The sequence below is a fragment of the Saccostrea cucullata genome, unplaced genomic scaffold (assembly GCF_032062105.1).
Source record: "Saccostrea cucullata isolate Sc308-1 unplaced genomic scaffold, CSIRO_AGI_Scuc_v1 ctg1459, whole genome shotgun sequence".
Taxonomy (NCBI): Eukaryota; Metazoa; Mollusca; class Bivalvia; order Ostreida; family Ostreidae; genus Saccostrea; species Saccostrea cuccullata.
The window spans coordinates 14768-86856 of record NW_026939713.1 but is presented as its reverse complement, the minus strand read 5'-3'; the positions used below and the strand labels follow the sequence as shown (position 1 = coordinate 86856).

The window sequence follows — 72089 nt, the reverse complement described above, 5'->3', positions numbered from 1 at the left end:
TTTATCCAACTAAAACCCCAACTTTCTGCACAGTGTGAATCTCTGCGCCCAAGAAAAGATAACTCACCCGGATGACAATAGAAAAGTACCCGAAGTATTCCGAGTGCAATCAGAAGGCCTCAGTTATTTTTGTATTGTCATCCGGGTGAGTTATCTTTTCTTGGGCGTAGAGATTCACACTGTGCAGAAAGCTGGGGATTTAGTTGGATAAAAGCTATTTTCGATGGATATATCTGGAATATTTTAGCCTGGATAAGTACTAGGACATTATTTGCGCTAGTTCCTTTCAGGATTTGTGTAAGTTTTCTCAAGTAAGTTGTTTTTTGACTTTTTTAAAAAATCGTGTGCTACTTTCGATTCTTCCCTTGTGTATTTTTATATGTGAAATAGAGAACAGAGTGGATAAGATGCCCCTGTGGATTGACATTGAAGTAGCAATGGAAATTATTGATTTCTGAGGTATTAAACTTATAAAATTTATAATAAATGATAATTTAATCATCAAATATATCATTACACATAATTTTTATTCTTTATACAGACAGTTTTGGTTTATTAAAGCCGTTTTACATGTTGAAAATATCTATTTTGTGATTTACACCTGCTTTCACCTGAATTATTTATTTACTGATAACTCCGATTAAAGTTTTGAAAATAGATATTAAAACTTAAATTTATTATGAATTTAATGATATATAGTACATAGCATAAATAAATTATTTTGACCCTTATTAGTTGAGTTTTTAACAGCACTCCAATTCTGAATCAACTAAAACGCTCTAAGGGGCAGCCAGGCAAACACTCTATGGATATGGCCAGTGCGTCAAATCGTGGCATTAAGGGGTAAAGAGTTAAAGTAAGAAAAGTACGTAATACATATTCTCAATAGTTTCAATCCCTAAAGACATTCCCTGTTACCAGTTAAATGTGTCTCAAGTCTTTGAAACCATGAACAGAAATCCTCAGCATACTTATCTTTAGGGGTGCCCCAAAAGCACTGAAAAATATCATTTCACATGACATATCTAACATTGTACAATCTTCCTTTCATTGTTTTCATGTGTTTTGGGGACAAAAAGATCTCACAGTGGCTGCGATTAAACTAATATGGGTAATTGAAAAGTCATGTATACCTTCTTTTCTTCAAAATGTTATTTTTTCTCTAAGAGTATATCCAGCTGCATTGTAAAGCACAGGAAAAATACCATGGTCACAGAATTTTGGACTTCCTTTGCAAAAAATCTAATCAACTTTTCTTTATGCAATTTGAAGATATAAAACTTACTATTGCTTGTACTTTATTTGGATGCATGTTCATGTTTTAATTGACCTCTTTAAATACATGAATCTAATACAAGAGGCCCATGGGCCACATCGCTCACCTGAGTAACTTGGGTGATGCAGATCTTTTTAAAAGATTTGTTCTATATATATTTCTATGTAAAACTTGGATTCCCTATTGTGGCCCCGCCCTATGCCCGAGGGTCATGATTTTAACAATTTAATATCTACACTACTCAAGGATGCTCCCACATAAGTTTCAGCTTTCCTGGCCAAGTGGTTCTTGAGAAGAAGATGTTCAAAGATTTGTTCTATATATTTCTATGTAAAACTTGGATTCCCTATTGTGGCCCCGCCCTAACCTCGGGGGTCATGATTTTAACAATTTAATATCTACACTACTCAAGGATGCTTCCACATAAGTTTCAGCTTTCCTGGCCCAGTGGTTCTTGAGAAGAAGATTTTTAAAGAGTTGTTCTATATATTTCTATGTAAAACTTGGATTCCCTATTGTGGCCCCGCACTACCCCGGGGGTCATGATTTTAACAATTAATTATCTACACTACCCAAGAATGCTTCCACTATAAGTTTCAGCTTTTCTGGCCCAGTGGTTCTTGAGAAGAAGATTTTTAAAAGATTTGTTCTATATATTTCTATGTAAAATTTGGATTCCCTATTGTGGCCCCGCCCTACCCCCCGGGGTCATGATTTTAACACGGGGGTCATGATTTTAACAATTTAATATCTACACTACCCAAGGATGCTCCCACATAAGTTTCAGCTTTCCTGGCCCAGTGGTTCTTGAGAAGAAGATTTTTAAAGTTTTATTCTATATATTTCTAGGTAAAACTTGGATTCACTATTGTGGCCCCGCCCTTCCCCCGGGGGTCATGATTTTTACAATTTAATATCTACACTACCCAAGGATGCTTCAACATAAGTTTCAGCTTTCCTGGCCCAGTGGTTCTTGAGAAGAAGATTTTTAAAGATTTATTCTATATATTTCTATGTAAAACTTGGATTCCCTATTGTGGCCCCGCCCTACCCCCGGGGGTCATGATTTTAACAATTAATTATCTACACTACCCAAGGATGCTTCCAAATAAGTTTCAGCTTTCCTGGCCCAGTGGTTCTTGAGAAGAAGAGTTTTAAAGATTTGTTCTATATATTTCTATGTAAAATTTGGATTCCCTATTGTGGCCCCGCCCTACCCCCGGGGGTCATGATTTTAACAATTTAATATCTACACTACCCAAGGATGCTCCCACATAAGTTTCAGCTTTCCTGGCCCAGTGGTTCTTGAGAAGAAGATTTTTAAAGATTTATTCCATATATTTCTAGGTAAAACTTGGATTCACTATTGTGGCCCCGCCCTACCCCTGGGGGTCATGATTTTTACAATTTAATATCTACACTACCCAAGGATGCTTCCACATAAGTTTCAGCTTTCCTGGCCTAGTGGTTCTTGAGAAGAAGATTTTTAAAGATTTATTCTATATATTTCTAGGTAAAACTTGGATTCACTATTGTGGCCCCGCCCTACCCCCGGGGGTCATGATTTTAACAATTTAAAATCTACACTACCCCAGGATGCTTCCACAATAATTTTCAGCTTTTCTGGCCCAGTGGTTCTTGAGAAGAAGATTTTTTAATGACCCCACCCTATTTTCGTATTTTCTTGATTATCTCCCCTTGGAAGGGGTCTTGGCCCTTGATTTTAACAATTTAAATTCCCCTTCACCCAAGGATGCTTTGTACCAAGTTTGGTTAAAATTGAACCAGTGGTTCTTGAGAAGAAGTTGAAAATGTGAAAAGTTTACAGACGGACGGACGGACGGACAGCTAGACGGACGGACGGACGGACGGACGGACGACGGACACCGGGTGATCAGAAAAGCTCACTTGAGCTTTCAGCTCAGGTGAGCTAAAAACATGTTTGCGGCCTTTACTTCTCTTTATCCTAATTAAATGACACCCTTTTCTTCGATTCCTCATTTGTTATCATTAATTATATTTTACGACTATAATAAGAGCATCAATGTTTCGTCATACATTAAGCAAGCTTATCAATTCTTCAATTATGTTTAAAAATGTGTTTTTAAGTAAACAGTGTGCACATTTAACGAATGTTCTCTCTTCGAAATTTGTGAGAAAATACGGCACCTGTCTGATTGAAATATTGTTATATGTTGTTCCTTTGTCCGAATTCTACTAAATGCTGTGACGATTTAATGTTAAGTAATTTAACAATGTCTTTCCATGTAAATAAAGCATTTTCAAATTAAATGTGGCACACAAAGTCGATATTTTGTGATGTCCCAACAAATTTCAATTGACAATATTGACTGTTAAATTTGAACCCATGTTTTTTTCTTCCTAATTATTGAATCCATCTGAAAAGTATACAGCCTTAAAGATTATTTTTTGCACTTATAAAAATTTATCTTAAATATGAGGTTTGCTGAGATTTATGTAAAAAGCGCTTTTTTTCAAATACGCACTGATTTTCATCTTCTTGGCGGAGATCATTTATAAACAGTTTTGGCTCAGTGTAGTGACCATGCTTACTTTAAAAATGAATTTCGTTGCGGTGACACAATAAAAATTCGTAGGGTTTTCTGTGTTTAATAGATCTTAAATTATAGAACTTTTCAAATATTTAAAAACAAAATCAATTGCTTCAACATTTATTATGATATTCTGAGTATTGCATTACTTATTGAATGACCCTCGTATTATACTTACCAAATGATTTGCCTAATTTACGTTACAGTAGAATTATCAAGAAATCAACACCATTAACTAACAGTTATCAAAGAGAAAACAAATAGAAATAGAAATATTCACAAATTGACAGCTAATTGAACACCAAACCTTTTTTCAAATAGAATTATCTCTTAAAAAGAAATTAAAAATCCAGTTTTCTTTCAATTAATATTTGTGAACCTTATTACAAAGTTTTTACTTACCGTCGTCCCTCTTCCAACATTTCCTCAAACAGCTGGTCCTCCTCAGAAGGGCTCCTCCTCCTCGGTGGAATACTGAAAAACAGATAACAGTACAACCTCATTATCTCACACAACAATATCTCAGATACAATGGATATGTCAAGGTGATGGGCTCCTCCTCCTTGAAGGAATACTGAAAAACAGACAATAATGAAACCTCAATATCTCACACACCAATATCTCAGATACAATGGATATTTCAAGGTGATGGGCTCCTCTTACTCGACGGAATACTGAAAAACAGATAACAGTACAACCTCATTATATCACACACCAATATCTCAGATACAATGGATATGTCAAGGTGATGGGCTCCTCTTACTCGACGGAATACTGAAAAACAGACAATAATGAAACCTCAATATCTCACACACCAATATCTCAGATACAATGGATATGTCAAGGTGACATTGAAGTCCCTGGTTGCCCTACTCTATAAGTAGTTTACCCTGGATATCTCAAATCCTGGAATGATTCTTTAAAATTTTCATGGTCTGATCAAGCTCAAAATATATTTGTTGGCTCAGGTGAGCTAAAAATATATAAGAGGCCCAAGGGCTTTGATTCACTCTTCTGATAAATTGTACAATCTATCACTTCTATTTGAAGCCTCTAACCCTGCAAGTATCCTTAGACCCAAGTTGCATCAACAGACAAAGTTTGATGATTCTTAGCCAGTTAGGACTTAAGATATTTTCAATAGTAAAGCTATAAAAAAAAACATAAGTATGTCACAGTGACCTGCTTTTTTGAGTTTTTTGAGGACTAGAGATGCATTAATAAAAAAAGATTGAAGATTCTAAGCCAATAAGTACTGTATACAGGGTTATTTTTGCCCCCTGTAATTTTCGCCCTTTTGCACTTGAGAACAATTTTGTTCTGTTTTAAATTCGCCCATTCATAGTAATGTTTAAGAAATTATGCTATGTAATTTAAATTCACCCCGTTTTAAATTCGCCCAATCAACAGGAGGGCGAAAGGGGCGAAAATAAAACGGGGGCGAAAATAAAACGGGGGCGAAAATTTCCCTGTATACAGTATTTGGGAAATTTAAAAGTAGGTCACCGTGACTTACTTTTTTGTCTACATTCTTCGAAAACCCAAGATACATCAACTGACAAAATTTGATGATTCTATTAGTAAGCCAATATGTACCTGAGACATTCAAAAGTAGGTCACCATGACCTACTTTTTGGTCGACATTCTCCAAAAACCAAAGATGCCCCAACTGACAAAATTTAACAATTCTAGGTCAACCAGTACTTGAGATATGGAAATATAGCTTTAAAATTCAAAAGTAGGTCAAGGTGATGTAATTTTTGGTTTGCGATCCCCAAAAACTCAAGATACATCAACTGAAAAAGTTTGATGAGTAACAAAAAGAAAATGCACTTCCACTTTATAACCAGTTGTGCATCCCAACCCACAGGAACCACTGACTCATGGGCAAATATTTCACAATTTTGGAAATTTTATCATATGAAAATATATTTCATCATTAATGGTTAATCAATACCAAAGAGCAGATTTCAAAGCATTAATTTATTTTCAGACTATTTATTTTCAACCCACCACCCACCCACCCACCTCCGAATACGCCTGACCCAGGGGCATGAAAGTAATCAATTTGCTACTGTTCACATGACAAGTTTAATTCGCAGTAAATTAATGCAAAGTAAACTAATGCGAATCAAACAAATGCGAATTAAATTGCGTTCAAATGAAATTCATCGTCTCAAGCCAAGGTCCAGAGTCCACATATAGCTCTCTCCTACCAATGGCTGCTTGTCGTAATCTTGAATATTCAGCCTCTCTATTAAGACGTCATATTCAGTCAGTGGCAAGTTTTGTTTCCATCGCTATTGAAATCAACAAATGACGTCAACAGTATACAAGAAAAATTTCCTTTACTGCGATTGGATATTCCGATATAGTTCATCTTCCGACTATGCTTTACTCACATTGGTCAAAATTTTAATGAACTACGAAGAATTCTCTCTTCGTTCAACCACGGCCAGAATGGGAGAGGATCGTACATTTTGGCCGTGGTTAGCGACGATGCACGACATTTAACGCCAAGTAAACTAATGCGAATCAAAATTTGACTTCGACAGTCAGGCGTGAGGATTATGACATTATTTACAAGTCAAGTCACCTTAAGCAGAAGCCTTATGCATTTGATATAATGTCAGAGTTTCTGGAGACATATTTTAGTGATAAACACATTTTTTCTTAGTTTTTCACTCAAAAATAGCACAAGTACTTAAAATAGACAACTAACATGTTGCATTTGACTTAATTATGCCATTACATATGCCCCAAAATTTAATATGAATTAGCTTCGCCTAGCATTCACAAAGAGCTTAAATATGCGAAGTAAACTAATGCAAAGTAAATTTCTCTGTGTGAACGCAAAGCAAAGCTAATTCGCAATTAACTTGCATTTAATTCGAATTAAACTCTCCATGTGAACAGGGCATATGATCATTGGCATAATACCTAGGAGCAAAGGAAAAAGGTTTTTTAAAGAATAAATATTTTTCACTATATCTTGCTATATAATAACAAGAGGCCCAGGGGCCACATCGCTCACCTGAGCAATTTGCTAGGAAAAAAGGACATGTCAGATCCGAACTGAAAGTTTACTGAGATTGGGGGGGGGGGGGGGGGGGGGGGGCTTGAATTTTAACCTCCTAGGGGGTCATGGTTTGAACAAACATGAATCTACACTACCTGAGGATGATTCCATATAAATATCACTAAGCATGGATTTGAAGTTCTTGAAAAGAGGATTTTAAAAGGTTTCCCTATATATTCCTATGTAAAATTTTTGTCTGCCATTTTGGACCCACCCTACCCCCTGGGGTCATGATTTGAACAAACTTGAATATACACTACTTTGTGATGATTCCACATGCATGAGTTTCATCTTTCCTGGCCCAGTGGTTCTTGAGAAGAAGATTTTAAAAGATTTTTCCTATATATTCCTATGTAAAACTTTGATCGGCCATTTTGGCCCCACCCTACCCCCCGGGGGTCATGATTTGAACAAACTTGAATCTACACTACCTGGTGATGATTCCACATGAGTTTTATTTTTCCTGGCCCAGTGGTTCTTGAGAAGAAGATTTTAAAAGATTTTTCCTATATATTCCTATGTAAAACTTTGATCAGCCATTTTGGCCCCACCCTATCCCTGGGGGTCATGATTTGAACAAACTTGAATTTACACTACTTGTTGATGATTCCACATGAGTTTCATCTTTCCTGGCCCAGTGGTTCTTGAGAAGAAGATTTTAAAAGATTTTTCCTATATATTCCTATGAAAAACTTTGATCGACCATTTTGGCCCCGCCCTACCCCCAGGGGTCATGATTTGAACAAACTTTAATCTACACTACCTGGTGATGATTCCACATGAGTTTTATTTTTCCTGGCCCAGTGGTTCTTGAGAAGAAGATTTTAAAAGATTTTTCCTATATATTCCTATGTAAAACTTTGATCGGCCATTTTGGCCCCACCCTATCCCTGGGGGTCATGATTTGAACAAACTTGAATCTACACTACTTGTTGATGATTCCACATGAGTTTCATCTTTCCTGGCCCAGTGGTTCTTGAGAAGAAGATTTTAAAAGATTTTTCCTATATATTCCTATGAAAAACTTTGATCGACCATTTTGGCCCCGCCCTACCCCCGGGGGTCATGATTTTAAGAATTTAATATCTACACTACCCAAGGATGCTCCCACATAATGTTCAGCTTTCCTGGCCCAGTGGTTCTTGAGAAGAAGATTTCTAAAGAATTGTTCTATATATTTCTATGTAAAACTTGGATTCCCTATTGTGGCCCCGCCCTACCCCCGGGGGTCATGATTTTAACAATTTAATATCTAACCTACCCAAAGATGCTTCCATATAAGTTTCAGCTTTTCTGGCCCAGCGGTTCTTGAGAAGAAGATTTCTAAAGATTTGTTCTATATATTTCTATGTAAAACTTGGATTCCCTATTGTGGCCCCGCCCTACCCCCGGGGGTCATGATTTTAACAATTTAATATCTACACTACCCAAGGATGCTTCCACATAAGTTTCAGCTTTCCTGGCCCAGTGGTTCTTGAGAAGAAGATTTTTAAAGATTTGTTCTATATATTTCTATTTAAAACGTGGATTCCCTATTGTGGCCCCGCCCTACCCCCGGGGGTCATGATTTTAACAATTTAATATCTACACTACCCAAGGATGCTTCCACATGAGTTTCATCTTTCCTGGCCCAGTGGTTCTTGAGAAGAAGATTTTTTAAAGATTTTTCTTACATATTCCTATGTACCCCCAGGGGTCATGATTTGAACAAACTTGAATCTACACTACCTGGTGATGATTCCACATGAGTTTCATCTTTCCTGGCCCAGTGGTTCTTGAGAAGAAGATTTTTTAAAAATACCATTAATTTTTCTCTAATTCATAATTATCTCCCCTTGGAAAAGGGCGTGGCCCTTCATTTGAACAAACCTAAATCCCCTTCACCTAGGGATACTTTATGGCAAGTTTGGTTGAAATTGGCCCAGTGGTTCTTGAGAAGAAGATGAAAATGTGAAAAGTTTACAACAACAACAACGACAACGACGACTACAACGACTACAACGACTACAACGACAACGACAGACAACGGACAAATTGTGATCAGAAAAGCTCACTTGAGCCTTTGGCTCAGGTGAGCTAAAAAGCCTCCCCCTTACACCAAATGGCAAAACCCCTGACCCAGGTGCCATGAAATTCACAAATTTGATAATAGAAATAATGCATTTTCATTTTATAATATTAAAGACTCAGTGTAGTTTTCCTTATGATATCCATTACAAATCCAGGATGTTCAAATTTCTCTAACTCACTTGAAACCTTGTCACCACGTGTTAGAATACACAGCAAGTATATATGCATTTTCAATACTCTAGGAACACTAAAATGTAAAATGTTTTATCCAAGTTAATGAAAAAATATAACCCTGAAAAATCTACGTAAAAATAAACATAATGTGCATTACGTATTAATTTGGCATTTTTTCCTCGCAATGTTTGTTTGCGTTTCTAAACTTTGCAACGTCATTTTAAGTCATTTGACGTCACAAACGGCTCTTACATCTATTAACCACGGCAGGTTCGAAGGGGCGCTTAAATCATTTTAAGATCAAAGAAATAAGAAATTATGACAAAGGAAAACTAAAGAATGTAAATATAAGCATTGAATTTCATCTTTTTGGATGTCTTCGGTCCTATAACACACCTGGCCGTGCCGACATATTATCATACCGCGCTAACACGCGGTATTCAATTTGTCTGCACGGCCAGGTGTGTTATAGGACCGAAGATATCCAAAAAGATGAAATTCAATGCTTAAATTTATAGCCCCGCCCTAGCACTAGAATATCAACCCTGGGGTCAGGAATGTCACTCTTGCTCATCATAACTATATACATAGTTTATTTAATACCCAGGAGTAGAAAAGAAGATTTCAAAGAAATAATATCTTTTCACTATATAATCAACAGAGCTGTGCCCTTACACCAGAACCCCTGACCTTTGGACCATAAAATTCACAATTCTGGAAGAGGCACACTTGCTCATCATAAAATTCTAAGTAACTTTATTTAATACCCAGGAGAAGAGAAGAAGATTTTCAAAGAATTAATATCTCTTCACTCTATAATCAACAGAGCCCAACCCTAACACCAGCCCAAGTCAAAGTGGAAGGCAGTTCTTTAGCAGTTTTTTAACCTTAACAGTTCAGGGCTTTAGCAGTTCTTAGACAGTTTACTAGCCTTCTTCTCTCCTTAGGCAGTTTTCCTTAGCAGTCCACATTTTAAGCAGTACTTAGCCAGTTCCTTAGCAGTAACTTAGCAGTTCCTTAGCAGTAACTTAGCAGTTCCTTAGCAGTAACTTAGCAGTTCCTTAGCAGTAACTTAGCAGTTCCTTAGCAGTTCCTTAGCAGTTTCCTTAGCAGTATCTAAGCAGTCAATAGGAAGGTTAAGGAGAACTGCTTAAAAACTGCTTAATAACTGCTAAGGTGTTTCTTTTGTTTGCTCTACTTATATATATGGAAATGACTCTGAGTGACCTACATATAAATTTGAAAATTTATTAACTGCTTAATTAAAAACTGCATGGTAAAAAGAATGCTATAAGCACTATTCTTGTCTACTTTCAAGAACATAACACCACCCATATACATGATATATGAAAACAAATATGCATATAATTTTTGCTTCCGGCAGGGTAATTTATTGAAAAAATGACATCATATATGGGAATTTGACTTATTATTGAGATATAGATCTAAGGTATGAATTATAAATGAGTCCTTCCATTAAGTCCATTTTCTTGCATAAACGTCAGTGGCATCTTAATGTACAATATTCAATTCAATTGTAATTTAATCTAGTAGCTATAAGTTTGCACAAGCTGAAGAATTTAGTATAAATAAAACTTTCACTCTATAGCACAGTGATGTCACATTTGTGAAAGTCCAACTAAAGTCATTCAAATAAGCCTAAACTATTTCATCATGTTCATTGTCAACATTGCAATACAGGAAGATCATGAAAATTGAAAAATTGACTAATTTATAGATTACACTTACTGCATTTAGTTTAAAAGTGAAGAAATTATCCCAGACTGACATAAATACAATTCCAACTGACATCTATTGGTTAAATAATCCTTTAAATAGAGCAAAAAAAACACACTGACTAATAGCTCATGACCAAGAATCCCTCCAATTTAATATTCAAATAAAGGAAGTTATGATTGAGCATGCTCAGTAAAAAGCCGCACTTTTGGCAGTTTTTTAGCAGTTTTGAGAAACTGCTTGTTTGACTGCTAAGTTTCTTCAATACTGAACTGCTTACACAAATTCTTAGCAGTTTTTAAGCAGTCTGTAAGCAGTTTTAAGGAATGCTAAGACTGAGACTGTTAAGAACTGCCTAAAAACTGCCAAAAAATTGCCAGACTGCCTAATAACTGTTTATAAACTGCTAAAATAAGCAGTTCATTTTGACTTGGGAGAACCCCTGACCCTGGGGCTATAAAATACACAATTTTGAAAGAGACTCTCTTGCTCATTATAACTATGTACTTAATTTATCTAATTCCCAGGAGCAGAGAAGAAGATTTTCATAAGAATCAATGCATTTTCACTAAATAATCTATATAGCTCGCCCTAGCACTATAACCCCTGACCCTGCGGTCACAAATTTCACAATTTTAATTGATAGAGGACTCAATGCTCATTACATTCATGCCAACAGCTAGTTTATCTGTTTGATGTTCTGTGTACTGTGGAGTAATTTTCCTTGTTTTGGCCTAATTCTCCCAGGGGGCAGGAACCATGAAAGAAGGATATGGAAATAACGAACAGTATTCAATCTCAACGTCCATTAAACAAATATACAAAATAAGAGCAGAGCAAACACGGACATCAGAGGTGGGATCAGGTGCCATGGAGGAGTGAGCATCCCCTGCCGACCGGTCACACCCGCCGTGTGCTCGTTGTCATAATCAGGAAATAATGGAAAAAATCCGTGGTCAATTCAGTGTATAAATAATGGACTAACAATTGGTATGAAAAAAAATCACAAGGTTTGTCCCCGTTCACTCATAGATGCTGTATACCAAATTTGGTTGAAATTGGTTCAACGGTTCCAGAGAAGAAGCTGAAAATGTTAAAATGTTAACAATCAATGACAGAGTTTACTCAGGTGACCTAAAAACATCTTTTTTTTAAACCTGCTTTCACTGGGCAACAGAACATCCAGTATAAATGGAAATTTTAGCGAGACGCAAATTTAGCGACTTCTATTTAAAAACAGGTATTTTATTTTTAGCGAGTTTTAGTTTTAACGATATTTAAAATGTTATTTAAAGAAACTCTTACAAACAATTGGCAATTCATTTTAGCGATATTCAATTTTTTAGCGATGTCAGCACCCTCACTAATAATGCCAAAATTAAATCCTCGCTAAAAATTCTACTTATACTGTATATCATTTTTAATCATCTCCCTTCCTTCAATAAAAAGATCAATCCAATCATTGATTAAATGTCGATATATCTAAATGTCAAGTTCAAGGCCACAGCAAGTGTTTTCTTCTTTTCACGCATTTGATTTTGCACAAATTATGCTTCATATGAACAATATAAAAATAGGTCTGCTAATAACGGACGCGAGCTCAATTGGTACCCATGGGAGTTCCAAAAGATTAATTGTTGGAATACATGTCTCCAAAAATCACATAGATATTGTCAATCAGAAACTCAAGCATCTCTTTGATGTTAACTTCAGAGTACTTGTATGTGCAATCAGAATGTGTTTTAACAAAATAGCTTTGCAAATGACCAATGACAAGGCAAGTAAATTTTCTAGCATAAGCTATTTATAGATTTTTTATCTGGCTATGTGTGGACCTAATTTATTCTAATCTGAATTGTGGTTTTGTAGACATAAAAATAATTGCAAACTTTTTGAACACCTCTCGTAGACATTAATAATAAAAGTATTGCACACAAGTCCTTCATTTAGTGGAACTCTTCAACTCCAGGGAAGAACCCAGTAAAGTTCCAACTATGTACGTTAAATTTAGTGTAGGCACTCACTAAAATACAAATTATATCTGGTAATTAGATTATAGACTAGTATAAAATTAAGTTTAACTTTCTTTAAATGACCACCACTTATGTTTACATTTTTGCAGTCAATTTATTTGAAGAAAAACATTTTTGTAACTTCAATGAACTACAAAGAAGTAAAAATGCAACTTACCCAAGTGCCTCCCTCCACATGAGGTCGATCAGGATGGTCCTATCCAGGTCGTCCATGGAAGTGTCGGCCTCCATCAGCTCTGAAGAACAGCTGTAAGGAGAATAGGAAAATTAATATAGATAAACAACTCAAAGGGGAGAAGGAAAACAAATATAGAAAGAATTAAAAGCTGAAAGGAGACTAAATAAATTTATATAGAATGAACAGCTGAATGGGGAATAAGAAATGTAGAATGGACAGCTGAAATGGGAAAAAATGAATATTAAGTACAATAATTATGGTCCTAAAATTCATGTTCAACTTATGGCTTATGAGGTTATATTTCATTGCTACCATTTTTGAGGTCTGATTAATTTCCCCTTTTTCATCACAGTAGGTTTACATTGTTTAAAATGAAGATAACTATAAATTTCAATTATTACCAAGTCGGAATATGACACCTGGCACAGCTAACCAGATCGAGATACAGAAGAGCACTGTTGACCATTCACCATTTATAAGAGCCAGAACTCGAGATCGAGTTACACTGCGGAACTTCACTATTTTCGTGGGGGTTTAGTTTTCATTGTTTTTGAGACCCACAAATTCATGCCCACCATAAAATGTAAATTATAATATGCATAACTATCAAAAAGTTCTTCATCCATGAGATAAAATCCCCCATAAACCAAATTTTTTTCTTGAACCACAAAATTTGACCCCATGAAAATATGTGATATTTTACAGTATCTTGACCAATGATATATCTTAGGGCATAAAGGGTAAACTGATCACGAGTCGGGTGTCAATATATATTTATCTCGACCAATGATATATCTCATGAAGGGTAAACTGATCGCAAGTCAGGTGTCAATTTATATTTATCTCGGCCAATGATATATCTCATAAAGGGTAAACTGATTGCGAGTCAGGAGTCAATTTATATTTATCTAGGCCAATGATATATCTCATAAAGGGTAAACTGATCGCAAGTCAGGAGTCAATTTATATTTATCTAGGCCAATGATATATCTCATAAAGGGTAAACTGATTGCGAGTCAGGAGTCAATTTATATTTATCTAGGCCAATGATATATCTTATAAAGGGTAAACTGATCGCAAGTCAGGAGTCAATTTATATTCACCAACAATATTGACAACAGGGTACAATTTACATGCATGAACTGAACAGGCAAATTCAAGGAATTGTGGTCCCACCGCTTTAGGTGTCTTTGTGGTTGAGATGTCATTTTTTATGACAAATTGTGTGTAATATGAACACCCTATCATATTTCCTTTATTTAGAAATCATCACTGAACTCCAAGGTCAAGGTCAAAGGGTTATAGCTCTTGGTATCCAATGCAAAGTCTTTTAACATTAGTACCGAATAAGTAGAAATTTTAGCGAGAAAATTTAGCGATTTGACCTTAAAAATCGGTATATTAATTTTAGGGAGAAGCAATTTTAGCGATTTAAAAATTGTCACTTAAGAAGATACAACAACTACAACACAATTAATCAGTTTAGCGATATTTAATTTTAGTGATCTCAGGACCCTCGCTAATAATGCCAAAATTAAATCCTTGCTAAAAATTCTACTTATACAGTATTACATATGTGAAGTATGAAGGCCCCAGCCCTTACCGTTCAAAAGTAATGGTCAAGGTTGAAATTTTTTTTAAGTACAGAAATCTCCAAGGTCAAAAAGTCAAAGTTGTTGGTATCCAATGAAAGATCTTTCAACAAAAAATACAGATAAGAAGTATACAAGTCCCAGTAATCCACTGTTCAAAAGATATGGCCAAGGTTAAAATTTTTGAAAGTAGTTTAAATTCCAAGGTCAAGTTCAAAAGGTCAAAGTTCTTGGTACATTGTGTAATATAAAAGTCCTAATATCTACCATTTAGAAAATACCCTAAAATCTTGAAAATAAGCCGCGACTTATTTTAAGTTTTGGTAAGAAAGTGGGGGCTTATTTTAAAGACCGGCTTATTTTCAAATTACGGCTTATTATCAAAGCAAAAAACTGGTAAGAGAAGAGAGCATTATTGTATTCATTGGCGTTTCCCGGTGTATTTTCTTTAGGTACGTCTACCTTATATTTTGAGAATGCCGAACCCGAAAAGTTAATTTCATTGTATACAGTATTTGAATTTACATGAAATATAAACTTGTTTTAAAAAAGTTAAAATAATACATAAGATATTTGCTTGTAATTTAATCACTTGATAAATTTATCAAACAAACACATATTTAAACATCTCAATTATACAGTACATTGAAATGTAATTACTACCAAGCCCTGATGATCAGCAGTTTCTTGCCTCGGGCAGAATTACCTGACAGTTAAATGCTTTACAAACAAAAACTTCTTTTAATCCATTTACTTATTTAATTATAACAACTTTAAACACATCGTTAACTTGAACAGGTATAGATGAGATAATTATTGTTCTGAAAAATTCATGAAAAAAATTCACCATTTTAGCTGGTTCCGCAATTATATTTTTTAGCCAGCGTAACATGATAACTGGTAAAAAAAATTAACTTTATAAACAACCCTTCATTAGTAAAATCGTCAAGGTTTTCACTCGTCAAATTTTTAAGACGAGGAAATTGTCAACATTTAACATCTTTCCTAAATGGCATTGTCATGGCCGGCTTATATTCAAAACTGGCTTATTTTCGAGTAATTTTAAATGCAAGAAATAGGTGGCTTATTTTCAAAACCGGCTTATTATTAAATCCGTCTTATTTTCAAGATTTTAGGGTATAGCCAAAGTAAAAGTTTCAATTGGAATTTTTGTGTAAAAATGGGTGAAACTCAAAGGTCAGGGTCAAAGGTAAAATTTGGTGGTACATGTGTACATGTACCAAAACAAAGGTCTTGTCACAAGGAATACACATGTGAAATATGAAAGTCATAGTTCCACTATAAATAAAAAGTTATGGGCAAGGTTAAAGTTTTTGTGACAGACTGACAGACGGAAAGCTAGACAGACTGATGGACAGGGGAATGAGATTTAATGTTCCCTAATTACTTTCGCAAAAGCCGGGGACAAAAATGTATCCAAATGTTTACTTTGTTGTCTTCAAGAGGAAGTTTTTTTAAAGATTTGTCTGACATATATATATTGTTATGTAAAACTTGGATCACAATTAAACCATTCCCAGAAGGGTCATGATTTCATCAAACTTGAATCTACACAACCTTAGATTAGTTGTTCTAAAGTGGAATTTTAAAGATTTTTCCTATAGATATTCATTGGTATGTAAAATTTTACTTACATATAGGTCTGATTATTTGAACAAACTAGAATTTACACTATCATAAGATGCCTTAAAATATGACCGAATATATTATTCTTGAGAAGATTTTTGGAGGTATGTCCAGTACATGATGTTTTTTCGATATTGTCGACATCGTTATAAGAATACTAGTCCTCCTAATATCATAACATATTAAACATGACAGTAATACCTTTGTTTATATCTGTATATATTACATCGTTTACCAATATAATGTAAACATCTTGTTAACATTGCCTTCTTTTTATCTTGTTTACATCGTTCACATCGTCGACATCGCATTGTTGGTCGATATCGAGTCTACATCGTGTCAACGTTGCCCTACTTATTTTTCTTGTTTACATCGTTAACATCGTCGACATTGCAATGTTGGTCGATTTCGAGTCGACATTGTGTCAACATCGCCTTCTTTTTATCTTTGTTTACATCGTTCACATCGTCGACATCGCAATGTTGGACGATATTGAGTCGACATCGTGTCAACGTTGCCCTACTTATTTTTCTTGTTTACATCGTTAACATCGTCGACATTGCAATGTTGGTCGATATCGAGTCGACATTGTGTCAACATTGCCTTCTATTTATCTTGTTTACATCGTAAAAACCGTCAACATTGCAATGTTGGTCGATATCGAGTCGACATTGTGTCAACATTGCTTTCTATTTATCTTGTTTACATCGTTAACATCGTCGACATCGCAGTTATGAAACTATATCACTCAAAAAATAATAATTCATTGCTTATATTTACATTTTTAAAAACTTTCTACCTTTACTGCAAATGTGATTTCTATTTAATAAAAACCTACGTTATATAGTGTTTAGCTTTTAACGTCGTTGCTATCGTGACGGCGTAAACGTGACGTCAGAAATAAACTCTCTATAGCGACGACAAATTGTTCGGGAAAATATTTTAATTTATTTGTTTTGTGTCAGTTACGTTATTTATTAAGGGAATGTGTATACTTTTATTATAGATTTGAATGACTTATTTAAACCAAAATACCGAGTCGCATGTAGACGCAGAATATAATTTTTTTTGTGCGAGACTAAACCTTATTATTAGAGTTGTGTGCGAGACTAACCCTATATTATAATAGAGTTGTGTGCAAGACTAACCCTAATTATTATAAAGTTTTTTGCGACATTAACCCAAATTAGTAGAGTTGTGTGCGAGACTAACCCTAATTATTATATAGTTATGTGCGAGACTAACCCTAATTAGAAGAGTTGTGTGCGAGACTGACCCTAATTATTATAGAGTTTTGTGCGAGATTATAACCCTAATTATTATAGAGTTGTGTGCGAGATTAACCCTAATTATTATAGAGTTGTGTGCGAGACTAACCCTAACAAGAGATGTTTGTAAAACACTTATGACCCCCTCCCCCACAAATTGGAATTTTTCTAAGCCCAAAAGGGCATAACTCTGTCAAAACTGGTGCGATCATACTCAAAACTTGTCCTAGATATTCATCTGACTAATCTGTATACTAAATTCCATTTCATTGTGTGCAACTTCTGCAAAGCAAATGAATGGAAAGTGCAAAAATATGGAATTTTTCTAAGTCCAAGGGGCATAACTCTGTCAATTATGGTGCGATTGTACCCAAAACCTAACTTGACCTAGATATTCATCTGACTAATCTGTATACTAAATTCCATTTCAATATGTGCAACCTCTCCAAAGAATATGAACGGAAAGTGCACAAATATGTAATTTTTCTAAGTCCAAGGGGCATAACTCTGTCAATTATGGTGCGATCGTACCCAAAACATAACTTGACCTAGATATTCATTTGACTAATCCGTATACTAAATTCCATTTCAATATGTGCAACCTCTCCAAAACTGCAAACAATTGGAATTTTTTTAAGTCCAAGGGGCATAACTCTGTCAATTATGGTGCTACTGTACCCGAAACAGAACTTGACCTAGATATTCATGTGATATACTTGTATACCAAATTTCATTTCAGTATGTGCAACGGTAATGAAGAAAATGAGCGGAAACTAAATGGACCGACAGACCGACAGACCGACCGACCGACAGACAGCAGCAAAGCAATATGACCTCCCTTCTTCGAAGGGGGGCATAATTAGTAGAATTGTGTGCGAGACTGACCCTAATTATTATAGAGTTGTGTGCGAGACTAACCCTAATTAGTAGAGTTGTGTGCGAGACTGACCCTAATTATTATAGAGTTGTGTGAGAGACTTACCTTAATTATTATAGAGTTGTGTGCGAGACTAACCCTAATTAGTAGAGTTGTGTATTTGTAATAGAGTGGGGTGCGAAACTAACCCTGTTTTGTATAAAGTGGGGTGCAAGACTTAACCTGTTTTGTATAGAGTGGGGTGCGATTTTGTCGAGTTGTGGTAAAGTCTAAAGTGAAGAACGTATCAAAATCGTTTACATTGCGATGTTGACGTCGACAATGTCGTCATGTAGAAACGATAACAATGTCGACGATGTAAATGCGATATCATATTAACATTGTCAATATTGCGATGTCGACGATGTCGTCTTGTAGAAGTAATAACAATGTTGACAATGTAAACAAGATATCGTATCAACATTGCGATGTCGACGTCGACGATGTCGTCATGTAAAAATGATAACAATGTAGACGATGTAAACGCGATATCGTATCAACATTGTTTACATTGCAATGTCGACAATGTCGTCATGTAGAAATAATAACAATGTTGACATTGTAAACACGATATCGTATCAACATTGTCAACATTGCGATGTCGACAATATCGAATTGATTAAGTGCACTGGACATGAATGGATTTTTGAAAGACCCACACAATTTTTTTTTCTAATATTTTGAAAGATGCTTTTATTAAATTTTCCACAATTTGAAAAGCAGGAGGGTGTATAGTAATCATTAATTCCATCCGTCCTTCTGTCTGTCCGTCCGTTTGTTATGCTTTGGGGGCATCTCCAATGCAAAACTTCTTTCATACCACTGAATGAAATTTGATGAAACTTTCACAGAATCTTTATTACATATTGCCATTGTGCACCTCATATTTTACTTTTTGATCCGACACATAGTTTGGGTTTCCCGGCTACAGGAAAACATGGACTTTTTCATCAGTTATAACCATATGGGAGGCGGGGGGTATCAATGGCGTATTTAAGGGGGGGGGCACACCCGGCGCGCCCCCCCCCCCTGAAATTGTCAAAGTTAGCGTAAATCAAATATGTCTACTTGGAAGACCTCATTTTACCCTTCAATATCTCTAGAATCCAGGAGCTTCCCAGACCCCTTGCCTAATTTGGGCGCCCCCCCCCTAACTCCAAATCCTGGATCCGCGCCTATATGGGTATCATTTAGTGAGCTAATCACTCACAGTACCTCTCCCTTGGAAAAAGGTTTGTCCCTTCATCATTGTTCATAAAGACAAACATGAATCCCGATTGATACTTAATCATACCGAGTTTGGCTGAAAAAGGTCCAGTATGTGCACGTGGATCTTGAGAATTTTAACATGTTTAAAGTGTGTATTTTAAAAAAGTCTATACAGACAGACAGACAACTAGACAGATACTGGAAAACATGTTATTAGAAAAGCTTTTTTGAGCCTTTAACTTTTGTGAGCTAATGATAGTAATGAGCTAATGATAAGTAAACTCCTTTTCAAACTTTTTTTTTGGGGGGGGGGGGGTGGGTACCACCAATATCCATCCCACCCCCTGACAATATACCCACATCCCCCAGATACCTGCAAGAATCTTAAAGATGACGTATATCAGTTCATTGTGCTACCTACACTGTACATTGTAATTTCATAATTGTTTACAAGGCATGCATTGGTTCTGTGACTTGACCATGTTGGTTTCACTTTAACAGCTTAAAATGGAGATATTCTAGCATTTCTGTTTCTTTACCTCAGTCCTCTCGTCGGCTGCCGTACAAAACCGTCCTCCGTGAAATCCATCCTCGTAGATAACACGAAAAATCCAGGAAATAATCTGTGTAGAAGCTCTCTGTAAATCGCAGTATAATCTCGCCAAAGTCCAATATCAAGTGAATGAGTACCAGTTCACGGGGACCAAACCTGCGTAAAAGCCTGCTGTGGTCACTCGTGCGTGAAATGTGTGAATAGCAGGGTTACTTGTAAAGACGGTAGAAGCTATCCATGAATTTCTTATCTTAGGGCAGTGGGAAAAAAGTCAAAACACAGCTTTATGGCTTTGCATCCACATGATTTTTCTCGGTATTTGCATATTCAATTAATTTACATCATACATAACATTTTACATGTTTTAGAGAGCACATATGCAGGTACATGTGGACAGCCCCCCCCTCCCGATTTTCAACCCCGGGGCTTATTAGAATTTTTTTCACAAATAATATTTATTACACTTTTGCATCATGTGTACAATAGGAAAAACGTGTTAAGGCAGGTCCACACTTTTACGGATCTGTTCATTGGATCTATATGTAATTTAGAACAATTCTTTATTGCCTTTATGGACCTAAAGCTTTGATTTTTTTTTTAAATCTCAGTTCCACCTATTCCCACTTGCAAATAACAATAGATGTTTAGATTTACCTGTATTTTGTACATTTTAGGGCAGAAATTAATGAATAGATCTTTGAGAAAATATTATTTATTTTGGATTTTTGAAATAATAAAAAGATCTTACAAGAAAAAGCAACTAAGGTCAGATGATACAAACAAACTTTTGTCAAAGAATATGAAAATAACAACTTGGGTCATGTCTAAATGAATAAATTGAATAACTTTCACCGCGTAGTTTTTATTTTTTTTGGACAAATTTGGACAAAAATGAAATTTGAAGTGAAAAATATTTGTATAGAATAATATGGATGGTTTCAGACGAGCAGGCTTTAGAACATCACAGAAGGTTTACAATTTCTTTATATTCTAGAAATTTATCTTTTGCATCATTTGTAATGTAATAAGGCCAAAAAATATATACCAATCCAGGCATCCATTTTTTTGTTTGTATCATCTGTCCTTAAGAGCCATTCTCTGTAATGATTTGAAATTTTGTATACGCATACTAGTATATAGCCTCAGAATTTCTCCAAACTCTCCATGATAAAAGTCATTGATACCCTAAACTGAAATCAGGCAAAAATTGGTTGCTATGTTTTAGAGATACCATGGTAACATGTCTTAAAATTCGAAAAAAAATGGCATTTTTTTAACATGTTTAGACCCCCAAAGTTAACATTTGCGGCAAATCAAACAATTTTGCAATGACTGTTTCCAAAAGTTGAAGGTCAGATGTCTCAAATGCATGATAAAAATGTTTGGTAAATCAACAATTACATACGTTACTATGGTAACAAAGTATTCAAAAGTAAAAAAAAATATTTGATAATAATTTACACAAAATTCCACCTATTCCAACGTAAAATCTTACCTTTTTCTACATGATTTTCAAAAAGTGGGAATACGTAGAATGAACCCTCAATTTCAGGGCCAGGAGGGCTATGAAAACAATATTATACGGTATGTTTTGTTGTTGAGATAGTGAAAGAATATGTTAGGAACACACAATTAGTAATATTTTGAAATGACAGTTTTAAAAACACGGAGAAATAAAAAAAAAATACAGCGCACTTTTTTCTGCGCAATAAATACATGTATACAGTTTTTATTTCAATGGATGGCACTGTGGCTCTTCGGTCTGTCAATATTTATTTTCATTGGCGGATCCAGAGGGGGGTTCCGGGGGTTGGACTCCAATCACCTCCCTATTATAATTTTTATGAGAAAATGGTAGAAAATATTCTAGTACTTATTTTTATATATATATTCTCATCACCTCCAATTTTGTTGAATGTGTTATTATTATCTTTAACTGAGTAGATGAATGAAGAATGAAAACTGTCCGGTTAGACATAAAATGTAAGAAAAAGTAATGTAATAAAAATTATCATAGCGTTTGTATTTTTTGAATCTCAATATATAAATATTGCATGTAACATTGAAAATTTTTCACCCCAAGAAAAACCAATATCAACCAAGGCACAGCTTAAGTCTATAAGCATCTCTTACATAATGTTTATTATTATATTAATGTTATAATCATGTTATGAATATCATATAAAAATATAATTATTGGCTAGATTTGAATGTAATATTGAATAATTTGAAAACTAAAAACCACTTTTGACAAATTAATGGTTTTTGGTGGGTAAAATTTTTCAATGTACCACTCAACTACATGATATATTAATTAATTATATTATATTGAATCTTTAGACAAATACATATTACATGTACAGTGTACTTTGTGCGCTTAAATTATTTGCAGTCAACATTTTTTTGGTACATGTATATAATCCGTCATCAAGCAATGTTGACTGTTGCTACGACTGTTTCTCGACGAACCTGATTTAACCAATTTACATCAAAGAATAATATACGTATGTAAATGTTTAACGTCGTTTTCTTAAAAAAAAAATAAATAATAAACTAGAGCTGAGCTCGTTGCAAAGCAACGAGTAGGTCTTCCGTTGGAGCTGTGGACAGGAAGTACTTACCTTGGGTCAAGGTCACTGCACTTTCTTATGTAAACAACCTTTTCTTCTCATCATGAGCCTCCAGTGAATCTTAATTACAAAGTTATGCTTAAACATTTTTTCTCTCTCAGTGACCTTGAATTGCCAGAAAGACCTTTGATCAGGGTGACTGACACAACCTCCAATCATAAGTAATCTATGTTTCAAATAAGATCCTCCAATGATTTTCACTTACTAGTTCATAGCCTGGAAAAGAACAGATTTCTTCTGTGAGTGACCTTGATTTTTACAGAATAACCTTGGCTATTTGTAAAGACAAACCCTCAGTCTGAAACAACTTTTAGAAATTCATAACTTTGACAGGTGTTTTACAACTTTTCTTTCATTGGCCTTGAATTTGTTAAAATGACCTTATTTTAAGTCATTTGAAAACCGGCGGACTATACGCAATTTGTATTAAGTATGAACTTAAACAAATATAGTCAGACTGAAAAAATACTATTTTCTGAGTCAAAATCGTAAAAAAAAACCTTTTTATCACAAGCAATTTCTGTATCAAGTATGAGCTTACAGATATTCTCAATTACATATAATGAATGCAACAAAACATTAATTCTTTCTCCAGTGATATTGCATTTCCCGTAATATTGCCTTGAATAAATACAATGACACATCCTAGGATCATTTGAAATCTTTGTATCGAGTACATTCAAGCTTGTGGTTTCTTTATGTTATAGCCTGGCCTTCTGGGAAAATCTTTCAGGGACAGACAGACATATAGACAGTTAAACAGACCGTTTCGTTCCCGTCCCATCCACACTACCCCCAAAATACACAATCACTTTGCAAGGGAAAACTCTAGTCATGATTTGAAAAAAAATATTTTTTTTATATCAGGAAGCCTTCTTAAATATGGTTTCTCATACTTGCCCTGAAGTTCGTACGAATATTTAACTGACCGATTTCTTCATTGTTTTCATTTTATATCCCCTAAGGTTGCCCGCATAGCACAGTGATTAGAGAGACTGCTCTATAGTCGCGAGGTAAGGATCAGCTCCTTATGTCTTGGTTTCGAATCCCACTGTGGGACCTGGGGACCTGTTCTTCCGATGAGACCGTATAAAACAAGGTCCTGTGTCGCTTTAGGTGCTGGCACAAAAAAAATCCCTCCCTGCTCAAAGGCCCTAAGTGCCGATTATAAGACAATTAATTTTTCGAGGTGACGTAAGTCAGCCTCGATAGCTGCTCTACAGCTTAATGGCGGAATCCTGTGATCACTACTTTTTGCATTTTCTAATTGATATTCGCTCTTTGGGACAATTAAGTAATCTTGTTATTAAAATATGATACCTTAGGAAGCAAGGATCAAATCAGAGATAGGTTGCTAATATGTAAACAATAGCACTTGCAAGATTGATTGGAAATATCAAAATGCTAATTTCTATCAGTTCTCTATGAAATATAGTCCTCTGATTATGCATGAATTGAAATCAGAAATCCAGTCACATAACAAGATCTACAATGTATTCAATTTAATTTCCAATTAATACGTAATGTTTTTATGGATTTACAAATACTAAAAACAAGTTCCTGACTAGGAATAAGATAGGAAGTATTCCTACGCTCTGAACTATTTTAGCGAGGGTCAAATGTAAACAACTGGCTGCAGCAGAGATCGTGACCTACATGTATGTGTATTGAACGCCGATCGCAGGCAAGGGAGAGAACAGAACAGTATACACTAAAACAAAACAGAAGAAAGAGTTCTACTTGAATATAAACATACAATTAACTAATAAAATTTGGAGTTAACATAGAGACGTCTGAGGTGTAAAAGTCCTTACTGAGTTTTTACAAACGCGAAAGTTATTTTTGCACTTCACCGTAAATAATCACAAAAGCAAAGTTAATTTCACACTTTGTTTTTATCATTCATGAAAAAAAATCTATTTAGAACGTAAAAATATTGTCCCGATCTTATTTATAAATCTGTTTGGTGCTATCACTGTTGAAAAAGGTGAATAACAGTGGGACACCTTTACCTACTTCTTTGCATACTACTGACCACTTCATCGAATACTCGGTCGGAACACCTTTAGAATTTAGGACTACGCAAGTTATACACAACAAGACATAACACAGCTGGACATCTATCGATGTCATACCGAATACATAGTAGTTTATACTTGAAATTAAGTTGGTATTGTGTGGTTTCTACTATTTATAATTTTAAGAATTCCAAAAAAAAAAAAAGAAAGAAAGAAAAAAAGTAATTATAAGGAATTTGAAAACGAACTTTGAAGAGGATGCATTGTAAAAACATTAAATTGATATAATAGCGAATAATTTGTTTTCAAGCTGTACACATAATATTTATTTTACTTAAACCACAGGAGTTCGAAATTTTATCAATAAAGTCAATAGAAACCACTCGATTGACCAAGCCATGAGCTATGCGTAAGCATAGCGAAAGTTCGAAATTTTATCAATAAAGTCAATAGAAACCACTCGATTGACCAAGCCATGAGCTATACTTACGCATAGCTCATGGCTTGGTCAATCGAGTGGTTTCTATTGACTTTATTGATAAAATTTCGAACTCCTGTGCTTAAACCTTATGCTAAGTGTTTTAATTTGATAGTAGTAGTATTTTAAATCTTAATCAATTTGAATCTTAATCAAAATGTATTTATATACTGTAGATCACTAAATTTTCGCGACACCTTATTTTCGCGAGATAGTCTTTGAATCTTGATTAGCGAGACAAAATTTTCACGAATTGTGGTTATTGTTTTATATAATCTTATGGAATACTATTATACGCGAGAACTTATTTTTCGCGAGCAGACTGTCTCGCGTAATTACGCCAAAATAAAGTTCTCGCGAATAAAAAGTGATTTACAGTATTTTGAATTGATGACCAAATTCAGTCACTTTAGTTAAATCACAAATCCCCTAATCTACTATGATCTAGGAAGTAAAATTTTAAAATGCAGGATTTATATTTATTTATTGTATTAAATGTTTTCATCGATGTTCCGGGGCACTTTTGATCTTATTTCATTTTTACAATGAAGTACATGTATTTGTCGAAAGGCACTGAGATTAAGAGTGAGCTCATCTAAGTTTTATGGCCCCAGAGCATGCATGTTGCAATTTCGAAAATATGACACGTTCATGTACTTTACTTTATTTTTCATACATTCACATCTGCATGGCAAAGATTTTTTGTTAGAATTTCTATATTTGTATAACTGAGCATTGCCAAAACCTCTAAATCCGTCACTATATACCCTACCTCCATCACTTTTCGGAAAGTCAACGCAGTTTATTAATTCGAGCGATTGTTACGTAATTTATGCATACTGAAAATCTACAATCACATTCAAAGCTACTATAGCAATAATCTTTTCCCCTTATGTGCTACTCCATAAATGGCGCTAACATTGTCATTTTTGGGCTGTCAATTATTTTAATGAAGGTCTATTACAGTTTGTACAAAGTTCAACATGACCACCATGTTGAATAGGGCCAAATTATTTTATTTTTGAATATACATGCAATTGCATCAATGTACTACGCGTTGTGATTACATAAGCGCTCCATTTTTACATATTTAACAATAAATAAGGAATGTTTTGTTGTGGACAAAGTCACAGATTATACGTTACTGTACTGTACTGGTTAGTAATATTTTGAGATGACAGTTTTAAAACACGGTGAAATAAATCGAGAAACAGCGCACTTCTTTGTGCTCAATAAATATACAGTTTTGTTTTTTTTTTCGATGGGTGACACCCTAGCTCTCCGGTCTGTGGTTTTTTTTTCGGAGAGCTACAGATCTGCAGGTACTGTATAACAAGAAACAAAACAAAGTATAATGTGAAGAAAAATGCGAGATATTTTCCCTTAATTTTGGTGACGGCCCGCGTACTTAATTAATGATATTTAGTTCAGATTTTATAAATCACATAAGTTACAAAATACATTGTCGTGTTGCTATTTTTTTTTTAAATTCAAATTATCTAACACGATGCTAGGTCATAGATTTACTCAGTTAAAATACACAAAAGCTATTATTTTTGTAGATAAAATATTTCTAGAGACAAAAATGAAGCTTAGCTTGAAAAAGCCTATATACTCAAGATATTAAGCGTTAAATGGCGGATTCTTTTCTATGGCGAATAAACAATGAGAGAAGCTCCGCAGCCGCAACAGTTTCTATACAGAAATTTTGCGCTTTCCTTTGCGTAGGAATCTCAGGTAACTTTTGCAGACGCCGTGAATGCATCTTTGGACGAGTCCATTGTTTACTCTGAAAGGTGACGCAGGTTACACCATCGTTAACAAATTCTACCTTGCATGGCAAGAATATGTATGGTTGTATCCCCTATATTGAAATTGCTTGTCACGAGCCTGAGAGTTATGTACATGTGCACTTTAAAAATAACAGTACAACATTAATGTTAAATTCTTCCTCGTATACGTTTGTCAAAAATCGTTCTAGTAATCTTCAGTTTTGGTAACAGAACCTATATGGTATATGTAACTTCTTTTTGATTTGTCCGGAATATGTGTTAAACATGCCGCACATCCATATGCAACTTTTCTCAATGTCAATTACTTTTAGTACCAATTTTCATTAGTTTTTTTTTTGTACATCACTAATAGTGGAGGGGGGACTAGACTTTCAATTAACATTTCTTATACTAAAAGTGAGGTTGCAGAAAAAAAGGAGGGAGGGGGGGAGGTGCTACGCCCCTGAGATGAACCAGTAGTCACGTGGAATTTTTGGAGCCCCCAATCCACTTTGAAAAACGATTCTACTCTACCTGTAGGCTTGTAACAAGCTATTTGGACTGATGTGTATTAGATTTTGAACGATGTACTTGATTTGGCAAAAATTCATCTTAAAAAGTAGTACGATTGATTTTATTCATTCAAATCAAATTCAACATATGAATTTTGCTTCATGATCGTTTTTTTTTATTCATCAGAAGATTGAACTCGATAGCCCTCATCTTAATTAAACCATTATAGGATATTAATGGCAATTCCTAGTTGACTTTCTACAGATTGAGTATCCCTGACGTTTTGTCAGCATATACTTGTAAATAGGGTTTCTCTTAGATTAAAATGTTTGTATATACCAGTTACTTGGGGGGGGTGACTTTCACATATTACTGGGAGACGTCACCTCGATTCAGTACTTTCAGTACTTTGATTAACTATGGTGCCTGTTATGATTTTAACAGTTTAAATTAGGAAATAAAAGTGTGTAATTACATGATGAATTTCTGATATTCAGTACATGTAGCTGCAGATTGTTATATATAAGTTCTTAAATTTTCGATTCCGTACATACGATGCGGGTTTATTACTACTTACATGTTCATTGTATAACTTGCTACTGATATTTTTAAAATCACGGAACAAAACTAAAATGTAAGCACACTATACTAATCATTTACAGGTTTTGAATAAATGATTACACAAATTTAATTCATTGCTTTAAAATCTTGAATTATTTTTTCAACTTGACTATTCAACCTGTAATAAAAATGGGCATTGTGCAAGCACAGAAGTCACTTATGAAGTTTTAACGTGTCGGAGATACTTATAGATGTTTAGTCCATTTCATTGAGTATAATTCTAATTAGATCCCAATGATTCGGAAGATTGTCTTTAAAAGTTTAAAACTGAAATAACCATGGTATAAATCTGTGATGCAAAAAAATGTGTTTGGGAAAATTTGTGTTGAAAACAGATTTATTTGTGCGTTAAAAGCACAAATTAAGCTTGTGCATTTAAATCAATATTGGTTGAGGTTAAGAAACCGCAGATCGCCAGTCCTTATGCTATGAATCGTCAAAATGAAAAGTAGAATTACACATTGAACTAACGAACTATAAAAATTGAAGATCGATTAATGTACATATAAAATAAATACCCCAGCATTTTCTTCTAAAGTCTAACCTAAGATATTCTAAAATATTCTTGAAAGATTCGATTTACTTACAGAAAATAATTTTTTCCGTAAGTTTGTAAAATTAGATTTAACATTCGACCACGCTGTGTAAATTAATGTCAAAAAGCGATGGAAGGAATTATTGGTCGCGTAATTGTAAACAAACACAAAGCCTAGATAGCTTTTTTAGATAAAGATGTATCACGATCAAATTCAAAACAAAGATAAGCCAACATATTAATCTCAAATATCCGACAATAATATAATTTTCTATTAATTTTAAAATGATTTTAATACACCAATTATTTTGTCTATGACTACGGGGTCAATGGTTCGCCGCGGTGTGTCGCTTTAGATTTTCTTGGACACGTGTAATCGTAAGATTATGCAATGGTACACACGCTTAAAATCTGGATTCCAGGTGAATGTGAGAATCGCGCGGTAAACATGGTAAATAATTTTTGTATTATTTGACTCTTTAAAAGTTCTGTTTATGAGATCCGGGCGTTTATCGTTTTCGTTCATATTGTTTGTGTTCAAATTTAAACGAAGAAAAGATACTAGCTCGTGCTTTTTCTACAACTCTTTCTCTTGGAAAGATCTTGATTAATAAAATGAAAATGATTAAATACTCTGAACGGGAACCAAAGAACACGTTTAGAACCTAATTAAAAAAAAAAAGACATATGATACAGCGTTGTAAAATATTTATTACTTATACGGCAGATTTACTGCAATTCTACGAATACAGACTTAAGAGTTTTCCTTCAATAGCAAGATGAGAACTGTCTAGCTTTCTTTCCTATAATACGTAAGACTCGAACAAAATAATATTTTCATTGGACAGAGATGGTATTAAGGTAAAAAAAATGAATTTAACCATTCTGTGTTTTTATTTGTGTATAACTGTGGGTCGCTGGATTACCCGCCGATTGATTCCCGATGACCGACTTTGCCCCACGTTATCGAGGAAGCCACGTTATATAATTGTAAACAAACAAGGAGAATGTAAAGGCTTGCGCTTAGCATGCTTAGTAAATAAGCATGACAATTAGGGAAAAAAGCACAAAACACTTCAAACACTTTATTCTAAAGAATATTAGCATCCAATGTAGCCATGATTTTTATTTCAAGGTAGTTTGTTTTATATACACGCATGAGAATGTCTCGTTTACGAGCTTGGTGAAAAGAATTACCTGTACATATATAGGTCATGTATCTAGCTCATTTTAAACAAGACTAGATCAAAATAACAATTTCATAAGATCAGTAAGATGTTGAAGCACAACTTTATTATCCAACGTCATTGGAAATATTAATCATTTTTGAGATATATAGCAAAAACTTTAAAGGGCACTAGATCCCTAACTCTAGGGGCCAGCCCCCTTTTAATGATATCAAATGAAAGCTCTTGAAATAATGCACAACTTTTATTCAATATGTCTTAACAAAATATTTTTCGTTTTCAAGAAGAAAAGGAAAATATGTGTAAATTTTCACTCTTTTAGGCGTTCTAATTTTTGACCCCTAAAAAGCGCCATTTTAGATACAGAAATCGAAAAACAAAAACCGATGTGTACAACTTCAATCCTTCTGTTATCCAAATCCAGTATAATTTCTGCTCCAGCTTTTGTGGTCTCTGAGCCTTTATCCGGAAACGAAAGCCTACAATTTTTCTTATAAAGGGAAATAACTCATAAGCGGAAGTAAATTTTTAAAATGTTAGACATTATTCTGATAGAGTTTATTACCATCTATAATGTCTGAAAATTTGAGCAAAATCTATTGAGAAATGAGTGAGATATGAGGCCTCAAAGTTGCGGTCTAGGAAGCAGAAGAAAAAAAAAGAATAAGAATCTTGACCAACAGAATCAGTAGAAGGTCTTCCGTTGGAAACGGAAGACCTTAATAAATAGATAATTAAATAAATAAATAAAAGAAGTAAAGAAAAAACTTACACATCTGTTGTAACTTATCACCGCCACCTCCGCCACTGCTTTGACTGTCAAATGAAAAACAATAGTTCGATAGATGTTCATTGGCGGATCCAGAGGGGTTGGAACCCCCCCTCTTTTTTGCCAAATGGAGAGAGAGAGGACAAAACAATTACCGAGATTATATGTTAATACGTCTTATTTATTTATTGAATTGATATATTCACACACATTTAGTAATAGTTTCCTCCAATCACCTCCCTATTATAATTTTTATGAGAAAATGGTAGAAAATATTCTAGTGCTTATTTTTATATATCTTGTATATGATATGTAACACGCGAGGTATAATTTGATATTAGAATCCGCGATCTTTGGCGGTGTTGGCTGTATCGTTTTATCATATCTTGATCAATTGAACGAACTAACTTGTAACTCTTTGTTTTAAAGCCCACCCACACCCCACCCCGAATTTTTTTTTCAAATTTTAAAAGAAAATTCTTTATAATCTTCGGAAGTGATACGAATCCATTCAATTTTAAGACTTCCTTAGTTTTTGATTTTTTTTTTTTTTTTTTTGTTGTTGTTTTTTTGTTTTGTTTGGAATGGGGTACGCTTTTTTTTAACGGACATTAAACAAAGATAGTATTTACCACAACCTTAGATCTTTCCATACACGTCTGTAAATCTTTGCTTGAGAATATGTATGGGGGCGGGGGGTGGGGGGAGGGGCATAACCCTGGACCCCCTTTCAAAAATCGCTAGATCCGCCCCTGCTTTTTATGCATGTCATGTTGAATTTACCTGGTGGCATTTACCGGGTTTAAATACAAAATTTACATGTTGTTAATATTGTTTTTACTGCCACCCGGTAAATTAAAATTTACAACATTACATGTATATAGCTAGAAAACACCATAAAGCGCTGGTTCTGCGAGTACTGAAATCCGCAATGTTGTATGTGGTTGTAAGAAAAAAAATGCATTTGAAAAAAAAATCATCTACTAAATAATTATATCTTCATTGAAATTCATGTAATACATTACTAAATAAATCAAAATTCTGTATTTGGTACTTGATAAATTATATCAGTCTTAAAATGGTTCTTTAAAAGTCTTCTTTAAAAAACTTATTCAATTAATAAGGTGTTTGATATGAATTCAATTTTTTTTGGTTATAATATAATAAAGAAATCTGGAAGAAATTGGCCCAAGAAATACAGGGGCGTACATGTATATATGTAGCCAGGGTACTTCTGATGTGGACACCCGAGTAGGCAGGGTCTGTCAGAATATTTTTTCCGTAGAGCTACAGTTCTGCAGCTAATTAAATCTCTTCAAACCAGAATTGAAAAAAGTAAATAACATTAATTCAAAAAGCCAATATTGTGTCACATGCATGTACAAGAGAATAAATTCTATCAAGGTCTACATGATCATCTAATCATTTATTTCTCTTATAAATACAAATTTAAGCCTATCATAAAAAACTATAATTTCTTGTTACAATAAATATATTATGAATTTGAGCAAGTCTTCTGGGATGTAGTGATATTTTTTTTTCAAGTCAAGTTTTACTATTAAAAATTAAAAAAATTTGTAACGTTTCCACAATATTGTATACAAGGAAATTTTCGCCCCGTTTTATTTTCGCCCCTTTCGCCCTCTCCTTGGTGGGGGCGAATTCAAATTACACCTCATAATTTCGGAACTAGGCCTATGACTGGGTAAATTTATTTTTAATGGGGCAAAATCATTCTCAAGTTCAAGAAGGGCGAAAATAACACGGGGCGATTTCAAATGCATGCAAACAGACGTTCTCCCAGCTGTTCAAAGAGGAATCCCTTTCAGATAATGTGACTGTTTGATATGAGTGAAATTGCAGTCGTAGAACTCTTAATGGCAGGTGAGTTATCAGTTGCAGGGTTGTCCCTAAAGCTTAAATATCAGCTTTGGGGGCATTTAAAAAGAAGAAGGGTGGGTGGGATATCTTCCCTTACAGGGGGTCGAGGGGGGAATACCCGATTAGCCAGGGAAAATCCCTGACCCCGGGGTCATCTGGACAACCTTGGCATTAAATGTTTCCAACGTACAATGTAGGTCAGTCCATAAGGATCAAATGGATTGCAGGTTTTTTTTTCCGCGGGTTAATCTTAGAGAATATTTATAATGTTGGATAAGTTATTTTTCTTAGTTTTCCAAATAAGTTTAAGTTGACATTAAAAGTAATTAGAAAGTGAATTTTAGGCAGTATGTGCTAGATTGAACTAAAGACTCTTGTCATATATTTGTGTTAGGTACCAGTATGTGTAGTGTTTATCATAATCATGATGCTGTACTATGATGGATAGAAGAATCTGGTTAACTCCCTTCGTACCCTTCTCCAGTCAAGGGAGGGGAGAATGTGGACCATGGAGTTGACCCTTGACCTGAGGCTCCAGCATCCTGAATCAGATCAACTGATTCAGAAAGATCGACTCATTAACACTTTACTAGGTAATTTAACAGCTGTATTAAAATTTTTGACTGACCCCCGGGGCCAGTACAGTCATTTAGGGTATTCCGAATCAATCACCTTTTAAATTTTGACTGCAGATGTTTTTATTAAAAAAATTTTCACATGGTTGTTTGGTATCAAAGGAAAGCCAATTTAGTGAAAAATAAAGATCTACTTTACAGAACAAGTCTATCTTCGATACAGCGACCTTGACGGGGGTTATAATTTGGATCACCTTTTTAGTGTACTGCGAATCACTTCCGGGTATTTCGAATCACCAGGTAAATGGGTTGAAAACGGTCAGATAACATCATCATAATTGATGAACTAGTTAGTATTGTTTATAAAAAGCTCCAAGAATAAAAATAATTAAAATTTTCTTGATTGTTCTTGTTTATTTGAAAGTTATCAGCACCCCCCTCTTTATTCACACTAAAAACAGCTTTTCAGAGGCGGATCATGCAGAAAAGCAATTATTACAAAGAAAATAGGGGTTTCAGAAATTATATGACTGTAAATTGTTGTCCTGTAAGTATAATTATGTCACTTTTTTGCACCTGGGATTTTTTTTCGCTGCATAAGAATTAACATTAAAAATATCATAATTCTACGAATCGGCTACGAAAAAAAAATCATACATGTATAATGATAATGGTGATAAAAATGTATGAAAAGGAATGAAAACTAGCTCTTGTTTAGATATATGTATCACAATTATTAAGTATGACATAAATCACTGCATATGTGCACAGTGTACATATATGTATGTGTACATGTACACACATGCGTGCAAGTCCATATTTAAAGATTTATGACAAAAGGATAACCACTGGTCAAGCTACTCATTAACTCTTCACAGATTTTCCATTTCACAATCTTCATATGTCCCTTGCATGTAAAAAAAAAAAACCGATGTTTTCGAAAAAACCGGGCATGCATATAACAAAATGCAGCCTGCAATTTCTTCAGTTGTGGTTATGCACATCCGTGATTCGAAATACCCCAAAATATAGGGGGCTACAAATGCGGTTGTAACATACACATTTTTGAGATGTAATAAAAAATTATTAATGCTCATAAAAGCTCATAAAATTGCCGTTCTATCAATACCTTATATGCTAGGTTTCATTCACCAACAACGCCATGACATCGATGAGAAATATTCTGCAACGTTTATACACGGAAATTTTCTTCGAGAAGGTAAGCAAGTTAACGAATGCATTAATTATTTTTTTAATTAACGCATTAAGTTTATCTCTTTATTTATTGTATGTATTAAGCATGAACCATGTTGTTAATGACTATTTAGTTGTCACACGTGTGCACGTCTCGTATAAGATACAGCGATAAGGTAAATTACCGAGTGTCGCGAAATGTGGGGTGATTCGGAATACCCTAAATGACTGTATATTGACTCGATTGGGTGGATTTTTTACCAATATTTATACTTTTAAAATATCAATGTATATGAGTCGATTCGTCGATCAGGAAGCAAATAATTATTTTTATTTTTTTTTTGCAGATCAATTAAACACTATGGATCACCTAACAAAGGAAATAGGCAGACTAGAAAGAGATAGGGCTATTGGTCCACCAAAACACAAGAGTCAGGTTTGTCACTTTGTGTTTATCTCTGTATACCCAGCTCCTGGAACAGAAATAACTTCATGCAATGCTGTTAGCATTTGTGATGATGGGATATCACAGTATGTGTTATAATAAGTCATTGACATTCATCACTGACAATCTGTATTTGTCCTTTCCATGCTTTCCAGGTGTCTGACTTGTATACAGCTAGAGAGATCCAGATCATTCTAGCAGACTGCCTCTTCTGTCTAGCCACACAGCAGCCCCTGTAGAAAGCTGACACCTTGAGGCTGATCCAGCACCTAAGGGCAGACAACTCTCTAGGTGCTGATGGCACCCTGGACCCCGTGAGTCTGTGTCTGTTAATGGCCCTCCTGTACTGTTTTGATGTCAGTCTGTTGAAACATGAAGGTGGAGGAGGTTAGTATTTGATCATTTACTCTTCATACATGTGTATTTCACAAAGCACAGTTGTAAGGGATGTTATGTAATCAATTAAGTTGAAAAATAATGTTAATTTTTTTTTTAAATGTCTCTTATATCTTCACTTTTTTCTGGAATATAAGTAAACAATTTCTGTGCTCTGAAATGGCAAGAGTTGTTCTAATAAGAATGAATAGAAAGGTTAAGGTTGATGACTTTTGACATTTGCAGAGGTCCTGCAGCGTCTACCAATGATGATGGACTTACATACCGGACATACACCAGGATCTTATGTCTACGCGAGCCTGGACCAACCCAAGCCGGCCAGACTAAAGAGCGTGGTGCTGCTGGCCTGGGGGGTGACCCCGAGACAGCACAATCAGCACCAGACCCCAGCAGGTAAAATATGAAAACTAAACGAATCTAAAGTGGGAACCCCCACGCTCCCCAGGAGCAGTATAATACTGTAAATCGTTTTAATTCCACGGTGTTAAAATTTCACGATTTCTCAAAAAGTTCCAATTGCGATGGTTTTAATTTCACGCTGTAACAAAATTTCTTTATCATTTAAACGTTTTTAGTAACTAATGACAGCTTTCACGATGAGTTTATTTTCGCGGAAAAATGATGAATCGCAAACATAGGGAAATTAAAACCATCGTGATTATTTGCCATTCTACAGTATTATGCCCTGTTCACACGGAAAGTTTAATTCGAATTTAACGTAAAGTTACTGCCAATTAGTTTTGCTTAGCGTTCACATGGAGAATTTAATGCAAATTAGTTTAATTCGAATTAATTTACTGCGCAATGAATTACTTCACATTAACTCCATGTGAACGCTTAGCAAAGCTAATTTAAATTTTAAATTTTTATGCATGCGTAAGACCAGAATTAAGTTACAGGACATGTGTTGGTGGTTATATATAGGTATTTGTGCTATATTTGGTTCAAAAATTGAGGGAAAGTACTATGTTAATCACTAAAATCATTGAATACCTGTGACCACTACATGAAATATCAAAGGATGGCTCTGCATACATGACATGATTTACATAAATGATGTCATAATAGACTTACTGACGTCTGACTGTGGAAGAATTTTTTTAATTCACATTAGTTTACTAATCACATTAGCTGTCGTGTGAATGCAATTTAATTCAGGTTATTTTGATTTGCATTAGTTTACTTCGCATTAATTTTCGGAATTCAACTCGTCCTGTGAACAGGGCATTAAATACATTCTTCATGGTATCTATAATCTTAGAGTTGATGAGATATGTCGGTGCATGTATGTCAAGATAGATTAATTATTGTGAATAAATTTAATATGGCCAGGCAAAATAATTATGATAAGTGCTTTAAGCAGAAAATAAACTGGAAACTCATTTTGGACTATATTGATATCTGTAAGATTATTCACTCTTGGTTAACATGAAATTGATTTCTATAGGAGTGAATGGAATTTGTTAGGAGCTGAGGTTGTCATTGAACGAAGCCCTGAAGGAACACTTCCTGTGACTGGCTGTTGTAGCTATACATGATTTCCATAAAGAGGTATCTCATTTGCTGTAATTATTTAAAGTTAACATCAAAATTCATACTTAATTTTAATTTTAGTAATGAGTCAAACAAGCATTTGAAAAAAATATTCCTTGAGTGATACTAGAAAGAAAATTTATCTAAACCTTTTAGAAAGTGACAAAAATGTACAGTGTCTTAAAGTCTGTTCAAGAAACTTTATTCTGTGTGATTGATAGGTGAAAGAGCTGCGTACAAGAGGAGATGAAGTGGCGAGAATCGCGGCATTCCAGAGTTCCCTAGAACCTCCCACATCACCTAATCATGGCTTCCAGTATTTAGTGAAGCTACCCCTAGTGTTTACTGCTTATCTCAACATGATTAAGGTTTACTGACCCTCTTGCAAGAGAGATAACTCCCATGTCACCCAGTTATGACTTCCAGTACCTACTGACAGAGGCTGGTATGTAATAGTCGCTAGTGTTTACTGCTTACATTAATGTATCTAGGGTGGGGGGGGTTGGTTTGTAACTGTCCCTAGTGTTTACTGCTTATATCAACATAACTGAGGCTTATTTCCCTCTGACAATTAAGAGAGATAACTTTTGCTGCATTGTATAATAATAGTTCCCTTAAGAAATAGGTTATGTGGCAATTTCTGTAAAATTTTGAAATTTAAATTCAAAATTGATTAAATTGTTAACATTTCAATTTTATCTTAGATTTTTTATGCAAAATCAGCTTGAAAGCCATCATCTACTTGTGTAATAGTGATCTGTGCTGTGTTAAATCATTATAATTTATTTTTGTTTATATTCTCGCCTCTCATTAGTTGATATCCGAAAAGGAATGCAAAATATTTTGTATAATCTGGTTTGGTATATGAGATCACACCCCCTTGACGACAAGCTTAATCATCTTATCCAGGCAATCCCCTCACTTCCAGTTCAGAATCCATGGAAAATTCAGGATTGAACAAATGTATCTTTAACTTCAAATCAAACACAAACTCAATCTTACCTCATGTAAACACATATCATGGTAGCTAGATCTATGTATCAGTTATTACCTCCCCTAGCTTCATATCACTTCCGTTACCATGGTTGTATTATTGCACGGTAAATTTAAACTTGTAAATTAGCAATACAATTTTACATCCAAAGTTGTTTAATTAACTTAAAATTAAATTATTAGGAATGACTCTAATTCTTGGCCAAATTATCGAGTATTATAAATAGCATTAACTGACCCAAACCAGATTATAATTGATAATTTGGCCAAGAATTAGAGTCATTCGTTAAATTATTTACTTTTGGTTGTAAAATGTTTTTGATTGGATAAAGGATTTAGTTTATATTGTATAAGTTAAAATGCCCATGTCGCAAAAATGTATTACTCAGCTTGAAGTTACTTAATTAAAAGTATGCTCAATTTGAAGCCATTTTTGGAGGAAATATTCTAACGTTTTATAAGGCGTTAAGTGCCCCAAGTTATGTTATATCGTATATAACATGGTAAAAATAAGCTTCATTCCTCAAATATCATAAAATCTTACTATTGTAAAAGGAAAGGAGAAAATGCATGGCTGGACCGGGAATCGAACCCGGGACCCCTGTATCACTAGTCAGGTGATCTACCAACTGAGCTATCCAGGCTGATATCCACGGCCCTAACCATTACATTCCTCCCTCCTTAAAGGTCTTTGGCCCTCCAAAGACCCCAACCCAGGCTCATCTCTGGCAAGTCTTTCACCTGTCAATTCCAGGGCATATGCATGGCTGGACCGGGAATCGAACCCGGGACCCCTGTATTTCTAGTCAGGTGCTCTACCAACTGAGCTATCCAGGCCGATATCCATGGCCTAACCATTACACTATCAAGTCCTGCTTGTATTTTCAGATAGGAGATTTATACAGGACTGACAACATGGGTCTGAGACTGTCTTAGATTACTGTGGTGTCCCCAGGATAACTACGGACATCACAAAACAATGTACAAGGTTAGACCCCCACAGAGACAGGGAGATATAAAATAACATCTACAAATCAAAAATAATCTACTATTAAGTTTAAGAAAAGAGGGATTTTAGTTTTCGTGGGTAGGAAATGTACTTTAAGACTGTCATGTATGATTTATATTACAGATGTCATTGTATATTTTATAATAAAGGTGTGGCTCACTCACTCAGTATAATACTTTGTCCATCTGGCATGGGACCTAATGCCCCCCTCCCTCTACGTACCCTACATCCAGATGTTGATTGGTCTGTTTTATCTATAATTGTTCTAAAGACAGATGCATCTTTGTGTGCTGTCAAACGGTCTAACCTTTTAATATTATAAAGTCACAGATGTAAAAAGACAATTCAAAAGTTTTAGAGCGTGATAGATTCCAGCAAGCAATGCATGTCTTGAAGCTTTTTTAATTTACCAAATGAATCTGTTCCTAATATACACCAAAATTTTTGTATCTTGAATACCTTGGATATATCAAAGTCATTAAAAGTCCCATTTCCTTTTTTCTTTAAGTATTTTACCATGATTGATATCTCAAAAAATTTTCTTGCTCTAAAAAATTAACAAGGTTTGCCTGAACTTGTCTTATATGAGTATATTTTTTACACAAGGAGGCCCAGCTAGTGCTGTTTTGTGGCAGCACATTTTCCTGTCACTGAATCAGTACTATGCCAGTTTGCGTTGGGAGGTTACTAGCGGTGCTGACATGTCTCACATGGGACTCCGAGGTCCCCACCCCCGGGGAATCACCCCACAGGAACTAGAGGGGCTGGTCGTCGTCCTGACACTTTGTCGTGTGGTGTCTGAATATGTGAGAACATTTGTCAATCATCAGATAAAGAAAATAATTATACTATAATACCCAAGGGTTTTGATTTGATCAACCCATAAATTATTGTAGTTTGTTATTAAGGCATGATAATAATGGGTCTGTATTATTTTTAAGTTGTATTGAATAATGACTTTATATCAATTTTAATATTCCTGAATCAAAGAATATAGGAAGTAATAAAAACTTTTAAAAGGGGAATCTAATTTCGAAATCTGCATAATCGCAGATTACTCATAATCTAACACCAAAAAAAATTGACATCTTATATTACAGAATGAGAACTGCCGCTTGGCGTTCTGTGAGAACCAGCAGTGGCAGGTAGCCATGGTGTTATTTGGTCTGGTGACCTGTAGTATATCCCCCTCGACCTTAAAGCCGAGATCTTCAGGGTACTGGCAGCATTCGCTAAGACACCAGACGTGGCAGCCAGTCTGTGGCAATTACACTGGAGGCCTCACAGGTAACCACTGAAATGCTGCTCTATAATATCTTTATTGATGTTACATGTATTTATTGCATTGACATGCACCTCTCCTCTCGTTTTCCCTATATTGTACTGTATGTACATGTATGTGGGTTTACTAGATTAATTTGTTTGATAATTTGTTTTAAAGACCCTGACCACAGTACTGAGCAGCAGTTTCTGAGTCTCAGAGTGGAATTGAGGTAAATGTTAATTTGTTTTCTCAGGTTATAAATAATCTCTGTTCTTTTTTATAATTCTCCAGCCTAAAAAGAACAGAACTACCAATCTTGCTGTACACATAGAAATTTATTTAGAGACCAATAAACTTGTAATTACATATTGGGTCTCTCATGCTTGTAAGAGTTATGTACCTTTGATGTCTGTTTTTCCCTATAGGTGGAGCTGGAGGAGTTGGAGACCCAAGCGGAGGAATTTCCCATGACGTGAGCTTTTCTGTCCTTACTGGACTCCCTCACTGACATTCCTGTTCCCCCGGGCCTATGGGCTGCTCTCAGGGCCCCAGGATTTCAACCCTACCTCGAGTTTGTCAAGAATGTTTGAGAAGTTTTAACGCCAGCAGTTACAAGAATCCATCAGAAAAGGTTGGATATAAGATTTTTTAAAATGTTTTTTCAATCTTGTTGATAAATACATACACTGTACTACCATCAAGTAAAAAAAAATTACAGCTGGAAATGAACAATACACAGACAAAAAAGGTAGAAAGAGATTGAAACAATAAATTTTTTATTAGCTCTACATGCAGTGGTCACAGACCAGAAGAGCTTATGTGATAGTATGGTGTCTGTCGTCCGTCTAGCTGTCCGTCTGTCTGTAAACAATTTTTCAAAACGTTACTCCTCCTACAGTTTTGGTCTGATGCTAATATAACTTCGCACACAAGTAGACTACACTAAGATACATAAGATAGAGCATTGGTTTTTATTTCGATGAACAGTGCTGCCATTGTTACTAAAAATAGAAATGTCTTAATTTGTTTTATCCTTTGTTACAAACCAGTAGAGCTACAGTCTTGACAGAGACTTCTGGTTTTAAAATTGTATCTGTCATTTGCATTGATATTAAATGAAAATGTGGTTATTATGTGTGATTTATTGCCAAAGGTAATTGAGTTGCAAGTGACTGTTTAAGAATCCCTTGTATACAACTGCAGGATTGATTTCTTTCAAGTAAATGTAAAGCTTTAATTACAGTGGGAGGTGGCCAGTGACTGTCTAAGGATCTTGTGTAAGCTCCTGCGGGAGAATGAGGTGGTGGGTGGAGACTTTGGGGAGGAGCTTGTTGAGGTACAGATGGGGGGCGTGGTGCCCGCTAACAAGTCCCCGGGTACATCCTGATGCTACACCTATTGAAGGACTCCCACTTCCTGTCCAAGGTGAAATTCATATATTTTCCTGCTTAAATGGATTCTTTATTGAGATTTTTTTTTTAATTGGGCTGGGAGGTGGAGACAAATGTGCTTTGTTTTTTTAAGAATTGAAGTTACATGGTAATTATTTCAGGTGTTGAAAATACTGGATGACAGTGTCCGACAACTTGAAACATACAAAGCTATACCAGGTAAATAGTGAATAAAGAAATTCAGGTGTTTTTATATGTGTTGTAAAATGTTTAAAATTGTTTGGTTGATAAAACTGGCTAATGTTAAATAGGTTGATTTGATTGGTTGGATGGACTAGGTAATGTTATGTGAGGTAATTTGATTGGTTGATACTACTGGCCAATGCTAGTGGAATAGGAGAGTTAATTTGATTGGTTGATTGTATTGACTGATGCTAAGAGAGTTAATTTGATTGGTTGATCTGTACAGGACAGGAGTCTCAGGAGTCTGCCAGTCTGCTGTGTTTACAGCTGATAGAGACGAGTCTGGAGAAGTCAGGGACGTTCCTGGACGCGTGTCGTGAGACGGGAGCCTCCACCATGGTGTCCGCCATGGATTGTCTTCTCCTCAGTATTAATCCACGCAGCAGGAAAGTCGCCCATCGCGTTAATGTCACAAAGTAGGTCAATAAAAGTAACAAAAGTAACAAGCAAAACATTTATTTTATTTGAATAATATGAAAGTTTTATTGCTTTATACATTGCTTTTAGTCATTCAAGTCTTATAAAAAATGGAAAGTTGTAGGAAACATTAATTTTATCATCCTATATTGTGTGATCATGGTCACAATTGGTGTTTTATAATCTTGTAGGTTTATACAGTTCAGCATTCCTCTTCCTGAGCACGCCCAGTCAGTAATGAAGATCCTCTATCGAGTGTGTGTGGCTCCCATCCAAGTGGCTCTCGTCAATCTGTTCACATCAAATCAGGTAACAGTATAATTTGATTAAGACATCAAGATGAACATTTTTAAAGCTCTGAATTCTCCTTGAACTGAGAATTATTTCAAGTCTGGTTGACAATGAAAAAGATGTTACATAATACACTGTGTCTAGTTCCAGAATTAGATAAATGGGTACACTTGATTGTTATTAGGGTTCTTTAAAAATCTTATGCCATGTAATTCTTGGTTTACATTATTGTATCACATAAAATTCATTATTCCAGACCTCTCATCTGGAGCTGCTCCATGGATTTGTGAAAAGTCTGGAAGTGGAGGAACCAGAACAAATGGTGGAGAAGACAAATCCACTTACCTCAGGAGGAGGGTATGTTAAAATTGTGTGGAGAGAGAGAGAGAAGGGTATGTACTCAGTAGTGTGGAGAGAGAGAGAGATAGAATCCACTTACCAGAGGGAAAGGGTATGTACTCAGTAGTGTGGAGAGAGAGAGAAAGAAAGAGAGAGAGAGAGAAAAAAAATTCACTTACCAGAGGGAGAGGGTAACTAGGGTTCCATAAGTCTGGAAGTGGAGGAACCAGAACAACTGGTGAAGACAATCCACTTACCTGAGGAAGAGGGTATGTATTCAGTTGTGTGGAGAGAGAGAGAGAGAGAATCCAATTACCTGAGGAAGAGGGTATGTACTCATTAGTGTGGAGAGAGAGAGAAAGAGAGAGAGACAAGGGTATGTACTCAGTAGTGTGGAGAGAGAGAGAGAGACAAGGGTATGTACTCAGTACATGTAGTGTGGAGAGAGAGAGAGAGAAAGAGAGAGAGATAGAATCCACTTACCAGAGGGAGAGGGTATGTACTCTGTAGCATGGAGAGAGAGAGAAACAATCCACTTACCAGAGGGAGAGTGTGTTAAAATTGTGTGGAGAGAGAGAGAGAGACAAGGGTATGTACTCAGTAGTGTGGAGAGAGAGAGCGACAAGGGTATGTACTCAGTACATGTAGTGTGGAGAGAGAGAGAGAGAAAGAGAGAGAGATAGAATCCACTTACCAGAGGGAGAGGGTATGTACTCTGTAGCATGGAGAGAGAGAGAAAGAAAGAAAGAGAGAGAGAGAAAATTCACTTACCAGAACAGAACAGAACATTTTATTTCTAATTTAGAGCCCATAACAGACAAGTATGAAATTGTTACAATAATAAGGAAAAGATAAGCCAATGAATAGCAAAACAATTATACAATTAGCAGTTGACATAAATGATTTCAACAATAATCCTGTCTAAAAGGAATACATCAAATATGCATGACTATGTGTAAAAGACTAATGGTACTATAACATGTTATCATTTATAAATTTGCCCACAAAATTAAGAGTTTCCTTATCTTCTGTATTAAGTAACCAATAAAGTTTTTGTTCATCATCTAAAGCTGAAAATAGTGGAAATTTATGATTAATTAACTGAAATATTTCTTTTCTTTGATGATCAAATTTTTTTACATGTTATTAAAAAATGAGTTTCATCATCTATGTTGTTAGAATTACATCTATTACATAATCGATCTTCTCGAGGAATATTGGTAAATCTTCCCACTTCAATTTGTAATCTGTGACAGGAAATTCTTAATTTACATAAAGATTTTCTGTGATGAAAATTTTTAACAACTGATAAATAATTCTCATAACCCCAATTTTGTTTGAGTTTCACATATGTGGATAATTTGCCATTGGTGTAACTTTTATAACTTGTATACCATTTCTTCACATAATAATCTAATAAAATTTTATGACAGAATGATTTAAATTTATATTTTCCATAACAAATAACTTCATCTTTAATATTCAGTAATTTTCTTAATTTCTGTATAAATGCAAACCATGAGTTCTTTCCATTTGCAAAAAGCTTTTTACTACATTCATAGGCATCTTTAAGTAAAGGAAATTCTATGGACAAATTCTCAAATCTATACCAACTATTAATCAACAACCTGGCAATATCATAATGCAGGGGGAACCTTCCCAATTCAGACAGTACTGCAAAATTTGTGCTTTTCTTATGAACGCCTAGAATATATTTACAGAATTTAAGGTGTATTCTTTCACAGGGTAGATTTTTAAAGCAATCTTCAATTTTGATTGTTTAAGAATTTTTTAGCATTTATATTACTTGCACCCCACACCTCTGCATTATACAAAAGAATTGGTTTAATGGTAGAGTCAAATACATGTATACTGGTTTTAATCCCAGGGTTCAAATCAATAAAATCCTTTCTTAATTTATAATATGCTTTTAATGCTTTTTTATAAAGCTCTAATCTTGCTACATGAAAGCTTCCAGATACACTCAGGTGGACTCCAAGATATTTGTAGCTGGGCACACATTCTATCATATTATTTTGAAATATTAGTTTTTGTGTAATATTACGACCAGCCTTATTAAAGATCATGACTTTTGTTTTTTGAATGTTTACCTTTAGACACCAATCAGAGCAATACTTTTCAAGTTTAGCAAGTCTTGCTTGTATACCTTTAGCTGATGAGGATAAAATAACAATGTCATCTGCATACATTAAACAATTAACAGTTTGTGTCTGAAGCGATACTTCATCAATACATGAATCTAAATATGAAGGAAAGTCATTGATAAATATTTTAAATAAGGAGGGGCTCAAATTATCCCCTTGACGGACGCCTATAGCTATTTGAAATGGATCTGAGAAGAATCTCCCAATTTTCACACATGCTTGACTATTCTTATATATATTACTAATGATATTATAAAATTTAGATCCAACATTCATGTTAAGTAATTTTAGCTTTAATCCTGTATGTATAACACTGTCAAAAGCTTTATGAAAGTCAACAAAACATGCGTAGAGTCTTCCTTCTTTTGTGCTACAGTATTTGTCAATTAGACATTTTAGAACAAACAGGTGATCAGATGTTCGTGCATTTTTGGTAAAACCCATTTGAGATTGATGAATTAAATTATGTTCTTGAAGAAATTTATCTAGTCTAAAGTTCAAAACACTGTTGAATAACTTGCCAAGAGTGCTGGTAATTGTGATACCCCTATAATTTAAAGGATTGTTTGGATCATCAAACTTAAAAATTGGACCTATGTACCCATTACTCCAAGCTTGAGGATAAATACTATATGTGAAATTGTTATTAAAAAGCTTATGTATACAGGAAAGTAAGTAAGATTGAATTGAACATTTAATTAGATATCAAATCAAGTCCTTTGGCTTTTCCATATTTTAAATTTGCTATTGCATCAACAATTTCTTTATTTGTAATCATATAATCTAATTCATTAAAGGATGGGTTATTCTCCATGTCAGCCAAAATTAAATCTATCTCTTGTATCCTAGAATTAAAAGAGTTATCACACACAGAGTGGAGATTGCGAAAATGATTAACCCATGTTTCAGGATCTATGTTTGCTGCAGAATTATCTTTATTATCATCCTTTAGGTCATTGATTAATTTCCAATATTGTTTTGGTTGTTTATTTTGAAGTGCTTCAAGTTGATTTAGAATAGAGTTTTGAAAATTTTTACGCTTAAATTTTCTTAATTTATTGTACTCTCTATAAAGTTTATAGTGATGATTCTTAACAAGTGGATCCTTAGGAAACATGCTATAAATTTTTCCATGTGCAATCAGTCTACAGCGCATTGTTTGCAAGTCTGAATCAAACCACTTTTTATTTTTTTGCTTTTTAACATTCTTTCTGTTATGACTTGTCCTATTTAATGACATGTTAGCAGCAGTTATGATTATATCATTTAATTCTTCAGCCTTTTTCTCAATTTCAGTAGATGTAGCTTCTGTAATAAAGGAATCTAAAAAAGACTTGATTTTTTCTTGTATCTTATCTGAACTTAGAGCTAATTGAAATTTAATAGGAGAATCATCATTCCATTTAAAATTTTGAGGGGCAGGGTGCAAGGATTTGGTATTAGTAACATTTGAACTCTCCTGAAACTTTGCTAGAACTTCCCATGATATTTTACAGTGACAATCAGAAAGAGTAGGAATAAAACTAGATACCCTGAAATATAAAATTTGTTTAACTAAGTTTTCACTTGCAACAAGGTAGTCTACTGTGCTTTGACCATGCGTGTTAAAACATGTGTAATCACCAAAAAAATCCCCAATGCATCTACCATTTATAATTCTCATCTGATTACTAATACAAAAATCAATCAATTCTTTTCCTCTTTCATTTAAAATGACATCACGGTTACTACGTTTACAAAAATCATTATCAACCTTGTAAGTTTTATACAGAGGAAGGTACCTTACATCATCATATACAATAAAATCATCTGATGCAGCAGTGCGTGCATTCATATCCCCACAGATCATTATTTCCCCCTTAGTCTTAAACTTGTGAACATCTTTCTCAATAATATCAATAACATCATAATTTAACTTCTGAAAGTAGGTTGAATTTGAGGGTGGAATATAACATGCACAAAGATAAATGTCCTGTCGAAGATTAAAAAACTGTTTTTCAATTTTTATCCATTGAAAATCTTTCTGGGTACCTGGTAACAACTTGATATGTTCCTTAATACAATTTCTACGAAAAATGCCAATTCCCCCATAAAATCTTACCAGAGGGAGAGGGTATGTACTCAGTAGTGTGGAGAGAGAGAGAGAGAGAATCCACTTACCTGAGGAAGAGGGTAACTAGGGTCACATAGAGAAGTGAAATTGGGGTGAGAATATACCAGAGGAAGACAGTATCTAGGGACTCAGTACAGAAGTGGAGAAACTATAGGGTCTCACAGAGAAGGTTGGGGGTGTATTGTTCAGAGAAAGATGATAAGAATGGTTTCAACAGTTAGATGTTAAGGAAGGGGGCATTGACCTGATAAATCTGAGGAAGATGTGGATTGATCTCGTATAGTTTTGTTTCCCATTTTGTTTAAACAATACTGTATACCATATAAGTAGAAATTTTAGTGAAGATTTAATTTTGGCATTGTTAGCGAGGCTGCTGAGATCGCTAAAATTACATATCGCTAAAAATTTATTGCGTATTATTTGTAATAGGTTCTTTAATCAACATTTGTAAATTGCTAGAATTACATCTCGCCAAAAAAAAAAATACCAGTTCTTTGAGAAACTTTGAGAAAATTATATAGTGTAAAGGAGGCTATTTTAGGAATGACTCTAATTCTTGGCCAAATTATTCGATTATAACCTGGTTTGGGTGAGTTTATAAAAAAGCGTAATCTGACCCAAACCAGGTTATAATCGAATAATTTGGCCAATCATTCCTTATAATTTAATTTTCAAATAATGAAACAGCTGTGGGTGTAAAATTGTGCTGCTTTTTAAGAGTTCAAATTTGCCGCGCAATAATACATCCCTAGTAACGGAAGTGATTTGAAACAAGGGGACGTAATAACTCAAGGGGACGTAATAACAGATCTAGCAGCCATGATGTTTGTTGACACGAGGTAAGAGCGAGCTACTGTTTGAAGTTAAAAGTACATTTATTAAATTTAGAATTTTCCATGTAATTCCATGGACTGGAAATGTGGGATTGCATAGATACAAATGAATCAGCTGGTTGTCAAGGGGGTGTGTCCCCATACCAAGCCAGGTTATTACGTTTTATTCTTGTGTTCCTTTTTGGAAATCAACCAATGAGAGACTAGAATATAATCAAAATTAAATTATTTTGAAATAAACTAATCCATTTCTAATATAGGGAGCGTGCCTTCTTTATCCAGGAAAAATCTTTGAAGACAGTAAAGTAATGACGAAGAAAAATTGCTTTTGATTATTCAAATGGAGAAAATACATGCAAATAAAGTTTTCAATTACTCTATCTTGGTCTAACATAATGTTTAGAATACTTGGATTTATTTAAAAATTTGTCATACAGTGCAGATTACAATTTATTCCTTTTTATGTTAAATGGTGGGTCAGTCTAACTACACGCAAGTACCCTGAAATGAGGGTGCAGTGTAGAGAGGGTCCTTAAGAACAAATTAAATTGCCAAATTTGCGTCTCGCTAAAATTTCCAAAAAATAAACGGTATTTACAGTGAATCCCCCCCTCTCCCCTCCCATCTTTTAACTTGGGTAAATTTGAAATAACATTATCTCATAAACAGAACTGTATCTATAATGTGAAAATCAAATCAAATTGTTTCCAGGAGTGATAGTGTGTAAAAGATGTAAACAAAAATATTCCTGCATATAGTTGATGCTAAAAGAATTGCACTTTTCTCTCTCAGATATTAATGTAAACATTAACCAGATATAATGTTTTAAATTTCTGAGAAGTTCAAAGAATGCCATAATAATGTCACTTTAATACTGATTAGCTTTATTGTAACAGATGATTCCAGAGAGATTGGTCATACCATTATAATGTCACTCTAACAATGATTAGCTTTAATATTGTAACAGATGATTCCCGTGAGATTGGCCATGTCAGTAACTCCACCATTAAAATGTCACTTTAACACTGATTAGCTTAATTGTAACAGATGATTCCTGTGAGATTGGCTACGTCCATAACTCCACCAGACAGTACCTACTTCAGGTCCTACTGAGATCTCTAGACCAAACTTCACCAAACTTGGCACACCTGCTGCTGGGCTTTGACATTAGGAAGTCTGTTAGCAGAACTCTGCTCCAGGATCCAGGTGAGCTGAGAAAAGAAGTTTTGTCTAAATTTTACTTCAGGATGCAAAAGATTCTTAGATCTACCAATGAAAATTTTGCAATTTCACAAATTTAATTTGAATTTCTAAAACCAGGTATCCTTGGGTCCCCTAAGACCTGTCTACATGCGGTCCTGTCCCTGTTAGAGAGGGGGGTGGGGACACACTCCGGCCCCATCTGCCTGAGGGACACTCCATGACTGTCTGAGCTGGACTATACAAACACATCTACCTCCTGGCTGCCAACAAGGAGATGTTGACACCCACTTTACGATAGTGACGTACAACCATGGACTTCCTGTACAGGCAGCTCCAGCATCTACCTTTCACTCGGCAGTTTTATAGCAAGTTCAAATATAAATAAGAAATTTTTGTATTTTGTGACAGAAATGTTTTTGATATACTGTAGATCACTAAATTTCGCGACACCTTATTTTCGCGAGAAAGTCATTGACTCTTTATTAGCGAGACAAAATTTTCACGAATTGTGGTGATTGCTCTTTATAATCTTAAGGAATACCGGTACTATTATACAAGAGACTTTGAGTTGGCGAGCACACTGTCTCGCGTAAATATGCGAAAATAAAGTTCTCGCGAATAAAAAGTGATTTACAGTAGAAACTAGTCAAAATCTGTTTATTATTTAATATGTAATTGTCTTTTTAGAACGCCCTGTTATGATTTCCCAGTCCTGGTTGCTGAAGCTGATAGCCATTGAACTGCGACTGACTGCACTGAACCGTCAAAGGTCACACACACTGAGGTTAAGGAAAGACCTGCTGGATGATGGGTCAGAAGGTCAAACAGGTAAGGCCAAGTTCAAAGGTCACACAAGCTGAGGTTAATGAATGTCTTGATCCATGTGTATTCAGGGGGTTAAAATGGTAAAGTCAAGTTTAATAACAGCCTTACAAAAAATCAAAACAGTCTGATTTGCTAAAGAAAGTAATAAATGTGATTCTCACAGTGTTACAGCCAGCATTAGGAGACTAAGCTGACCTGATGTATGACAGATTTACAGAGCAGAGTCTACAGACATCTTATCTGTCTCAGACAGCCAGGCCATTTAGAAGTAAGCAAAGAAAAACATAAAAAATTATCACACTGCTCCTCTTTTGCTCATAAAAACTTGTTCAGACTTTATTTTCCTTGTTCAGGCAGCCAAGTACGCAGGAAGTTGCTAGGACTTCTGGATGAAGTTGACTTTTTACAGCTCTATCCTCCTACAATGAAGTTGGAGATTTTTGAATTGTCGATGATTGAACAAGCCATTAAAAGTGTAGAGACTCGGACGGAACAGGACATTTTGTATTGTGATGTCAAACGACTTCACTGCTTACTGATGAACGAACTTAACAACTACCAGGGCAATATTATAGTGACTCAGAGGCCGCGAGTATTAGAGGTGAGATCAATATTATAGTGACTCAGAGGCGGCAAATTTTAGAGTTGAGATCGATTATCCCAATTATTAAGGATTTAACTTCCTTCCTTACTTAATCCTCTTTTTGTCAGGGGATGTAAAACTTAAGCTACACAGTCTCTTTTTCCCTAGCCATTGATTTCTGACTCCTCCATGATGAGGTCACTTTAATGTTTTCTTAATTTATTTGACCTGCCCCCAAAGATGTCAACATTTCAGCAAAACAATAAAATTTCATAAATATTTCAGGAAGTGGAGAATATTCTGCATCATGTGGTGCTACATTACAGAATCCGCCAGGAACTGTCCACCAAACAGCAGGCTCTGGAGGCATGGTGTCAGAATCCACCAGGAACTGTCCACCAAACAGCAGGCTTTGGAGGCGTGGTGTCAGAATCCACCAGGAACTGTCCACCAAACAGCAGGCTCTGGAGGCGTGGTGTCAGAATCCACCAGGAACTGTCCACCCAACAGCAGGCTTTGGAGGCATGGTGTCAGAATCCACCAGGAACTGTCCACCCAACAGCAGGCTTTGGAGGCGTGGTGTCAGAATTTACCAGGAACTGTCCACCCAACAGCAGGCTCTGGAGGCGTGGTGTCAGAATCCACCAGGAACTTTAAACCAAACAGCAGGCTCTGGAGGCGTGGTGTCAGAATTCACCAGGAACTGTCCACCAAACAGCAGGCTCTGGAGGCGTGGTGTCAGAATCCACCAGGAACTGTCCACCAAACAGCAGGCTCTGGAGGCGTGGTGTCAGAATCCACCAGGAACTGTCCACCAAACAGCAGGCTCTGGAGGCATGGTGTCAGGATCCACCAGGAACTGTCCACCAAACAGCAGGCTCTGGAGGCGTGGTGTCAGGATCCACCAGGAACTGTCCACCAAACAGCAGGCTCTGGAGGCGTGGTGTCAGAATCCACCAGGAACTGTCCACCAAACAGCAGGCTCTGGAGGCCTGGTGTCAGAATCCAACAGGAACTGTCCACCAAACAGCAGGCTCTGGAGGCGTGGTGTCAGAATCCATCAGGAACTGTCCACCAAACAGCAGGCTTTAGAGGCATGGTGTCAGAATCCACCAGGAACTGTCCACCAAACAGCAGGCTTTGGAGGCGTGGTGTCAGAATCCACCAGGAACTGTCCACCAAACAGCAGGCTCTGGAGGCGTGGTGACAGAATCCACCAGGAACTGCCCACCAAACAGCAGGCTCTGGAGGCGTGGTGTCAGAATCCACCAGGAACTGTCCACCAAACAACAGGCTCTGGAGGCGTGGTGTCAAAATCCACCAGGAACTGTCCACCAAACAACAGGCTCTGGAGGCGTGGTGTTAGAATCCACCAGGAACTGTCCACCAAACAGCAGGCTCTGGAGGCGTGGTGTCAGAATCCATCAGGAACTGTCCACCAAACAGTAGGCTCTGGAGGCGTGGTGTCAGAATCCACCAGGAACTGTCCACCAAACAACAGGCTCTGGAGGCGTGGTGTCAGAATCCACCAGGAACTGTCCACCAAACAGCAGGCTCTGGAGGCGTGGTGTCAGAATCCATCAGGAACTGTCCACCAAACAGTAGGCTCTGGAGGCGTGGTGTCAGAATCCATCAGGAACTGTCCACCAAACAGTAGGCTCTGGAGGCGTGGTGTCAGAATCCACCAGGAACTGTCCACCAAACAGCAGGCTCTGGAGGCGTGGTGTCAGAATCCACCAGGAACTGTCCACCAAACAGCAGGCTCTGGAGGCGTGGTGTCAGAATCCACCAGGAACTGTCCACCAAACAGCAGGCTCTGGAGGCGTGGCGTCAGGTGACTGAGGTTCTGCTGACCGCGTGTCCTGAGGACCTACTGACCGCTGAGGACAGACAGACTGTACTGTTTGAGCTGCTACAGGAACTACAGAGAAAAGTAAACAACATCTGTCTGTATACTGAAGGTTAAAGTGTTAGTCTAGCTAAATTTATCATACAAGACTTGAATTGAAGAGAAGTAAAATTTTCCTTTAATTTTTTCATAAATATTTTGTTGACAATTAGGCAGGAGGATATGCTTGATTTTAGAAAAAAAAGGGTGGGGGGAGAAATAAATATGTCTGATTTTATAAAAAGAAAAAGCTGTGGTATTTCTTTGCAAGATACTGCATTCAGTATTGATAATTAAAGAGCTATTCATAATCTTTAGGTGACAGTTGATGCCTTTACAGAGTTAACTGCCCCTGTGGCTGAGATCATTCTTACTCTGATGACAATTCTACGTCAGTGTTTCTGTCAGGATTCTGACACCGACAACGAAACCTCACACTTCCTCACCATGCTGGACTCCACAGCAGGTCAAGGTCAAACAGGGTCATTGGGTCAAGTGTCAGGGTCACGAACCCAATTTGCTTCCTCCCTTCAACTGGTGCTTAGAGGAGTGATAGATCACATTCTGCTCTCAAGTAAGAATATATCGAAATATCTGAAGTTTACATGTACATACTTTTTTGCTGAAAAGAAATTTTTCAAGTGTATATGTTCATAAAACTATAATTTCAAACAACTTTGTACGAAAATAAGAAATTTTAATCAATATCTAGTTCTGTTAAGGTGGTGGCCAGCAGAGAGTAGAGAGAAAGAGCCAATCTATATGGGGCCCTGCTGTTAATTATCTAAAAATTGTTCAGAAACCCAAGTCACTGACTCACATAGATACAGGTATGTCTAAGTAGATGTAAGAATATAGTTGGACACAGACTATCAGTTATTTTGCTATACATTCCTTTATAACATAAAAAATATTTTAAAAAATTATACCAGCTTAACTTATCTGAAACTTGGCACAGAGTAAGACCATTTCAAGTCCAAAATTTTACCAAGTTCTCGGGAACATTCATAGTCTGCAAGTCCTTTTATGGCATCGCAAATAATCCCTACCCTGCTTTTTAGCTCACCTGAGCCAAAGGCTCAAGTGAGCTTTTCTGATCAAAATTTATCCGTTGTCTGTCATTGTCGTCGTTGTTGTTTTTGTCGTAGTCATTGTTGTTGTTGAAAACTTTTCTTCACATTTTCATTTTCATCTCAAGAACCACTGGGCCAATTTCAAACAAACTTTCTACAAAGTATCCTTGGGTAAAGGAAATTCAAGTTTGTTCAAATGAAGGGCCACATCCTTTTTCAAGGGGAGATAATTATGAATTAGAGAAAAATTAATGGCATTTTTAAAAAATCTTCTTCTCAAGAACCACTGCGCCAGGAAAGATGAAACTCATGTGGAATCATCCTCAGGTAGTGTAAATTCAAATTGGTAAAATCATGACCCCCGTGGGTAGAGTGGGGCCAAAATGGCCAATCAAAGTTTTACATAGGAATATATAGGAAAAATCTTCTTGTCAAGAACCATTGAGACAGGAAAGATGAAACTCATGATGTGGAATCATCTTCAGGTAGTGTAGATTCAAGGTTGTTCAAATCATGACCCCCGGGGGTAGGGTGGGGCCAAATGGCCGATAAAAGTTTTAAATAGGAATATCTAGGGAATCCTTTTAAAATCTTCTTTTCAAGTACTTTAGTGATAGTGATATTTTTATGGAATCATCCTCATGCAAGTATTGTAGATTCTAGTTTGTTCAAATCATGACCCACTGGGGGGTCAAAATTCAAGCCCCCCCCCCCCCCTCCCCACCCTCAGTTTACTTTCAGTTCTGATCTGATATGTCCTTTTTTCTAGCCAATTGCTCAGGTGAGCAATGTGGCCCCTTGGCCTCTTGTTTCACTTTTTCTTCGAGGAATGGGTAAATATGGGCCTCTTTACAGCCTTCCTACTACGCATTTAAGTACAGCTATTTATAAGAGCCAGGCAGAAATGAAAATGAGTGATTCATGATAGTGATAGATTTTTCAAAAACTATCATATTTACATTAAGATACATCAAACTAAATACTTGATCACAGTTATAAATGGATTTCATGCATAGTTGATTAAAAAATGAATTCAATATATACTGAAACAGTCAACAATATCCATTGTAAGGTGTCTGTACGTGCAGGTGATTTTTTAAGAAGGCCCGCACTCTCCTTGAATGTGAATTATAAAATTTTGAACATCTAGTATCAAAGAGTAAAAATCAATTAAAAAACCCATGGGTTATTTTAATTACGAATAGATATTGTGATTTTAAATTATGTAAAAACATGAAATTCTAGTTATCTCCCTTGGCACTCTTTAGTAAAAGGAGTTGGAAAGAGTGTATCTAACTCTTCAGTTTAGAAGGGGAGGATTAAGAAATGTGTGATTTCATCTTCATTTTGGAAGTTTTGCCAGTTTTCATACATCCAAGGGGCATGTAAGTCTAAAATTTTTATTTGAAAAATATAATCCTAGGATAAAAAAAAATAACTGCCTGCAATTTGCTTAATTTTATCTGACAAAAAACAAAATTTCATTTCCTAAACATGCTAAGTGTTTGAGTGTTTTGAAAAAGGCTAACTTGTTTAACAATAACATCAAAAATACTTAAATTCAGTTAATTTTGGGGAAAACATTTAATTTTGTACTGAAATTTGAACAGTAGCTCGCTGCTGGGGATTAGAGTATGATGAGTATCTCTCCTTTCCGTCGATACTCCCTTAGTACTGCAATATACACAGTCGACTGGAAGAAATCCTCGACCTCATGCAGCATACATGAAGCCATAGCAAGAAGCATTGAAAGCCACAGTAGAGATTGGATGGAGCATAATTTTTTCTATGTCTTGGCGCCTCTATGGATGTCATATTTAGATCAGGTATTTAAAACATAACACAGAATAATTTCTAGACAAAGACAATATTGACTATTTTTTTCAAACTGAAAAAGGGAAAGTCAAGAAAAAATGATAGTAAACATACAGGCCATTGGCGTCGGAAGCAAATTGAAAGTGGGGGGCTAAGTGTAAAAAAAAAATTTGGTACCTCCAAAAAAACCTGACAAGCAAAAAAAAAAAAAAAAAAAAAAAAAAAGTCTATTTCCCAAGTACCCAAACACGATAATCCTATTTTGTGGGTGTGGGTGTGGGGGGGGGGGGGGGGGGGGGGGGGGATGGCGGGGAGAGTAAGATTGCGTACACCAGTACCAAAAATTTCCTTCCAAACACCACCACTTTCCCCATTTTAACCTAAACTAAGACGTATCAGTGGAAAGTGGGGGGGGGGGGGTAAACTTACGAAGATATGTTCAATGTCTATACTAAGTATATATTTGGGAAAAAAAGTGGAAGGGCTAAGACCCCCCTAGCCTAGAATTATATATAAGGATGGGGAGCCCTACAAAATTTAATTGAAAGCAAAACAACCAATAAAATACTGTTATTGTTTTATCAGTTGAAACGGGGGAGGGGGTGTTAAAGCCATAAAACCCTATCCGAATGGGGGAGGGGGGCTTCCCAAATATTCCTACAAGCAAATATATACACACATAGAAAGAGAGAGATTTATAAATATGAGAGCACATACAATATGCATGGGTTTCTGCCAATTTTTTCGTCTAATTTAGGTTTAAAACTTAAAAAATAAAATTTGATCCTACAAAACTAGAACTCTTTTTCAATTTATAACTGATAGTATGAATTCATGATGATATCACTAGTACATGGGGGAGGGGGGGAGGTAAATAAATATTTTTTATCAATAATTCAAAAGCTAAATTGTTATATAAATGTATGCATTCTCTTGTCATATGATGAATGTCATGATTTGTTATCATTTCAGATGCAATCTGAGCCTTGTTCTGAATTTCAAAATCCCCTTTGACAACACCTGCACAGCTGAGGTAATGTAAACTTAAAAATTGAGGACAACCAAAGAATCACCAAGAAAAGATTATCAATTCGTTAGTGTTACATATACTTTATATTATTTATGTATCATTAGATAATTCGGTATTTTGTGTTGACAACTTGCAGATTTTAGCTCACCTGAGCTGAAAGCTCAAGTGAGCTTTCTGATCACATTTTGTCCGGCGTCCGTCTGTCTGTAAACTTTTCACATTTTCGACTTATTCTCAAGAACCGCTGGGCCAATTTCAACCAAACTTGCCACAAAGTATCCTTGGGTAAATGGGATTCAAGTTTGTTCAAATGAAGGGCCACGCCCTCATTCAAGGGGAGATAATATCTTCTCAAGAAGCAATGGTCCAGGAAATATGAAACTTATGTGGAACCATTGTCAGGTAGTGTAGATTCAAATTTTTCAAATCATGAACCCCATGTGTAGGATGGGGCCACAACGGATGATCAGAGTTTAACATAGGAATATATAAAAAAAATATTTTAAAATCTTCTTCTCGGATACAGCAAGCCTTGATTGGTAATATTTATATGAAAGCATTTTCAGGTGGTGTAGATTCAAGTTTGATCAAATCATGACCCTGGGGATAGGGTGGGACCACAAAGGCCAATCAAAGTTTAACTAAGAATATAGAGAAAAAATCCTTTAAAAAATATTCTTCCAAAGAACAGAAAAGCCAGTAAGTTATATATACCCGGTACTTATGGAAGCATTTTCTTGTTGTGTAGATTTGTTCAAATCATGACCCCCCCCCCCCCCTCCCCCAGGTATAGGGTGAGGCTACAATAAAAGTGTTCAAACTTGTAGGGAAAAACTCACAGTTAGTCAAAAATAAGTACCCTGTAAGCATCCTTAGTGTAGATTCAGTTTTGTTCAATCATACCCCTTTCTCTCTCTCTCCCTTACAGGGAGAGGTCAGGACCACATATACTTTTAAGCTTTTCAATACAAAGCTGATATTTGATTTTTATCCAAGCCAGGTGAGTGATGTGGCCCTGGGTCTCTTGTTAAGTCATTTATCTACACATATATGTACAGTACAACTCGGTTATAACAAACTAGGACCTGTAAAAGTACTTTGCTATATAATTCATTATATCCATATTTGTAATTTGTAATATTCATATAGTTGGAGATCCAAGAAGACTTCTTTTAATTCACAATGCCCGTGTTTGTACTAAACAAGTTTTACTGCAGTTACATGTATGTGGAAGCCAAATAGGAGTAAAAGATGTATTATTGTATGTCATCTTCATAATTTTGTTCAATCCATACAAATGTTTCTTTGAATATTGGAAACTAAAATCAGTAGAAAGTTAGAAATTAAAATCTATAAAATGCAGCATATCTAAACAGAATTTTTGTTATTGAAAAAAAAAACCTTTTCAGATGAGCAAGGCTGTAATAGTTATACCAATATTCAGAATCAAATAACAGCTAACTATTTGAGGCAAGGATAGGGTGAGGGTTAAAGAAGGGGTTACATCACTTGAAAATTTAGAGAAGAATTGTAGAGCTGAGGTTTTTCTCAAGAACCACAGGGCCAATTTTTACCAAACTTGGCAGGGCTAAGACCCCTTACAAGGGGTGATAATCAAGAAAAGAGAAAAAATAGGGAGCCACTGGGTCAGAAAAGCTGAAACTCGTGTTAAAGCATCAAGGGATTAAGTGTAGATTCTAAATTGTTAAATCATGTCCCCCTCCTCCTAAGAATAGACCTAAACCACAATAGGTATTACAAGTAGGAAAATCTGGTGTAGAACAGAATGACCAGTTACTCTGGTGAGTGTTATGGACCATGGCCTTCTTGTATTCATGATCATGATCATAGAGAAAACGAACCTTAGCTACTCTCCTCCTTCAACAGCAACAAGAAAAAATTGCTTTACGGAATGCCTATTTTCATTAACAAAGTTCAAATTTTGAATTATATTTTTTTCCAGATTGATGAATGAACCACATGCATTATGTCAGAGGAATCTAGCTGGAGCACCTATTTAGCAGTCAGGACACATAGATGTACCTGTACAGTTGATACAGATAATCTCAACGGCACATTTCTAAATGATGGCCAAAAAATCTAATAAAGACACTGTCAGTTTAAAACTTTTTGAAAGAAATCCAGACCAGAAACAAAGGATATTGATTTTTAAGCTCCTCCAAATGTAAAAGGGGTTTTATTGAAACCAAGACCAGGATACATCCAAGGATATTTAATATTACACCCCTTCAACATAAAATTTTGAATTTTAGTTTGCCTATCTAGTCAAGAACATGGATTTTTTGACATTTGATACACTTTATAATGTTATATTGACATTTTTTTCAAGATTTCTTTACTGTAAACTATGTATTTCAGCAAAAAGTACATTTACAGATGATTTTTCAAAAATTGCTTTAAAAATACAATTGAAATATTTAGATCATGTCTCATAAATGGTTAATCACAGTTACCACAGAAACCAAATATTTGTTTTAAAGAAGTTAGGAACAAAAAGAAAATGTTGTGTCTTTCATTATTTTAGCTAATGGCCACTCATACAGTTTTCTTCATACAAACTCATCACATTGACTACATTGTATAGGCAAATGCAATATTTTTGGAGATGTTGTCATGGTAACCAGATACAAATCACAAAAGCATATTGAAAAAAAATATTTTCATGGGTTTACAATAAACTGTGAAATAATACATGTATGTTAGTCAATAATTTTTTGTATTTTTTGGAGATTTTGTAAAGTCAATTTATTTAAAAAAGCATTTCCAGAATAATTTGTTACCATGGTTACAAAATTTTATGAGAAATCCACTGGTTTTATCTTATATTTGCAAGGTTTAGGAGAACATATTTTATCTTATATTATCATTTTTTTTTGTGTTTGTGGTATTTTTTTTCCACAACATACACTGAAAATGATATATTTTGGTATTTTCTTGAAAAATGAATTTTTATGATATTCTGTTGCCATGGTTACAGAATATTTTTGAAAAACCCATGGGTTTTGTTTTGTTTTATTAGAATAAGGATTAAGGTCTTTCTATCCCACGCTTTCAGTTTTCTCTAACATGTGGGATTTTTTCTAACTATGCTCTTAAAAATGGTTATTATTGTGAAAAATGAATTTTTGTGACATTTTGTTGCCATGGTAACAGAATATTATTTAAAAACCCATGGGTTTTATTTAATTTTATTAAAATTAAGAAAGTGCTCTTTCTATTCCACATTATCAGATTTCTTTAACATTTGGGATTTTTTCTTACAATGCTCCTAAAAATTGTTATTATTGTGAAAAATGAATTTTTGTAACATTTCGTTGCCATGGAAACAGAATATTTTTAAAAAACCCATGGGTTTTATTTAATTTTATTAAAATTAAGAATGTGCTCTTTCTATCCCATGTTATCAGATTTCTTTAACATGCGGGCCTTTTTCTTAATATTCTTCTAAAATATGATGGATTTGAAGAAATATTGTGAAAAGTGAATTTTATGAAATGACCTATGTTAAATTGAAATTCAGCACCTTTAATAAATCCTATATTATTTTATCCTTATGGTAATCATTTATCATTTTGTATGTACTTCTCAGGAAAAAAAGATTTTTTTATGGTACTATCATCAAAAAAGCTCTGTTCCTGTGTTCAATAATAGCTAAATTCATATTTTTTTCAATTTTTTGCTTGGTTGCCATGTGCATTTATATGGTGCATTGTTTCCATGGCAACAAATCCTGGCCAAAAAAATTATGTTGTCCAATGATGTTCCCTTGGTCCATGAAGCAACATATTAAAATTTTGTAAAAATCTGAAGTGGTCATGAATCACCCCCTGCCTGGTTCTTACAAATAGCTGTACTTAAAAGCAAAATTTCCCATTATTACCATTTTAATTTATAATTTTTTTCAGACCCTCTCCTTCCATTTATGCCCAAAAATAACCGCTTTCTACTCCATAAACACCCCAAAGAATTGTTAAGAAAAAAACCTCTATTTTTAAACTGGAACTACTTTGAGTGGTCAATGAAATAGGGGTAAAATTAGTAGTCTGTAACCATTTGAAAGTAAGATGTCAAAGCCTGAATGTCAACTAAACTCCACAGATTTTGCTCTTTACCTTGTTGCATGCATGGATCGACATTAAATTGTGTGTAATGATCTTCAAGTGTTTTATGAAATACAAACCTAAATTAGTTTGACAAAGGTTTGCAACAATGTTTCCTTTTCTGACAGAGGCAGGAGGTGATGGGGTTGGGAAGAGGATTTTGGCCGACGCCCACTCTGAGTATGAGCAGCTGAGACGAAACCACCAATGTACGTAATTGCAATGTACGTAACCACCATGGTGTTGTACGGTGACAACTTTATGGACGTGGTGTGTTGTGATGTGATGGACATGATGTAAGTAGGAAGGGTAAAGAAGGAAACTTGATATCCTTGTGTACATGTATTTTTATTTCCACTGGTTTCATATTGAACAGGTTCCAGCAGTGCAAGACCTATATTATAATTATTGTCTGTTGTAGATGCTGGCTCTATCAGTAAGCCACCATTCTCTCTATGGACAAGTTCCAGCAATAGATGACCTTTCTGTCCTCTAAAGGTTACCTCCAACACCTGGTGGACAGCCTTCTCCATGACGACCAGCCGCTACAGACCCTTGTGTCCCCCCCCCCCCCCCAACTCAGAGTGCTGTACATCTACCTGTCTAAACTAATGCAAGTCTTCCATTATTGCCTTTGTGTGTATTTTAATTCAAATAAACGAATATACTTTTTAAAAAAATGGAGAGAAGACACTGAGACCACGAAAAACGAACTTTTCAAAAAAAATTCAAAATGTGTGAATATGGTGCTTCTTTGTCCTTTTAAAATCGCTTGTACATGTAAATCTGCAATAGCTCAATAGGTTGGGCTACTTGTTCACTAGTACTGCACTGAAATCGAGAAGTTTTTGGTTCAAACCTGGTGGCATGGAGCGTAATTTTTTTTTCATGCAAACAACCATTTATTTTGTCAGTTTCGTTTCGTGTACTAATGTATTAAAATTTTTAATTAGATTAATTTTGGTTCAGTTTGGTTCTCGAGCGAAATCAATTCTAATCTTCTATTAAATATAATGTACACGTATCATGCATCTATATGCATTAAATATTTTAGGTGTTTATTTCTTGCGAAACATTACTATGTTATAGTACCCCCGAGCAAAACGGACAAAAATGTTACAATCTCACATTTTCAAACTTATTTTAAAAAAACCTATGGACGTGTTTGTAAACTCTGACAAGCTATGTTCAGCCAACCAAATCATGGACATTTAAACCAGAAATGATTCCTGCAGATTACACGCCAAATGCGCCCATCTTCTTTGTTAAGATCGTGGAACATTAACTGGCAAAATTGGAAATATACAGCTTACGTCATTTCTATCTGTTACAATCAAGGCAATCAGAAGTTGGACGGTTATTCGCTATTCGCCATTCGAATGGCGAACCGCATACCATCTAAGTCAAAATCACTTATATCTCAATTTAAATTAACCCTTTGAGTGCGGGAACCCAATATATTGGGTCTGACGTCACAAACGCTTGCGTGCGGGAACCCAATATGTTGGGTCTGAGTCTGAAATTAGCGCTTCGTCACATAAAACGTCGTATAAAACGTATAAATGAGCTGTGAATTATCCAGAATCTATCAAAATGTTTTAAACAACTACAACACATTGAAAAATAGGTAATTAAGATGTGAAAATATGCGAATTATTTGTGAAATTGTGATTTAAAGTGAAGGTGTTTGGCGTTTGTTACGGTGAAAGTCAGTCCGCTATTTTTGGAAACAGGGAAAAAACGCGCATGTAATAAATATCTACTAACTTGCTCTAATATAAAGGAAAATAAAGAAATAAATTCAAAAAATAGTTAAATATCAATAATTCTAATAAATTTGTGTTAGTAGACTTAAAATTACTTAGAAAATTTCGATATTTTAGCAGAAAAAAAAACAGGTTAACTTGACTTGACCTTAACCTTGCGAAGATCTTCCTGTTAAAACGAAAGTAGGGCGCACATGCTACTGAACTTCAGTCTGAAGCATATCGAGAGCTTATATGGTCGGCAAAGTTTTATATTTTATATTTTATTTTTTATTTTTATAATAAAGTTTTTATCATTAAATGTTTGTGGTGTAAATAGAAGACTTCAGTATATGGAATTTAATGATCTTATTTCTTCTTATGATATAATTGGTTTAACTGAAACTAAAACAGACGACACTGATAATTTGCAAATACCTGGATTTTCTACTTTTTTAAAAAACAGATGTAAATTATCAAGAGTAAAATCAGGTGGCATTGCTTTATTAATCAGAGACTCCATTGTCAAGTATATAAAAATAATCAACACAGATTGTAAATATGTATTATGGTTCAAATGTAATAGATCGCTTTTTCATCTCGAGGAGGACATTTATTTTGGTATTGTATATATCCCTCCAGAAAATAGCAAGTATTCATCCCCAGATTGTTTTACTGAAATAGAACAAGAGCTCATGTCTATATCCGAAGATTGTAAATATGTTTGTTTGCTGGGGGATTTTAATTCCAGAGTGGGTAAATTGAATGACTTTATTATAACAGATGAATTTTTAACAAATGTTAAACAATGTAATTCTGGCGTTGATAATAACGATATTGCAACGTTTTTTATACGCCCGTCTTAAGACGGGACGTATTATGTTATAGGCTTCGTGTCCGTCCGTCTGTCCGTCTGTCTGTTAGCTTTTTCGTTTCCGGCTCATAACTTTAATACTACTAGGCCTACGATTATCAAACTTAGTCATCTGATGCATCTTGGGTAGAAAGTGTGTCGCGTGCAAAAAGTAGGTCGCTCTGACCTTTAATTAAGAAGTTATAGCCAAATATGGAAAAATCCTTTCCGGTCCATAACTAGAAAACCATAAGACCTACAATCATCTAACTTGGCCAGTTTATGCGTCTTAGGTAGAAGGTGTGTCGCGACCTATTTCAATGTCACTGTGACCTTTAATTCAAGTGAATTTTAAAAAAAAAAAAGTATCTTTTTACTATTCATTTACACATCACAAATAATGTAAAAGTATTGCACTGTTCTTATTAAAAAAGTGTTAAATCAAGAAAATACTTATTTTTTTAAGCATATACTAGACAGCTTTCTAAAACAAATATAATGTATGTTAAGAGAAATCCCATGTCTCCCATGAGTGTAATTATCAGGCACTGGTCAAGAAGATTTTGATAACAGAAAATTGCATGTCCAATTAGAGAGAAATTAATGGGTTTTGAGTGCAGCAGTTAACTGAGAGAGCATTGGCGTTATCTATATCCCTTGAGAATTAGGCAAATGGGTAAGCCTGTTTGATTAAAAATAGCTCTTGTTGACTAGCTTAACTTTTGAAATGAATTTGATGAAAAGTAATTAAAACTAATTTGATGTTGCATAATAGACTAATCTAATATTATGTAATATTATTAATTTTAAAAATAATTTTATGGGGTGGCATGGAATCAGCATGTCCATATGAATTACATATTAAAACCTGTCGGACATTAAATCTCAACCAAAAAAAAATCTGAGAGTATTTTATATGTTTTTGAAAAAAAAAATATAGAAGATAGTGCAGACCCATTCATCTCTTGGTAGTAATGAGTAGACAAGCATCCAGTTAAAGATTAATTAATGAGTTCAATGTAGGAAGGCTTGCTGTCTCAGTCGCTCTGATTAGTGATTAAGCAACCCTTTGGGGATTATACAGAAAAACTGCTGGTCAGTTTATAACATATGTCATTTGATGGCCAGCCTTTTTTTCAAAATTAATTTGGTATAGATTAAGTTGTTAAGACTAATTTGATGATGGGCATTTGACAAAGTCTAACACAACCAGCGCAGAAATCTATCAGTGATGCAATATTTATTATAATTGATGCCTAGATCACAGAGGATGGATAAATATTTTAAGGAATGGAAAAAATCTTAGAATCAAGGTTGATATGATTTTCTTGCACCTCAACTGTTCAAGAATATTGTAATTTTTTGACGGGCGTATCATGCTGTGGCGCGGCACTTTATTGATAATTTAGACATTCCTCTTGACAGGACTGTTAAAGATTTTTCAAATAATAACTTCGGTTATAAGATGATAGATTTTTGTATAAATAATAATGTGTATATTGTCAATGGCCGCGTAGGTGGCGATAGAGATGTAGGAGCACTCACTTGTAAAAATACTAGCACAGTCGATTATGTTCTAGCAAGTATGGAAATGTTCAAACTGTTAAGAAACTTTGACATCTTAGAATTTTGTGAAATGTTTTCAGACGTACATAGCCCTGTTTCATTTAGCATTGTTATTGAGCAAATTATATCTACTGTTAGTAACCCACCTGTAAATAACCAATCACGTGTAACGCTCTGGTCGAATGACAGAGCAGACGATTTTCGTGAGAACATCGACACGTCTATTTTAAAAAGTATCGAACAAGAACTATTAAATTTAAGAACATCAAATAATATTACTAATGAAAGTGTCAACAATGTAATTTCAAGAATGTGTGATACATTTTTCAATGCTGCTGAAAAATCATTCGGAAGGAAAAGTTTTCGAACTTGTAATGTAAAGAAAAAAGATAAACCATGGTTTAACAGTAACTGTAAAACAGCAAGGAGAAAATTTCATTTAGCGAAGCGCATAAATAACGCAAATAAAACAAGTGAAAATAAAGAAAGTCTGAAGAAAGCAAGTAAATATTACAAAAAGGTAATGGATAACTCAATAAAACAGTACAGAAAAGACTTATCGCAGAAACTTATGAAATTACGTACAACAAATACCAAAGAATATTGGAACATTCTTAAAGGTCAAGTACGGTAAAAATAGATCTTTAAAATAATGCTTATAATTCATTAAAAGCATTAAATGAAAGTTTATGGTGTGTTTGTTTGAAAAAAAATCCAGATATAGACGCACAATACCTGTTCAAATATCGTTATTTATAGATATGGGCGATAGAGTTATCGCTCTTTTTCATGACGTCATCAGAGACAATTGCTGTATAGGCGCTATTCTATAAACAGCCAATAACTGAATAAAATGAATAGTTTTAACGCTGAACCGTGTTATTGACGGTGAACTCGAAGATATACTTGAGTTTACAGATTCAACCAATTATGTTTGAGCCCATTACGAAGCAATCCGAATACGTCAGGCCTGCCTACATGGATATGTCATCGAAGTTCGAATCCGAGAATAATGAAAGTAAATCGGGAAACTCTCCAAGAAGATGATTTGTTTTTGTTTTTTTGTTTTTTGTTTTTTTTTTTTTTTTTGTTTTTTTTTTTGTATTGAAAATAAATCAAAAACAGATATTCAAAAACGTTCAACATGAAAATCGAAACCTTTAGCGCATTATTTGCATCTCTATAGAATACATTGTTTTGTTCGTTAGATTACTTATTAACAAATAAGTAGACTCGATGAGTATTGATAGTCAGCTGTGAAACCATGTAAACAACAATTACTAGCAAATAACTCTGTGGCCGCTTGTGGTTGCTTCAAATCGTCTCCCCCCCCCCCCCCCATTCCATAGGGGCCGGTAACATACTGTATTTGATTTTACGTAATCACTATATGTATACAAAAAGATAAGATCTCAGATATTATTCTCTATTATAGGAAGATAACAATAAGATTCTATGCTATAATTGTTTATTTTATTATATTTGTGTCTTGTATAAATATATGTAACACCTCTTTTTGTATATATATATATATATGTATATAGTGATTACGTAAAATCCAATACTGTATGTTACCGGCCCCTGTGCCCCATTCCAATCAAAGTAATGAAAAAAAACTAAATATTCAGCATGCAAACATGTCTCATTTTTTAATAAAAAGGAGGCATTTAAATTTTTTGAAATTAATTTCCGAAATCTAATTAAAATAACAAGAGAGTCCTGCTATAGAAATTACGATGGCCGTTCAAAAATTACGTGGACTGGTTGCACAGAAAAAAAATTTGATGGCATAATCAGGCAAAATGTCACATTTAATATAAACTATTCTTTACCTATATGGTCTCAAAATCATATCATAATGTTGTAAATTGATATCAATTTTTGGTGATTTATCAGTACTTATCATAAAGTCACGGAGCAGCAAAATCTTCGTCGTCAAGGTATTATAAAAAAAAATTAGCTTTCATGTTCTCAACATTGTCCCAAGAGTTCCTGTTAAGCTTTAGTTACCTTATCTACATGTACTCAACATCCATACACTATTTATTGTGAAGTTTAAAATCTATGAAACAAGTGAAGCATATTCCTTTTTTATTGTTTTAATACCAAAAACTGCAGGTACGTATTTTTATGAAATATAGTGTGACATTGGTCACTCTATTTTTAAAGTCCAGATAAAGTTTTCGCACGTGCGCCTAAAGTATGGATCGATACCCCCCTCTTTTTTAATTAAAAAAAATTGTAAGAGCGTAAAATATCTCAAAAATATAAAACTTCCCTGTCAATCACATCTATATGTCGTTCTATACAAGCATATTGTGCGTTCTTTCAGTTTAGAGAATGGCCATACTTCAGGCGCCTGTGGGTATTCCCCATTAGTACTAGTCTCTCTCCATTTTCACCATAGAAACCTATAACCATGCACAGTCCTGCTAAGGATCTCGGAACTTCACATAGAGAACTATGAATAAACCTCGTGACTTTATGTCCTTAATTTCACTATACATTCTCAAGCCTCCCCCTCCCCAACTTTTTATAAAAAAAAAAAACAAAAAACCACGTAATTTTTGTACCTTGACGTCATTGTGAGTGAATTTTATGGTTTTGAACACATACTTAGTACTCTGTACAATCGCCATTTTCACAATGTAAAGGTTTTGTGATTTCGGAAGATGCAGCGGTAATGGGCATCCGACAGATGAAAAGCAGCGATAGTCGTGAGATGGAATTTGTTGCAATGTAGCGATTTTATTGAACTCCTGTGTCTTATCTTTGTTCGAGTGTTTTGAAAAATAAGTTGAGACAGAGTAAATATGCTTTAATTTTTAAAACAAAGTCCAAGTTAATTTTAAAAAAAATTAGAGCTACGTGTAATAATTTATATGCTAGTATTTTAAGAAGACAAACCACTCTCTGTATTTTTTTTTTCAGTGCAAACTCAATAACTCTCCACTTCCCCAGTATGCCGATCCCATACAAAAAAATCAGTAGGCTATAAAATTAATTGATCTGGTTTGAAATAATAATGCGTATGGTCACTATATTTTCTAGATACGTGTGTATTTTTTCTCTACTTGCTTAAATATAGATTAACTAAATGTTATAAATTTATGCATTGAAATTTTGCGGATGTTTGTTAATGCGCTGTACACAGACGATTTGGTATACGGTGTGCTCTACCTCTTTTGGGTCGCTTGAGAAAAGAAATCAACTTAACACTCTGTATTAATTTTACATAACAATTCAAAGCTGCGCACTGCAGCATGACCCTAGAAAGGATTTTTAAAAAGCACTTGTAAAAAACAATTAACACCTAATCTGTCTTTCTCTCGCTCAGTCGCTGCAGTCAAAGGTTGTCTCTGATGACGTGATACGTTATGGGCGATAACTCGCGTCACTAAAAAAATTGATAGCCCAGGTAAGTTTTAATCGCGCAGCATAAGTCATGCCAGGCAGTTTTCAATTAAACAGCTATGGGAATTAAAATTGTATAAAACTGGTAGGTAATTATAAATATATTATTCTAATTTTACAAAAATCTCCGTTCTTGACCTTTAATAGTACTAAAAGATCAGAAAAAAGCTCTGCGGATTTAGACTCGATGTTTAACTATTTCAGAGATTTGAATGAAACTAGTAATATTGAAAATACTGAGGTTAACTGGACGAACTATTTACATGTAGATAATTACAATAATAATGAGTTGTTTAGACTATCCAATTACCAGGGAGGAAATTTCATCAGCTGTCAATGATTTGAAGAACAGTAAGGCCCCGGGCTTCGATAATATTTTAAATGAGCACATAAGAACAACTTTGCCATTATTTTTGTCAATTTATGAAACTTTTTTCAATCTTATTTTTGAAACTGGTATCGTACCAGAAAACTGGTTAATTGGTATCCTGAAACCAATCTACAAAAATAAGGGTGACCCAACGCATCCTGAAAATTACCGCCCGATTACCCTTTTAAGCTGTTTAGGTAAACTTTTTACAAGAATATTAGGTAGCCGTTTAGAAAATTATGCAGAAGAAGTTATGCTTATTAAAGAAAGTCAGACTGGCTTCAGAAAAGGTTACTCTACTTTAGACAATATCCTATTATTACAGTTTTTGTCTCAGACATTAATTAACAGCAAAAGAAAATTGTTTTGTGCGTTTATAGACTTTAAACAAGCGTTTTATACAGTCTGGCGCGAGGGACTTTGGTGCAAACTTCTTAGAAGTGGGGTCAATGGTAAATGTTTTACTTTTATTAAAAATATGTATAGTGGTATAAAATCTAAAATACAAATGAATGGTCTGTCATCTGAATTTTTTAATTGTAATGTTGGTGTACGACAAGGTGAAAACTTATCGCCTTTCTTATTTTCATTATATATTAATGACTTGGAAGATTTTTTGACAGAAAAGAATATTGTTGGTTTGTCTAGTATTAGCAAAGGTATACAGGATGATTTGTTTTTGTATATGAAATTGTTTATCTTATTTTATGCCGATGATACTGTAATTCTTGCCGAAACTGCTGAAGATCTTCAGAGAGCACTAAATGAATTTTACAAATATTGTGAAGAATGGAAATTATGTGTGAATATCAAGAAAACAAAGATACTTATTTTTTCAAAGGGTAGACAGCCAAAGAATATTTTTACATATAATGGCAGTGTCATAGAAGTAGTCAAAGATTTTAATTATTTAGGGATTGTATTTTCTCGTACAGGCTCATTATGTAAAGCACGAAAACACCTATGTGAACAAGCACAAAAGGCAATGTATGGTGTGATACGTAAAATTAGGCAGTTTAATCTCCCCTTCGAATGTCAATTGGATTTGTTTGATAAAGTAGTTTTACCAGTATTGTTATATGGCTGTGAAATATGGGGGTATGAAAATATTGATATTATTGAACGAGTACATTTACGTTATTTAAAACATATACTGAATTTGAAAAGTAGCACTCCGAGTTATATGATTTATGGAGAAACTGGTAGATTTCCATTACACATAAATATTTACTCAAGAATGATAAAATATTGGGCAAACCTTGTGAATGGAAAAGAAAACAAATTGTGTAGAATAGTATATATGTATTTACGTAAACAAAATGATAAAAAGGAAATGAAAAATTCATGGATATCATTTGTTCAAAAGATTTTTGATAGATGTGGTTTACCAAATATATGGTATGAGCACGAACACCATTTTTATAATGTAGAATGGATAACTGCTACAGTCAAACAAAGATTAAAAGATCAATATATTCAAAAGTGGAATAGTGAAGTTCAAGAATCTTCAAAAAGTTTAAATTATAGAATTTTTAAAACCAATTTTGAGTGCGAAAAATATTTAACTCTGTTATCATTTAAATTCAGAAAAACTTTTGTTAAGTTTAGAACCACAAATCACCACCTCCCAATTGAAACAGGTAGATGGAATGGTACTCAAAGAAATGAAAGAGTTTGTAGCTTATGCAGTAATAACCAGATAGGAGATGAGTATCATTATATTTTAGAATGTAGTGCTTTAAACCAATTAAGAAAAATTTATTTGAACCAAAAATTTTGTTCTAATCCAAATACCATTAAGTTTTGTGAAATCATGTGCCAAAATGATGTTGATTCTTTGAAACAATTATGTACATTTATTTCTAAAATTAATAGTATTGTCTGTTCTCCTTAATTATCACCTTCTGCTTGACCCACTGTATTATATGTATATATGTTTTATATGTTTTGTACCTCATGTACCATTTACATGGTTTTGAGAGAATAAATTGAATTGAATTGGACATAAGGTGATTATTATTTGTTTATTTGGTGTTTTATAAGTAGACATACATTACATCGTCTAAATGAAAACAATAATGCGCGAGATTGAACCTGGCAAGTCACAGACGTTTTTCTTTTCCTCAGTGGCTGTGCACGTTGTTTACATACGTAAATCAAGCTTTGCTTTGAAATAAAGGTTTGCAAAAAATAATTTGAAGCATCTTGTTAATTAATAGCATTTGTTTTTTTAACAATAAATAAACAAATAAATAAGTAAACTTTTTTTTTAAATCTAAAGACCCATTTCAAAAATGTTGAAAGATAAAAAAAGGTTCCACCTAATAAAAGTAATAAATGTGGAGGACCTTGAACATTGTAGAAAATTTTCCAATGAGTTTTTGCATTAATAATTGAGTGCAAAAGAGATATATAGAGAATATATATCCATCAACATATTTTTGTGATCAAGCAAAATTAATTAATGATACAGGTATTCGAAATATAAACAATATGAATTTTATAATTGACAATCATTGAGTCAATTAAGTGCATGGCCCTAATTACACCTAAAAATTATGGTTTAAAGCTGCTTGATGTTCCATCTATTTGGGAAAACTTTCAAATATTTTTTGAATAAATACCCAAACAAAAACTTTTCTTAACAAATCATGCCAAAATCACATACAAATCATATCAAACTCACGAATTCATGGTTTTGAACTATGATTTAGACATGATCCATTAAATGGATCATACTGAAATCATAGATGACAAATAAGGAAGTATGATCCTGATGTGGTTTGTTTCTGGGGAATGAGTCTGCTATGATTTTCTTGCGATTCTGACATGTGCCATTAACTTAGAAAACAAAGGAACATGAGTTTGAAATGATCTGTTAACTTTAACTGCTATAAGTTTGTGATTTTGATATGGTTTCTTAACTTAGTCTGTAAACTCCATACGAGTTACACATGATCTGTTAACTTCTCTGTTGAGAATCATAAGTTTTTTTTATGATTTGTTAACTTTGTCAGAATTGGTTGTATGACCCTGATATGGTTTGTTAACTTTGTCATCTATGATAGGTGAAAATGCAAGCTTTAAATTCACTTTAGCTTGGAGAATCTAACAACATGCATACACCAATAAAAGTCTTATTTAAAAGAAAACAGGAAAATTAAGTTTTAAAAATTAAAATGCACACAGCATGTACAGGTATAAGTAACAAAGACTATATATATTTTTTTGAAATTGAATGAAATGACAAACAAATTTAATACAATAATTCATATTTAAATTAGCACACATGTATTTTGTTTAAATAACGCAGCCGGAATTTTATTAAAACTCTTTCTCTTCATGTAATATTTGTGATCCACTCCCAATCTAATTATGAGGCATTAGATTAGGATTGGATCAATGGTCAGTTTCAGAGTCGTAGTAACCTTGTTATGCAATTCTCCTGCTGGGCAGCACGCTGTAGTACAGTGGTTTGCAGCTGATCTAGGTCAGAATTTGAATTCTGATGATAAACAAGATGTGCGCGTTTTCTTGTTGCCGATTTAAAAGAAAAGCCTTTGCATCATATAAGCAATAAAAATAAGTGCTGGACTATTAATTCTATTCTCGGTGAGTATAATTCATTAATTTTATTGTTGATTTTTTTAATTTCTTCCAGCTAGTGCATGATTCATTTTTCCTTTGTAAATG

At 34.8% G+C, this 72089-nt stretch overlaps 1 long non-coding RNA gene, 1 other non-coding gene and 1 pseudogene across 2 annotated transcripts; 2 read left to right on the top strand and 1 right to left on the bottom strand.

The window, feature by feature from the left end:
- Nucleotides 1-32675: 32675 nt before the first annotated feature.
- Nucleotides 32676-62980, top strand: LOC134253733 (nuclear pore complex protein Nup205-like; annotated as a pseudogene).
- Trnas-aga (transfer RNA serine (anticodon AGA)) lies at nt 38610-38683 on the bottom strand. The gene has a single exon. It is a non-coding gene; the product is annotated as a tRNA-Ser (tRNA).
- LOC134253731 (uncharacterized) lies at nt 54394-59184 on the top strand. The gene is made up of 4 exons (XR_009989168.1): nt 54394-54867; nt 55093-55308; nt 56270-56330; nt 58291-59184. It is a non-coding gene; the product is annotated as an uncharacterized LOC134253731 (long non-coding RNA).
- Nucleotides 62981-72089: the final 9109 nt, after the last annotated feature.